At 34.7% G+C, this 72089-nt stretch overlaps 3 protein-coding genes across 3 annotated transcripts; 2 read left to right on the top strand and 1 right to left on the bottom strand.

Annotated features, from left to right (window-relative positions):
* Window positions 1–30382: 30382 nt before the first annotated feature.
* LOC122610343 lies at window positions 30383–33635 on the bottom strand. Its single transcript, XM_043783338.1, has 3 exons — window positions 31513–33635; window positions 31345–31425; window positions 30383–30983 (listed from the first exon to the last, which is right to left on the bottom strand). Exons 1-3 carry the CDS (start codon window positions 33633–33635, stop codon window positions 30383–30385), a joined length of 2805 nt encoding a protein of 934 aa, XP_043639273.1.
* A 12111-nt stretch (window positions 33636–45746) lies between these two features.
* Window positions 45747–48329, top strand: LOC122610342. The gene is made up of 2 exons (XM_043783337.1): window positions 45747–47763; window positions 47860–48329. The coding sequence occupies exons 1-2, from the start codon at window positions 45747–45749 to the stop codon at window positions 48327–48329; spliced, it is 2487 nt and encodes an 828-aa protein (XP_043639272.1).
* Window positions 48330–65823: 17494 nt separating this feature from the next.
* LOC122610341 (cell wall protein DAN4-like) lies at window positions 65824–66873 on the top strand. The gene is made up of 2 exons (XM_043783336.1): window positions 65824–66430; window positions 66689–66873. Exons 1-2 carry the CDS (start codon window positions 65824–65826, stop codon window positions 66871–66873), a joined length of 792 nt encoding a protein of 263 aa, XP_043639271.1.
* The last annotated feature ends 5216 nt before the right edge of the window (window positions 66874–72089 follow it).

The raw sequence follows: 72089 nt of genomic DNA, 5'->3' as shown, positions 1-72089 counted from the left end.
GCATACATAACATCTCATAGCAATATGTATCATTGGGGTAGCATTTCAGGCTTTTATATACATCTACATAGCTCATATCACCTCCCGTATAATCCCGAATACCCATAGGCAAACAAGTAACCATTTGGGATGTTATTATATGAAAACTATGTTTATGTTGAACCCTCAGCGTGTCAAAGTAGTGTATCTTACCTCGTAGAAGCACACAACAAATGATAACGTAAGTTACCGAGCTTTGCAAGTATTCCCGACTACCTATAATCATTAAACGACATAATGAGCTAATAAATACCCACTCACTTATGTTCATGACTCACGTCTAAATACCTATAAACATGACTCATGACAATGCTTGATGCATCGGACATTCGATTAATACTTTAAAGCTTACATAACTCGACGAAACTCGGGATACACTCACTAAATTAACCTTTCTGGAAACTTGACATTACAATCATCTTTCAAAAACATTTCCATTAGAAAGTAGACTCTCTCACGATTCCGTGGATATCTTATTTGTCAAAAACGGAGTTACGGTTCAAAAGCTATGGCCATTTGAAAATTCTGTCGCTATTGCGTCGCAACTACCAAGTTGCGTCGCAACTAAAGGTCACTGTTTTCTAGTTGCGCCGCAGCTTAGTAGCTGCGCCGCAGCTAGTCCCGGTTCTGTACAAAACTCATTGTTTAACCTCCAAAACTTAACCAAACACACCCCAAACGACCCCAAACCTTATGAACGACTTTTGTACCTCAAAATTCATCATTTTATGGCCATAATTGATTTGCATCACAATAACAAACGTTTTAGGTTACCGAATCGATCAAAACACACGTTTATGACTCCAATCAACCCTCTAAAGACCTAGATCAGTTATGGAACGAATCAAGGGATTGAAAGGACACGAAATCAATGTAATAATACCCCAAATACCTGTAGATTACAAGAAGGATGCAAACTATGGATCAAAACCTCTTCAAATCATTAAGAAACGAGCAAAACGCGTGAGGATTGATCAAGGAATTGGAGGGCGGCTAGGGCTTGCAAAAGAAAGGCTAGGAACTGAGATGAGAATGTGATTAGGGCTTAATGAACCTTTAATCAGCTGGAGCATCTTTCCTAATCTCACACTTAAGTCCTTCCACTATTAAACATCACATTTAAGGCTTAAACGACTTAGCGGGAATACTTACCGACACCTTTAACACATCTTAATCATCTTTGACATCTTAAACACATTAACATATACGTCATTAAGGCATTGAAGCCTTCTATATATGGCACATTAATTACATATAAGCATTAAATCTCCTAGAGACTTAACGGACACGTTGTGTTGACTTAACGACTCAAATCAACCGTTGATTAAAAAGTTCAGGATGTTACATTGAATCCAGTATCCCTAGGATACCAGAGATCTAAATTGGGTGTACCCTTCAGATAACGAAAGATTCGTTTCACAGCTTGAAAATGTAAATCAGTTGGAGCAGCTTGATACCTAGCACAAATACATGTTGCAAACATTATATCTGGGCGAGATGCTGTAAGATACAACAATGAACCAATCATACTTCCATATCTCTTTTGGTCAAATGGTTTCTCATTTTTATCAGCATTTATGTTTGTTCGAGCAGCCATTGGGGTACAAATTGATGAACATGAAGTCATATCAAACTTTTTCAACATGTCATTTATGTATTTACCTTGTGATATAAAAATACCAGTTGGTAATTGTTTGATTTGAAGACCCAAAAAGTAGTTCATTTCCCCAATCATGCTCATTTCAAAATGATTAACCATAAGAGATGAAAAGTTTCGGCAAAATGTTTCACTGGTTGACCCAAAAATAATGTCATCAACATATATTTGGACAAGAAGAACATGCTTACCTTGTTTGCGAATGAACAGGGTAGGGTCAATTGTGCCTTTGGTAAAGCCACCTCCTAGTAAGAAAGTAGTTAAGGAATCATACCATGCGCGGGGTGCTTGCTTAAGACCGTATAGAGCCTTGTCTAACCTGTAGACATGGTTTGGTCTTTGAGGATCAACAAAACCTTCTGGTTGTTCAACGTAAACTTCTTCTTTGAGGTCACCAATCAAGAAAGCAGTCTTCACATCAATTTGAAACACAGTGAAGCTTCGGAATGCGGCATAAGCTATGAAAATTCGAATGGCCTCCATTCTTGCAACTAGAGTAAAAGTTTCGTCGAAGTCAACACTAGGTTGTTGGCAATAACCCTTTGCAACAAGCCGAGCTTTGTTTCTTACTACCACTCCATTCTAATCCTTTTTGTTTTTGAATCTCCACTTTGTTCCGATTGGCTCAGCCTTTCTCGAATTTGGAACTAATCTCTATACTTTCAGTCTTTCAAACTGTGTGAGTTTTTCTTGCATAGCCTTAACCCACTCTGGATCACGAAGAGCTTCAGAGACAGTTACTCCGTTTGTAAATCTCCGGCTTGTAAATCTCCAATTATTTGATCAGTAGGATGATTTTTCAACATACGTGACCATTTGCGATCATGAGGAAGAGGATCTTGTTGTTGAATATCAACATCATCATCATTAAAACCTGAGTTTTGTTGAGAGATGGAATCATAGCTTGGTAGAACTGCTTCCTCATAGGATGGATGATCGAAGTCAAGTGGCACATACACATTTGGAGTGTTCATCGGATTTCTTGTCTGAGTAAATTGGGTAGGTTGTTCTTGAACATTTACTTGAGAAGAATTATCAGGAGAGGGCGGTGAAGAAGAATCATTAGAAGAGGATGAAGAACTACTACTTGAAGAAGTAGCACCTTGCTCAGAAGAACTTGATGATGATTCATGATTGTTGTCAGGAACTGGATCATTTGTCTGAATTGGTTCAACGATGACTCGAGGTTCTTCATCATGAATCGGTTTGGAATTGTAGAATTCTTCAAAAAGAATATCTAATTCATCACTTGTTGGAGTTGGAAACTTCTTGAATTTAGATGCTAAAGTAGAAGTCCTTGTAGAATTACTTGAAGCACTTGCATCATTACTTGTTGGTAGCGAACTTTCTTGTTCAAAGATCATGCCCGACATCTCATCAAACCAAACATTCATTGTTTCTTGAATTGTATTTGTTCGGCGATTGTAGATTCGGTAGGCAATTGATGTCTTGGAATAACCAACAAAGTAACCTTCATCGCCTTTCTTCTCGAACTTTCCAAGGTTCTCCCGATCATTCAAAGTATAACAAACACACCCAAAGATATGAAAATAGTTGATGTTGGGTTTGCGTTTGTTAACAACCTCATAAGGAGTCTTCTTGAAACGCTGATTGACAATGGACCGATTCTGAGTGTGACAAGCAGTGTCAACAGCTTCAGCCCACATATTTGATGGTAACTTGGAATAAGCAAGCATTGTCCTTGCTGCTTCCACTAGCGTTCGATTTCTCCTTTCAACAACACCGTTTTGTTGTGGGGTACGAACCGCAGAGAATTGGTGAGTAATGCCCTTGGATTTACAAAACTCATCAAAAACGGCATTCTTGAACTCAGTACCGTTATCCGAATGGATGTAACGAACTTGTAGTTGAAGATTTACTTAAGTAGAAGTGATGAAATCAATCAAAATCTGAGTTGTTTCATCTTTGGATGCAAGAAACTTGACCCAAGTATATCTTGAATAACCATCAACAATAACCAAGATGTATTTCTTCCCATTTCGGCTTTGTACTTTCATCGGCCCACAAAGATCCATGTGAAGCAAATGAAGAGGTGCTAACGAATTTGGAGATTTCTTCGGTTTATAAGAAGCTCGCTTAATTTTCCCAACAACACAAGAAGGACAGACATGCTCACTTTCATTCTTATAGTCCAACAAGCTTTCAACAAGATGCTTGTTGACTAAAGTATTGATTGTTGGAAAATTTAGATGAGAAAGCCTTCTATGCCATAACCAAGAATTCTTTGACGTAGCCTTTGAAATGAGACAAATATTATCGGTTGGTTGGTTATCATCGAGATTGACGGTAACAAGATTATCATCGCGGTCACCACAAAGAATGTCAACTCCATCTAGAGTTTGGACTTTGCAAAGAGATTGTCGAAAAAGAACTTGAAGATTGTTGTCACAGAATTGTCCAACACTGAACAAGTTATGACTTAATCCTTTAACATAATGAACTTTCTTGATGACAATTTCATTGCGTTCAATGTCTCCATAACCTAAGATAGGAGCGAAATTGTTGTTCCAAAATCGAACAGTTCCCATGAATTGTTCGATAAAGTTCTTGAGCAATGCTTTATTGCCAGTCATGTGTTTTGAAAACCCGGAATCGAGTATCCAAACACAGATGGTTATTTCCTGCAATCAAAGAAATTTAACCGACTTTAGGTACCCACTTGAAGACGGGTCCTTTGTGGTTAGTTAACACAGGCAGCGTATATAACTTAGGAATAGCATTCAAACATGCTTTGGAATCAACATAAGCATTAACAAGCACATTATCAATAAACACATTTGGATAAAAAGTACGAACATTCACACATGAATTAAAAGTAACATGTCTACAAGCATTCAAATAAACCACATGAGAACAGGAATTAACATTGTTTACAACCACACAAGGCCTTGCCTTGGCACCATTAACGTTGTTTAACAAAGATGACTTAAAAGATGAATTGTTTGAATTAACAGAAACATTCTTCTTGTTCTCAACATTAGTGAACTTAGGTACTAATGACTTAGCTACCCATTTAGTATCACTATTTATGCTCTTTCCACCTGTTGAATTGACACTAAGAAGATTAGAACGAGGAGTTTTGAACACTTTCATCTTTTTAGAGTCTTTTGGAGGTGAGGAAACTTCTTGTTTCTATGGTTTATCATGAGAAAACCATCCATATCTATCCCTATATCTAGTTGCACCATTAGAAGTATCCCTAGTTAGCGAAATTGAGCTAGACTTAGACACCTTAGGTAATGAGCTAGATTGAGAGTTAGATGAAGAAACATTAGGATTGTCTTTCGGAAGTTTCACTTTGGTGTACTTTGTTCTGGGAATGGTCTCAGCTTGTTTGGTTTTGACATGCTTATCCGGGGTAGGACACTTTGGTTCAGTCTTGACGAGTTTGGAGTTAACTCGTTTCTTTGAATAATATGAAGTTGGAGCTTTGGAGAATGGTTTTTGAGATTCCTCTTTTGTTTCAACCTTGATTTTGGTAGATTCAATCTTTTTCTCAGTTTCTGAATCAAAAACATATTCTCTCTCCATGAATTTATCAAAATCATCTTTTGTGAAAAGTTTCACTGGAGGTCGATTATTTTTAAATTCTTTTGAAATTGTTGAAAAATCAGGAATCTTGGGGTCCAACTTCACATCATGGGTAGGCTCAGAATTTAGGTCAACTTGAACTGACACATCTTTGGTCTCACAAGAAATTTGAGTAGAAGTATCAACACCTATACTAGTACTAAGCTTAGGGTGAACGACTAACTCATCAAGAGTATCACAAGTAAAAAACCTATAGAAGTACCATATCAAAACTAAACTATGCGCAAGTTCTTCATTAGATAAATCAGATTGCACATAATCATCAGCTATAACAGTAGCAGCATTTTGACATGAACATTCAAGAGAATCAGTCAAGGTCTGAGTGGAGGTATCGGTAGATGAAACACATGTAGTCTGGGTAGAATGGTCTACTAAAGCACTTAGGTCAGTTTGAGTAGAAACATTCACACAAAGTTTCTTAGTATCCACAACAACCAATTTATCCTCCGAATTCGGACTTTGAGACTTGAGATGATTGATAACTTTTTGTTGAGATTCCACCTTTTGTTGTAAACCTTCTATTTGTTTTTCCAAAATAGTAGATGGAATATACATTTTAGTTGGTTTAGGTGAATCACCAATGGACTCTTGGTTTTGAAAATTTGATGCTATTTCTTCCAGTTTAAAAATTGAAGATTCTTTAGATTTGTATGAGGCATTTATAGCATCATAATTAACCAAAAATTCATCTTTAGGTATTTTCTCAACTTCATCAGTCTCAAATTCGTTATCCAATGGACGAATAAATTGTTGTACCATACCAAGTCGAAGGAATTTTACATCATACAAAGGTTCAATTTGGTCTTTGGCTTTTTGTAATGGAGTGATATTCTCAAATCCCAACCCGTGAAGAAGATCCGATTTGTCAGTTTTTGACTTGTTAAAATAGGCATGGAAATCCAAGAGAGGGTTTTGTTCAACTTTATATAACTTTTCTTGATAGAAAAGTATATTCTTTTTAAATTCCTCAACTTGTTTTTCAAGATTTTCAATCTCAACGCCTTTTAGAAAACAAGTGTGATTTAAGTCGGAAATCTTTCTTTCGAGTTCAACACTGTTTGGTTTAGCTTCTTGGAGCTTTTTATTAAGAATATCAACATCCATTTGTCTAGCATTTGCCCGAAGCCATTCATTGGTCTTTTGAATTTCAAGATCTTGATTGGGTTTTTCAAGATCATGAATGGTCTTTTTAAGATTATGACATTTGTTCAATAACTTAGAATCAGGAGAGGCATTCAACTCACATTCTTTAACCAACACTTGGTCTTTATATGATTGAAAGTCTTGTTTAATAGCATCATGTTCAAAAAGTAATTTTGAATGATCTTCAAGAAGTTTTGAAAATTCACTTTCAAACAATGAAATACTATTTTGTAACTTTTTGTTTTTGTTGGCTAAAGACTTAATATGAGTTGTCAAGTTTGACAAAGCTAATCTACATGACTCTTTATCCTTAATTGATGAAAAAGTAGAGTCGAGATTTATCTCATCATCCGGGTACTCATCATCAGTGCTTTCTGCTTCAAAAACCTTGTCCTTGGCCAACCTTGCCATAAAGTAAACATTAGCAGAGAGATCTTCATCTTCATCATCGGAGAGTAATAGCCATTTGTCATCTTGAGCAAGCAATTCATGACCGACTTCCACTTGTTTGGCTAACAACATCTTCTGCTTGTAGTACTCATAGTTCCGCTTCCGAGGTTGCTTGCAATCAATAGCAAAATGACCTGGTATTCCACAATTGTAGCACTTTTTGTCTGATGCTTTACCCTTCTCAACAACTTGTTTCTCATTAGCTTCCTTCTTCTCACCATATTTTGATCCACTTGCTTCACTGTAACAACCGCCTTAGAAATAATTTAAATAAATCCATGATATGTTCTAGTTTCGAATATGTGCTCACATAAAGGTCTATTCAATCTTAAATCTTAAATTATAAGACGCGTCTATGGTAGAGTGATAAGAATATTAGGTTTCAAGACGTAAGCGATTGTATTCAAGAAATTCTAGTCCGAAAATGTTCCATTTAGACCCTACATTTATTAGAATCATTAATTATGGGAGAACTATAAAAGGGTTAGAAAACCCCATTTTCCATTTCTTCACCATTTTCTCCCCATCTCACCTCTCTCTCTCTCTAAAAACACACAAACATACATTCACCATCTTCACCCACAAAAATTCATCATTTGATTTTGAGTTGTTAAACCAAGATTTCTTGCATTTTAAGCTTCCTTGTGATAATCAAAACATATTTCTAGCATCGATTTTTAGGTAACCACAACAAATTTTGAGATTTTCATCAAAATAAAAGTTTATTTTTCAAGTGTATGTTCTTGATGATTTGGTCCATTTTTGGTGTAAAAATCGTGTTAAAAGTTAGTGAGGTTTGTGTCTAAAAGTGGTTAGTAACCTTTTCGTGATCAAATTTGGGTCGTAAACATGTCTTAATCTTCAAAACCCTCGTTTTTGTTAGAATAGTCCCAAATTCGTCCTAAAAACACTTAAAACGAATTTAGTATCCTAGAAACGAATTTAAGTCTTCCAAAACGAAGTTAAGCTTCAAAACGAACTTAGCAAACGAACTTAAGCTCCAAACAAACTTATGTCCTCAAACAAATTTAAGGTCTATCTTCGTTCAGATACACCTTACGAATTTAAGGTCTATCTTCGTTCAGATACACCTTACGAATTTAAGGTCTATCTTCGTTCAGATACACCTTACGAATTTAAAGTCTATTTTCGTTCAGATACACCTTACGAATTTAAGGTCTATCTTCGTTCAGATACACCTTACGAATTTAAGGTCTATCTTCGTTCAGATACACCTTACGAATTTAAGGTCTATCTTCGTTCAAATACACCTTACGAATTTAAAGTCTATTTTCGTTAGTTGTAGAAATCAGATTTTTATACTTAGTTGTAATCCAAGTCTATCATGTTCAAGGAAACCTTAATTAAGGTATAATCAAGACATATTCGATCTTGTTTATCAAGTGCGAGTTCAAAGACGTTCATTACGAGTCTAGTGTATGAAAAACACTGTTGAGTCAAACATTTAAAGATCTTTAGTGAACCAAATCATCAGTACATCAAGGACACTTAGTGAATAAATAATCACGAGAACTAATACATGTATCCATCTATGCTCAATGGTTTGTGATTAGGTTGACATCAAGACATACTTGGACTCGAGTAGATATATTTTACTATATCTGTGCTTATACTCTGTGCTCGTAGAACTACGTTTAGCAGATCACTGTGAGTCTTCGTAGCCCCTTTTTCTTTACTTATTTCGGGGTGAAAGGAATACTACTCATGCTTTCATACATGTCGTAACTACTTTTACTACTCTTCGGCTATTTGACTACTTGATACTACTAGCCGGTCCTATTGAGGATTGTGTGTGCTCTATTGATACTATTAGCCTGTCCTATTGAGGATTGTGTGTGCTCTAATGATACTACTAGCCGGTCCTATTGAGGATTGTGTGTGCTCTGTTGATACTATTGGCCGGTCCTATTGAGGACTGTGTGTGCTCTATTGATACTATTAGCCGGTCCTATTGAGGATTGTGTGTGCTCTATTGATACTATTAGCCGGTCCTATCGAGGATTGTGTGTGCTTGCTTACTAAGTTGGTCACTAGCCACTACATACTACTTTACACTTGAGATCTATTGACGGCATAAAATGCTTTTATACTACTTGTTTATACTCAAACCTACGAACTCACCAACCTTTGTGTTGACTCTTTTAAGTATTCCTTTCAGGTAATCAGGCTAATCGTGGCTAGGATTGGTAGCATGGGACTCGTAGCAGACTTCAGGCTTAGGATTTGGAGTTTTGCTTGCATTCTTATGTGATAGATGGCAATATGCCTAACTGTTTCCCCTGCGTGGGAACTTATCTTACTATTTGTTTGAATGATGTAGAACTTATGTTTGACATTTATGTTTGGGAACTATGATTGTGATTTGAACTATGTAAGCAACTATTTATGTTTAATCTATGCACTCATTTAACTTTTCCTATGTAACATCCATGTGTGCGTGTGCTTTATCTTACATCCCGAGTTTTCCGCCTAGTCGGGGTGTTACATTCACCTTGCCCATAACTCTTAGGATGATTGTGATCTTTCTTGGGAAATGCACTTGTAGAAGAAGTGCGGAGATTGTTGTTTGTTGGCCTTGCTTTGTAAAATTTCTTCTTCAAATGCTTTGTTATTGCGGCAAGAGCTTGATATAGTTCATCTGAAACACCATCTCTTGAAGCCATCAAATCATCTCCCTCCTCATCAGATGGAGAAACAACTACCATTTGCCTTTTAAGAGCTTCAGAAACCTTCTTTTCAACAATCAAAGCCAAAAAAGCTAAACTTCGAACTAGAGATTTAGATCGAATTGGAACTTGAAATTTGACAGGAATGTGTTTTAAACTATCACGAATCTATTGGTGAACAAAAAAACTATGATTTTATGAGATTTGATAGGCGAAAATTGAAGAAAAAGTGACGTGAAGAAAAACGGTTTTGTTTTTGAAATTTTGATGAATCTGTGATCGAATTCAGTAATGGATCGATATCAGAATGATGTTTGGCTTTGATACCACATGTAGTTAACACGATTTCAGCCCTGGATTCACAGATTCAATGGCAGATTTGGTGTGTGTGTGTGTTCTTGGTGTTTTAGTGTGTGTTTCTAGAGAGAGAGAGAGGAATGATTGGAATTAAGTGTGTGTAAAGTTACAAGAAATGAATGAAATGGGTGAAAGGCTTAAAGTTCTTATGATTTTTAAGGTGTGAGGGGTTATTTATAGTCTAACTATACATTTATGCTAATTATCACATCTAGTCCCTCAACCTTAGAAATCATTCATCTATGACTTAACAACAACTATGTCCACTAATCTTAAATTACAATTTATCACTATTTTGAATTTCTAACAACTTGTCCAGTAGAAGTGTTCAGTGAGGATTTCTCCAGTCTTGTTAATGCCAAAATGGCCAGCTAAACCTCTTCCATGTGCTTCCCTTATCAATAGATCACGGATAGAACCCCTTAGAATACACAATTTACCATTTTTAAATAAGAAACCATCTTGAACAATAAATGGTCCTTTTTGGTGAGGTTTAGTGAGACGATCAGAAAAGTCTGGATCAGCAGCATACAACTCCTTAATGAAAGAAAATCCAAGAACTCTTGCTTCCAGAATGGACAATAATGAATATCGTCTGGAGAGTGCATCAGCAACAACATTAGCCACTCCAGCCTTATGTTTTGAAACAAATGAATAAGATTGCAAAAATTCCAACCATTTTGCATGTCTGGCATTAAGCTTGTGTTGACCATTAATGGACTTCAGTGCTTCGTGGTCAGAAAATAAAACAAACTGTTTTAGCTTCAGATAATGTGACCAGTGAGTGATAGCACAAATAATTGCATAAAACTCTTTATAATAAGTGCTATACTTCAGTTTTGAGCCATTAAGTTTTTCACTGAAATATGCAACTAGACACCCTGCTTGCACCAGAACTACACTAATACCCACACCACGGGTGTCACACTCTAACTCAAATAACTGATTAAAATCTGGCAAAGATAATAGTGGAGCTGAACTGAGCTTTTCCTTTAGTGATTCAAATGCTAACTGGGCTGAACTTGGCCAGTCAAATACGCCTTTCTTCAGACAGTCAGTGATTGGAGCCACTACTGTAGAGAAATTCCTGATAAACCTTCTATAAAAAGGTGCCAGTCCATGAAAACTTCTTACTTCAGTAAGTTTAGTAGGAATTGGCCATGATCTAATGGCTTCCACTTTTGAAGGATCCATGGAAATTCCTTCTTTCGACACCACATAACCAAGAAATATTACACTTCCTACCATAAAATCACATTTCTCCAGTTTACTATACAATTGGTGTCTTCTCAGTAAATCAAACACTCTTCTCAGATGATTAACATGTTCAACTTCAGATTTTGAGTATACCAGAATATCATCAAAGTAAACAACAACAAACTGACCAATAAGTGGTTTGAGAACTTCATTCATCAGTCTCATGAAAGTACTGGGAGCATTAGATAAACCAAAAGGAATTACTAACCATTCATAAAGGCCTCCTTTGATTTTAAAAGCAGTCTTCCACTCATTTCCATCTTTCATTCTGATCTGGTGATAACCACTTCTAAGATCAATTTTGGAAAACACACTGGAGCCATGTAACTCATCAAGCATATCATCCAACCTGGGAACGGGATATCTATACTTAATAGTTATATTATTTATGGCTCTACTATTAACACACATTCTCATCAAACCATCTTATTTTGGGACAGGGAGAGCTGGACCTGAGCAAGGACTTATACTGGCTCTCACATACCCTTTAACAATCAACTCATCCACCTGACTTTGCAACTCCTTTGCATCAGTTGGTGAACATCTGTAAGCAACTTTATTTGGGAGGACTGAACCAGGAACCAGGTCAATCTGGTGTTAAATACCTCTTACTAGCGGTAAACCTTCAGGTAGGTTTTCAGGAAAGACATCAGGGAACTCTTTCAGTAGAGACTTCAGGAGACCGGGGAATCCAGTGAACTCCTTCTCTTCAGTACACTCAAGCACCAGTAACATCATAACTGGAGAGCCTCCAGTTAACTCTTCTTCAACTTCAGTTTGAGACATAAATAAAGACTTGTTGGGCTGGTCCTTCTTATTAACTTTTAATAACTCATTGGGTTTCAGAGAAGTCAAAGTGATTTTCTTACCACTTACAAATAATGAATAAGAATTCATGCGACCATTATGAATCACATAATTATCAAACACCCATGGTCTATCCAACAAAATATGACAAGCATCCATAGGAACAACATCACAAACAACTTTATTTTGATAAATAGATCCAATGGAAAAAGGAATAGTAACTTGTCGATTAACTTTTACCTCAGATCGTTCACTAAGCCATTGCAACTTGTAAGGAGGGGGATGCTTAACTGTAGGCAATTCTAGTTTTTCCACCATATAAGTTGAAGCAACATTAGCACCACTCCCGCCGTCAATGATCAGACTACACACCTTGCTTTTAACAGTACATCTGGAATGGAAAATATTTTCTCTCTGGGCAGTGTCAACTACAACTTCATTAGTATGCATTACCCTTCTTACCACTAGTATCTCTCCGACATTTGCACCTATGCATGTCTCTTCAGTTTCATCTTCATCATACACTGGTTCATCTTCTTCAGTGTCAACATCTGGTAAGCTTTCAATCTCTTTAGCAGTGAGTGCTCGCTGGTTAGGACATCGTGCCTGGAAGTGACCAAAACCATGACACTTAAAACATTTTTTTCCAACTGGCACCTTGAATCCTCCGGTTTCCTTTTTTTTGCCTCTGAAGGACTATTGACCAGTTATACAGGGCTTCAGAACTGATTAACTAACTGGTTGACTAGAACTGGAAGAAGTCTTAGTAAAAGGCTTGTACTGGACCTTCTTCTTCAGTTGCTTCTCAATCTGGAGAGCCAATTTGCAAGCACCTTCATATGTCGAGATGGGCTGCAATTCTATCTTCTCAGTAATAGATGCATTCAACCCACCAAGGAATCTGGCAATAGTATGTTCTTCAGCTTCTTTCACACCAGTTCGAGTCTTCAGTTGTTCAAATTCCCCGATATACTCCACAACTTCTTTTGAGCCTTGCTTCAGATTGTTCATCTGAAGATATTGATCTTTCTTGTACGACTGAGGAAAAAATCTCTTCTGCATAACTTCCTTCAGTTTGGACCAGGTTTTGATTCTTCTTTTCCCTTTATAATTTCTTTCATATTATCATACCAGGATGAAGCATACTTTTTCAACCTAATAATGGCAACCTTAAAACTTTTCTTATCATCATACCCTTTTATCTCCATTATTCTATCCATCACCTGAACCCATTCAAAATAATCTTCAGGATTTGAAGAACAAATAAAATCTGGTGGATCTATTTTTATATCTTTAGTATCATCCTTATGTCTCCTATGCCTTCTTCTAGACTGATTAGACCCATCATCAGAATCACTAGAGGATCTATGAATACTATCAGATCTATCACTAGGATCTGGAGATTCATCATCCCTCTCACCTACAACACGTTCCCTATTGAACCTTAAACCACCATCTTCTAACAGATTAACAACCCTACCAAGTGTTTCTTGTTGATCTTCAATCTGCCTATCTCTCCTAGCATTATGAGCTTCTTCTAATGTCATATTTCTTCTATAAGCCATTAATACTTAACATTCAAACTCAACAATAACAGATCTAAACAATAGACAACCAAACAACAAAACCCACGGACAAAAAGATTAAGAAACCTTTTTCTAACCTGTCTCTGATACCAATTTGATGCGTAAAACACGCAATAACTCAAGCACAGCGGAAATTAAACAAAATGGAATTAGATATTTTTGGTATTTTCTGGATTTTATGAAATAAACAATAAAACAAGACGATAAATAAAATGATAGATAACAAATCCACCACCAAGACTCATAAAGGCCAAACCTTCGGAACCAAGGATAAAGGAAACAATCCAACCCACCACTATGTTTGATAAAGGTCTAGCCACCACAAACACAGATAAAGGAATCGAAGATTTTGGATCTCACCACTATAATTGATAAAAGACGAACCACCACAATTATAGATAAAGCGATCACTCCAAACCACCAAGATCAAATATCTATAAAGGTAAATGAAGATTTTTAAGAAATAGAGGCTGCTCTATTAATTTCATTCAACTCAACATAATCTAATTTCTTACAAGTAAAATGAGCCCCTATTTATAGATAACTATCTACCTAGGAATCATCGAAATTATAGTAAAAAAAATAAGGAAATAAAATAAATAAAAGGCTAGCACATGGTGGGGACAACCACTAACAAAATAGACCAATAGAAAGAGCACACATAAAGCTTCTAGAAATATTCCTTTTGCAGTCGAACCCATAAACCGTTAGGAATAACGTTCTCACACGCCCCTCTTTTGTCTTTATCACAACTGTCATTCACCTTCTCTTATTGGGTTCACCAGACACGTGACGTCATAACCATTCTATCATTTGGAAACTGGAATATAAATCTGGAGCATTCATCTGGGGTGCTTCAGTCCCATTGGAGTGCTTCAGTGAACTTTACTGGCGCGTCACGGCTTATTGTCACTGGAACCCCCTTCCACTGGAGAAGTGTTACCACTTGAGACTGGACTGGTTCAGTGAAGACTTGTCTAAAATGAGCCACTGCCAGTAGAATCAACATGGCTTGTTCAGATGGCATCACCAGTTCACTTTCCTTCAGTTCATTTCTATTCTCCAGTTCACTGGTGCCTACCAGTTCATTGAGCCTTGCCATTTCCGCATCAACTATCTATTGATTTTGATCTACGAACAATCCACACTTGTTTGATATGAGTAGAAATTCCATCAAGCTTGACTTTTCTAGAAGCATGTAAAAATCTATATTTAGGAATCAACTTACTGCTACTAGTTAAGCACACATCACCTGAAACATGAACATTCCTTAAATTAGAAAACAAATTGGTTTTTATGTTCTTGTCAGGATTCTTCTTGATGATTTCGTTACTCTTCTGACCTTTCTTGATATTATTAGGTGACAACCAACCATACTGATCTTTATATTTAGTAATCCCTGAGGTTGTGTCTCTAACTACCTTCAAAGTGGACTTAGAGGTCGTCTGAGAACGCCTAGGAAAACTAGAATATGTATGAGTCTTCGGTTGTTTATTATCTAATAATTCATTCTGCACCGGTTTTGAAACCTTGAGGAGTTTTACTTCTTTTGGTGACTTAATTTCAGATTTAACTTTAGTCAGTGTTGGGTCACCAGAAGTCTTTAATGTATGCGAACTTGAGAAAGCTTTTGTAGGCTTTGATCTGTCAACTTACCTTGTTGGGTATGTGACGAAGAGTATGATTTTGGAATCTTTGTCTTAGTAAATTCAAGTTTATTTTCCTTTTTCTCAAAAAATTTTTTCAAAGTCAGGATTAAATTTATGATTTCCATTCACAAAATCATTGAACAACTGAGATTCTGTTTCCAATTTCACACTTGTTTCAGTCACATTTGTCTGACATGAACTTTGCTTAAATGATATTGATGCTTTCTCTTTGTCCAAAAATGATTGAAGTTTCAATTGTGTCAAAGCTAATTCCACTTTGACTTTATTAAGTTCCTCAATCACTTTTATTCGTTGTTCATTTTCCTTTTCAAACTTTTTTAGTGCATCATCAAATTCATTCAAGTAAGTTTGAGTTTCTTCTGAAAGCTTTGGAATATATGTATCAAAATAAATATCATTGGGATTGACAGAAACATCATCATATTCATCTTGATCACATTCAGTTTAAATAGAAATATGCACAACTTCAATATCAGTTTGCACAGATACATTCACAATTTCACAAATTGAACAAGTAGACTGATTTGAAGTTTTCATATTTTCAGAAGTGGTTTGCTCAGTTTCATTCACAATTTCACATATAGAACACCCTGGTTGATCACAAATGGTGGAAGTAGTCTTGGATGGGTCTTTTATGTTAACACAATGATTTTGAGTCTTCAGATTTTTTATGAGTGCTTGTTTTTCATCAAGAGACTTTTTCAAAGTATCAATTTCTTTTTCCAAAACACTTTGAGGTATATAAGGTCTGACGTTTGCAGCTTTTGGAAATGAAATAGAATTATCCAAAGGTTTTTCCTTAAAACACTCAAGTATTTCAGGAACCTCAATCTCATGATTATCTTTATTGCTTTGACACACAGGACGAGTTAAAAAATCAAATGACTCATCAATTAACTCATAATTGAAATAAACATTTGCACCCTTCTTTAGAAAATCATTTGCCTCAACATCACCATGACTTCGTCTAACAAATTGATCAGTCATCCCACTTTTCATATGAGATTCTTTATACAAGGATGGAACTTCTTCTTGTACTTTGAGCATATGTTCTGGATTGACATAACCTAACCCTCAGTTGAATTGAGTTTTTGAATTTCTTGGCCTATTCAAATTGATTTGTTGATAAGTTCGATTAATCTTGGACAACTTTTCTTGATAAAAATCTATTTCAGTTTTGAGGGCCTTTTTTTTTTTCAAGTTGTTGATAAAGTGAGTCTTTTATACAACAATCATATTTTAGGTTAGAAATTTTATCTTCCATTTCTTTCAAATCAGGGGTAGACTCTTTCAATTTGACCTTTAATGACTCTATGTCCTCAACCAAAGCATTTGCTCGAAGCATCTCATTGGTTTTCTCGACTTCCAATTGTTTCATGATCTTGTTCAATTCAAGAACTTTAGTTTCAAGTTCTTGTTTCTCAAGATGTAGCTTGGAATTTGGAGTAAAATTGACTGCAACTTTTTCAGATTTCAAATTGTCAAATTCCTTTTAAATTAGATCAAATTTAACTTGAAAATCATGTAAAATTTGGTCTTTTTCTTTTAAATCTTTGTTTATTTTTTAAATCTCTTTACTTTTCGTGTACCTTGTTGAATAGTTGCTTCACTTTTATTCATGTAAAATCCTAAGAGTTTCTTGGGTATTGTGATTACCTCATTTTCCTCTTCAGTATAATCTTCAGCATCACCATCAAGCTCTTTTGACTTCTTGATCTTCGTCATGAAGCACACATTTGCTGCAAGTTCACCAGTCTTGTCATCAGTGAGGTGAAGTCATTTATCATCCTCAGCTAGAAGAGCAATCCTACTTTCTTCTTGTTTTGCCAGCATGAGCTTGTATTTGTAGTATTTTGAATTCTTCTGACGAGGTTTGGTGCAATCTGTGGCAATATGACCAGGAATACCACAATTATAACACTTTTTATCCACATTCTTCTTTTCCATGACTTTCCTCTCAAACGTTTTCTCATTATCAAACTTCTTTTCACTAACTGACTCCTTGTAGGTCTCAAACTTAGGAACACTTGCATTCTTGGCATATGAGGAAACGGAGGAAGACCTAAGATGATTGTTGGTAGGTTTCTTCTTGAAAAAATTCTTTTTGAAAGCCTTTGTGAAATAAGCTAGTTCTTTGTACATTTCAAGGTCCTTTTCTCTAGCTCAAGATCACTTACTTCACTCAAATCAGAATCAGTTTCAACGTCAACTCTACATTTCCTTGAAACTCTTGAAGACTTCTTTTCAACAACTATAACCAATGGATCAGGATGAACACTTTCATCTTTTGAGTCTTCAGAACTTGATCAGTGTTCAATGTCAATTTTTCAAACAAAGTGTGAATGGTCAAGTTCCCAAAGTCTGCTTGTTGATTTTGCTGAGTCCCATAAACTTGCCACTCTTCCTCAAGATTTTTGATGAATTTGATGTTCAACTCCGTGTTGGTTCTTTTGACATCATTTTTCCTCAACTCATTGATGATATTGCAAAATCTGATATAGACATCACTTAGAGGTTCTCCTTTTAGTTGTTTGAATGTCTTATACATGTTCAAAATAGTTGACAACCTTATAGTGTTTGAAACATCAGAACCTTCCATTTGTTTCTCAACTTCATCCCAAATGTCCTTCCAGTTTCATATGAGTCAGCATTACAATATATATCTTCTGGAAGAGCTTGATAAAGATAAGCAATGGACATTTGATCCGCCTCAACACGATTTTTCTGTTCAGCATTCCAACTTTCTTCTGGTAGAGGTTCATTTTTCACTGGATTTTTGGGAATTTCAGGACCATCTTTTAAAGATTTTCTGATGTTCTTTGCATTCTTTTGGCGATTAATCCAATTCAAAAATCTTTTCTTCCATAGAGGATAAGATCCTCTAAACAACAAATGAGGTCTTCCATCCGAACCAAGAGCCAAAGCTTCTCTTGAAGACATTGTAAAAGATTTAGGAAACTTAAAAAAAAATTGAACCAGACTTGTGAAGAATGCCGAGCTCAGACTTCGGCAGATAGAACAAGATGATTTTGAAGAATTGAAAAATTTTACAACTAAAATATGGTTGTACATCACAGATTCATATGTCTTACTATCAAAGTACCAACCCTCCATATTATCCAACAAGTCCTTTCCAAACTTCTTCAAAGGAATTTCTTTGGAAAACTTGGTAGGCTCGTACTTCAAAGTAATCACGAGCCCTTTTGTCTTTGGATCTATCCTTGATTTATCCTTGACCCTTTTGCCCTCCTATGGATGATATTTTCTCTTGGCGGGATCCTTGATCTTAATGTCATTTGCAATAGACCTGGCAATATAATCTGCCCTTTCATAGCCACTAGAGTTAATTAGTTCTAGCCTAGCTAAACACCTGAAATCAACATCAGAAAGAGAGTTGATTGCTTCTGTGTTCATCTCCAAATACTGCACACTATCTGTTCTCCTGATAATCAGATATTTTATCTCGTTATCCCAATGAAAACTTACGATTCTTGAAACAGCATTTCTGGTGTAGGCATCAACTTTTTCACCCTGGATCTTGTCTTTATTGTAACATCCCAAACTTTTCGTGTTTGACTATTTGACTTTCTGTTAGTTAACATTAGGTCATTAAGTTTATGTGCCTTATATGTGATCATGTGATTTAATGTTTATATGTTTAATGTGATATGACTAATGTGATGTTTAATTTAAGTAATTTAAGTAGGATGATGTAGTTAAGTGCTTGTTAGTGTGTCAAGTCTTCCGGTAAGTGAGTTTAAGATAAGAACGTTAAATTTAGAAGTTGAGGGGTCCTAAGTGTAACTTAATGAGTGGATGGCCAGGGGTTAATGAGCAATTAGGCAGCCCTAATTGTCACAAAACTTCTGGAACGTGTGTGTGAAGAACCCTAACCGATCCTCCCTCTCTCTCCAAGTAAATTCCCTCCAAGATTTCATTGTTTCATGCAGTATTGATCCAGTTTTGTTTAGATCTTGAATTGCCTAAGTCATCTACAGGTATTATAGGTAATATTCTCTTTGAAATCTGATTATTAAAGTCGGTTGGTATTCAACCCAAGCCATGGGGTGTGGGTTGGGATAATAGATTAAACGGTTACTGATTTCATGTTGTTCGGGTGATTCAATGATTGATTTATGTTGTAAAGGATTAAAGGATTGATTGATGGATTAAAGTCATTAAAAGTGTTGTCAAAAAGGTCAATTTTGTGTCTCCAGGTCGGGCCAAAGGTTTGAGATCGAATAGGAACCGTTTAGAGCAAGTTTGAAATTAAGTTTGCTGGTCGACACCCCAGGTGCGACGCACCAAATGGGTGGTGCGACGCACCACAACCCAGTTTTGAAAAATCGATTTTCGTTTGAAGCCCGATATGCGACGCACCAAGGGCAGGTGCGCCGCATCTGCAACTGACCTGACCTTCTGTTTGAAAAATGCGACGCATCCATAGGGTGGTGCGACGCGCCTGTTGCCAGATTGCACAAAATACTTTGTTTAGCTTATATTTCGATATTATACGCGTTCTAGGTTGTCGGGAGCACTTAGCAAGCACATTAAGATACTCTTAACTTGTTGGTAAGTTGTATCAAGGTAAGATACACTACTTTGACATGCTGAGGGTTCACTGAAAGATGGTTTTCATATATTAACTTTCCATTTGATATCTTGATCGTTTATGGGTAATCGGGATACACGGGAGGTGACATGGGAAATGTAAATGACCTTTGAGGCCTGAATTGCAGTCCCTATAATATGAAATAATGTAATCTGAAATGAAATGGTCACTACAAAAAAAGTGACCTTCTAGGACTGAAATTTTAGGGACTAATATATCAGTGTTGGATACATAGTATCGGTTACTGAAAAATTAGTTACTAATACTATTAAGGACTGATATTATATTGACTGATTGTTGCGATAAAAAATTAGTCTCTGATTCATCGACACCATATCATAGACTAAATTTCAGTTACACACATCTTTGCTTGAAAAACAATTTTGGAGGGAAATTAGTCGGTGACTGAAATTCAGTCCCAACTAAAACCATAATACATGTGAAATATATTTAAGACTAATCTTCAGTTACTAAAAGGTTTGCTCAATAATAAATTTTAGAGGGAAATCTATTAGTGACTGAATTTCAGTTTCAACTAAATCTGTAATGGATAGGCAATATATTTAAGACTAAATTTCAGTTGCAAAAGTGTTTGCGCAATAGAATGTGTCAGAGGGAAATTTGTTAGTGACTAATTTTCAGTCCCAACTAAGCACCTAATGCATGGCTACAATTTAACACTAAATTTTAGTTACATAAGTATTTGCACAACAAAAGGTTTTAGATGAGAATTTTTTAGTCACTGAGTTTTAGTCCCTACTAAACCCAAAATACAAATAACATATTTACGACTAAATTTCAGTTATAAAATCTTAACAATAAAGAGTTTCTAAGGGTAATTTATTGGTGACTGAACTTCAGTTCCAATCCCGAATTTTTGCCAACATATTTGAGACTCAAATTTTAGTTACAAAAGTATTTGCACAAAATTATGTTGTCTTTCAGATGAAGATGTCATTTATTCAAAACTCATGCCCTCCTTTAATATATATATGTAAGTCCACCTAACAAGATGTACAAGAGATCAAGATATAACAAGATATAAGGTTAGACAATAATAATCACAAGTTATATCAAGAAACCCGACTGGCAAGTAAATCGAAACTAGATATGACTAGTTAGAATTACGATCCAGATAATGGATAAGAGTAATAAAGTATGATTGCTTGAAACTATATAAATTACTAAATATAATCAAGTATTATGGCAATGAGTCAAGATGTACTTTTCAATGTATTTTATTTATTGCTATAAACAAAATACAAGAGTTGTTGCGGAACAAAAATAATCACACTTGTGAAAATATCTAAACAACCCCAGAAATACAAATGATAGTCTACGAGGAATTACTCGTAAGAATACTTAGAGTAATATCACACGTTGCAATTGCCAAAGTTCCAAGCAATATTGCAAGTGTGAGAAGTCTTATATTTATAGGCAAACATGTCCTGATGACATGGCAGTATGCCGTACAAAATATGGTTGGATGGATTTGTTGAGACAAATCCATAACACGCTTGTTTAAGGTAAAGTATTTAAGTTTCTTTGATGTGACTTGACATACTTTATTCCCAACCTTTTGCTAAAACTTTCCCAATCCCAGGTTGATAGTAATTAACCGGGTAAAGGTAGTTAAAGCTGCAAAAAGACTTTCCTCGTAATCAGTGAAAAAGTGTTGTAAGTACTTTTTCACTGAGCCTCTTCAGATTCAACTTCAGGTAAGATCTTCTCTGAGCTCTGCTTCTGAGATGATCTTCTTCTTCAGTTTTCAGTCTTTGACTTTCGTTTGAACGTCTTCAGTGTTGGTTGATTCTGAATCTGAAGTGAAGCTTCAGTGAGCTATATTCTGAATGACTTCAGAATCCTAAGCAAGCTTTCTTCACTATGCCTCAACTATTTTGAACAAATTATACTTAGTCGATTTTCGACCTAACAAATTCCCCCTATTTGTTCTAAACTAGTTCATGTATTTTAGACTTCTATCTATACAAGTTTGTAAGTCTAAAAATATAAGTTTTTGTTTAAGTTGTAAAAATATTTCTAAGGACATCTCTTAGATCATGATGCCTTAAGAAAAATTTTCTAGTTTGTTTTCTAACTTAAACTATTTCCTAATAATATGATGTAACTTGTAACTATATAGAAGATACTGAGATGATTGTTCAGTTACAAGTACAGAAATGAAATGAAATGAAATGAAATGAAAAATATTTACAACTACAAATATTTACAAAGAGATACAACTACTTCTTAGCAGGCCTTGAGCCAGAAGGTGCTTCAGTAGCCTTTCTCTTGGGGAAGCTGATCTTTCCAAACAATCTTTCCTCCATCTCAACCTTGGCCTTCATATTTTGTTGGATCTTCAGCATCCAGGCGCCATTCAGATGAGACTTGTCACACAATTTTTCATTTGTAGACCCAAACACAATATCATCAACATATATTTGTACAAGTAAGATATCACTTTTCTCATGCAAGATGAATAAAGTGTTATCTATAGCACCTCTACGAAAACCATTATCTAAAAGATGTCGAGTTAGAGTATCATACCAGGCTCTAGGTGCTTGTCTCAGACCATACAATGTTTTGTTTAGTCGATACACCCAGTGAGGTTTTTCTTTGCTTTCAAACCCTGGAGGTTGATAAACATACACAACTTCTTCTAGCTCTCCATTCAGGAATGCACTTTTGACATCCATTTGGTAGACCTTGAACTCATGATGAGCTGCAAATGCTAAGAATATTCTGATAGCTTCTAGTCTTGCCACTGGTGCAAAAGTCTCATCAAAATCAATTCCTTCTTCTTGTACATAACCCTTTGCAACAAGTCTGGCCTTGTTTCTAATTACATGGCCATCTTCATCTACCTTGTTTCGAAAGACCCATCTTGTCCCAATTGGTTCTTTCTTCAGATTAGGGGGACATGGAACAAGCTCCCAAACATTGTTCCTTTCAAATTGGTTGAGCTCTTCTTGCATGGCTTCAACCCAACTTGGTTCTTTCAAAGCCTCATCAATCTTCTTCGGTTCTATCAGTGACAAGAAGCTGACATATAAGCATTGATCGCTAGTGGCTCTTCTGGTCTGAACCCCTCTACTTGGATCGCCAATCACTTGATCAACTGGATGTGAGCGAGTCCATTTAGAGTAATGACCAGGATGAACAATGACATCAGTGCAAGAACTCCTCTGTCCTACTTCAGAAGATGGATCAGAATCATCTTCATCATCTTGTAAATCACGATTTGCATCATGAAATTCTTCGTTCTGAGGTATTTCAGGGGATACTGATATCTGAGGAGTAGCACGCACATCTGATCCAATAGTCAATTCAGTAGGTAGTTTGAATGTATTGAAGGATAAAATGGAATGTTACTTTGCTGATTTGTAGTTGGTTCTGATCTGGATTGAACAAAAACATGTTCAGGTGACTGATCTGGTCTGTCTTTTTGATCAGAATCACCGAAACTGAAAGGACTTTCTGAAGGTGGTTCAGAGACTAGTTTATTAAAGATTGTAGAATTCGATTCATCAAAGGTAACATGAACTGACTCATCAACCTTTTCAAGTCTTTTGTTATAGACTCTAAAGGCCTTGCGAATTGTTGAATAACCTAGGAAGTAACCTTCATCAGCTTTGGCATCAAATTTGCCCAATTTGTTGGAATCATTCAGAATGTATACTGGACATCCAAAAACATGAAAATATCCAATATTAGGCTTTCTATTTCTGAGTACTTCATAGGCAGTCTTCTTATGTCTTTTGACATAAATGGAACGATTCTGAGTGTAGCAAGCAGTTGCAACAGCTTCAACCCAAAAACATTTTGGAAGACCTGACTCATTCAACATACTTCTGGCAGCTTCAATCAGTGTTTGATTTTTTCTCTCTACAACACCATTTTGCTCTGGAGTATGTGCTGAGGAGAAGTTCTGAGATATGCCAGTGTCAGTGTAGAAGGTTTCCAGAGTGGAATTTCTGAATTCAGTGCCATTGTCACTTCTGAGCTGACGTACTTTTCACTTGTGCTTGAGCTTTTGTTTGATGAGGGCAATAATTTCAGCAGCAGCTTCACTTTTATTTCTGAGGAAGATTACCCAACAGTATCTTGAATATTCATCAACTACAACCAGAGTGTACTTCTTCCCCGCTCTTGTCTGAACATTCACAGGACCAAAGAGATCCATGTGTAGTATCTGAAGTAGTTCGGTGATGCTGAAATTTTGCTTGGTCTTGAAAGATGCTCTTTTCTTCTTTCCCATTTCACACCCTGGACATGGCTTGTCTTTATTGAAAGACATGGCTGGTATCCCATCAGCAAGTTGTTTTCTTGACAACTTATTTATATTTTTGAAATTGAGATGGGATAACCTTTTGTGCCACAACCAATTGGTGTCCTCATCAGCCTTTGTATAGAAACATTGTTCAGAAGTAGCACTGTTCATATCTACTACATAAATGTTTCCTTTTCTGGGAGCAATCATTACTACCTTCCAATCTCTGTTGAATATGGTGCCTTGTGAAATATCAAATAAAACCTTAAAGCCATCATCACAAAGTTGGCTGACAATGATCAGGTTATATTTCAGACCATTCACATATGAAACTTTTGTGAATTTGACCTGACCGTTATTCACAACACCATATCCTTCAGTATGTCCATGATCGTCATTACCAAAAGTTATTGAGGGCCCCTCTTGCACCCTATATTCCTCTAGCAGGGATTTGTGACCAGTCATGGTTCTGCCAGCAGCACTGTCAAGAAACCAAGTGTTCTTTTTGCGGTCACCCTGCACATACACAAAGATTAGTTCTTTTTGGGAACCCATCTTTTGATGGGTTCACTGGACTTTCCCTGAACAGCCTCAGATTTCTTTGGTATATGGGGAACAGATGGATCAAAGGAAATTTCAGCCATAATTTCTGATGACACAAAAGTAGTTGGTTTAACGACTTCAGGAACCTTTTCCTTCTCAGATTTTTGCTTTTCTTGTTTAACTTTCTTTGAAAAAGGTTTTGGGTTTTGTTTGGGATTTTGGGGAGTGCTTTCAACATTTTTTAATCGTGCATTACAGCTTTGCACTTGTCTAGCCAAATTTTGAAATTGACTTTCAATCCTTAACAAAATAGATTCTTGATTAGACACCTGAGCTCTACCAGAATCTGAGGTAGAAGGCTCAGCAGGGATGACATTCTTCTTCTTTTTCTGGTTCCTGGAAACCTGGTTTGAAGATTGAGGGGAAGGCTTCTTGGATTTAGCCTTCTTATCTGAAGCATTGGTCTGACATGCTTCAAATTTACTCTCAGGTTGTTCCTGGGCTTGATCAGTTATCAGTTTTAATTTTCCAAGATCTTTAAAAACAATTTCTGGTCTCATTTCTTTTGGAAGAGCATCAAGATCAGTTATTACAGAAGCAAGATGAAGATCACCAGTGCCATAGGCGATTCTTTGGTTCTCAAAAGTTTTCTTTATGGCAGCATCTGGAAAAGGTGATTTCATCCAAGATTTTATTATTTTTTGTTCTTTTTCTAAAATGATTTTTAGTTCTTCCTTTTCCAATTCTAATTTTGAAACCATTGACTGATAACTTTTCAAGGTCAACTGAAACATCTTTTAGTTCTTTCAATCTGGCCTGACTGGCGTTCAGTTCAGAAGAGTTTATTTCAAAATTTTTAATACTTTCTGATCGCACAGTCTCAACATATGATATGTCAGCCTCAATTCGAACTAAAAGATCCAGTTTTAGTTCTTCATCATTCTCAAAACCAAATTCACTAACCTTTTTCATGATAATATCCACCCAACAACCAGATTCCACATCAAACTTAACAACATGACTTTGATCTTCACGAGCCATGAAACACATATCCCTTACTTCTTCTTCATCATCAGATGACTCGTCAGAATCCTCCCATTTTTCAGTGTCTGCAACCATACAGCTATTCTTGTTGGATTCTTCTTGTGCCATCATTGCCATGTGGGCTTTCAGCTTCTTGTACTTGGCTTTGTACCCATCATCTGGCTTCTGAAAGATAGAGTGGTTAGGGGCAGTGTGTGATGAGGAAGGTTGTGATGATCTGCATTCCTTCATAAAATGTCCTTTCTTTCCACATTTAAAGCATTCAAGATTGGACTTATCAACAGTGTTGTTTGAGGAAAATTGTTTGCCATTTTGTTTGGTTTTAAATTTAAAACGATTAAAGGTTTTGGCAATCATAGCAACCAGATCATCATCATCATCCTCATCACATTCATGTGATGCATAATCAGAAATACCAACTTTCATTAGTTCAGCTACTATCTTCTTTACAGAGTCAGACTGATCAATCTCAGAAGATAGTAAGGCAGTATCTTGAGGTTCAGAATAATGAACCAGAGCTGACTTGGTAGATGAATGATTCTTTGCATCTTGCTCAGCCACAGCTCTCTCTGCTTTGTTTTCCTCAGTAAATCTAAAAGCACCATACAGAGAGGCTAAAGTGTGGCTGTGAAGGGTGTTGCCTTGTCTTAACACCATGATCAAATTTTCCCATTTTGAAGGCAAAATATCACAAAATTTTTCAAGCAAAATTTCTTTGTCTTTTGTGAAAACCAAGAGCTTTTAATTGATTGACTAAATTTGTAAACCTAAGATATGTTTCAGTTAAAGACTCATTTGGTAGTGCAAAAAATGCTTCATATTTATTATTCAAAGACACTTTTCTTGTTGTGACGGTTTCCTTTGTTCCTTCAAATTGTGTTAGCAATTCTTCCCACATCAACTTAGAATTATCAATTAAAACAAGAGTGGGTTTCAAACTTTCTGGGACAGCAAAGAGAATCATGTTTTGTAATTTAGAGTCTAGGTCAGCCAAACGATGATCTTCTTCCGACCAATGATCTTTTTCTTTGGGTGTTAACCTAGGGGTCCCATCTTGATTAAAGACTACAGTTGATGCATTCATGGGAACATAAGGACCTTCAACAAGAATGGTGGTCAAGTGTCTTTCAACACCAGCGATGTACTTGAGCATGCATGCCTTCCAAGTAATGAATGTGTCACTATTTCTATTAAATTTAGGTACTGGATTGTTTGGAAAGTGAACATGAACACTGGGTTGAACTGGTGGTGGAGGTGGTGGATTTTGATTCATATTGGCATTTGGGTTAGGGTTCGGTTGTTCGGTTCCAGACATCTTGTAGGATCAAAACAGGTATAACAACTTAATGATTTAACTTGGGAGGCTCTGATACCAAATGTAAGTCCACCTAACAAGATGTACAAAAGATCAAGATATAACAAGATATAAGGTTAGAAAATATTAATCACAAGTTATATCAAGAAACCCGACTGGCAAGTAAATCGAAACTAGATATGACTAGTTAGAATTACGATCCAGATAACGGATAAGAGTAATAAAGTATGATTGCTTGAAACTATATAAATTACTAAATATAATCAAGTATTATGGCAATGAGTCGAGATGTACTTTTCAATGTATTTTATTTATTGCTATAAACAAAATACAAGAGTTGTTGCGGAACAAAGATAATCACACTTGTGAAAATATTTAAACAACCCAGAAATACAAATGATCTATGCTACGAGGAATTACTCGTAAGAATACTTAGAGTAATATCACACGTTGCAATTGCCAAAGTTCCAAGCAATATTGCAAGTGTGAGAAGTCTTATATTTATAGGCAAACATGTCCTGATGACATGGCAGTATGCCGTACAAAATATGGTTGGATGGATTTGTTGGGACAAATCCATAACACGCTTGTTTAAGGTAAAGTATTTAAGTTTCTTTGATGTGACTTGACATACTTTATTCCCAACCTTTTGCTAAAACTTTCCCAATCCCAGGTTGATAGTAATTAACCGGGTAAAGGTAGTTAAAGCTGCAAAAAGACTTTCCTCGTAATCAGTGAAAAAGTGTTGTAAGTACTTTTTCACTGAGCCTCTTCAGATTCAACTTCAGGTAAGATCTTCTATGAGCTCTGCTTCTGAGATGATCTTCTTCTTCAGTTTTCAGTCTTTGACTTTCGTCTGAACGTCTTCAGTGTTGGTTGATTCTGAATCTGAAGTGAAGCTTCAGTGAGCTATATTCTGAATGACTTCAGAATCCTGAGCAAGCTTTCTTCACTGAGCCTCAACTATTTTGAACAAATTATACTTAGTCGATTTTCGACCTAACAAAATATATATATATATAAAAGAATAGCTTTCTTTGAATTTCTTTTTTTTTTTTAGTTTTGTATTTTGCTTTGATTTTTACAATTTCTTTGTAACAGTTTTAATAGTTTTTGAAAACTTTTTTTTTGACATTTTGATTTTTTAAATTTATTTTTTTCTTTTCTACTTTTGGTTATATTAATGCTTGAAAGGGATGAATTTTTAAAATTGATAAGGTTTTTGACTTAGGTTATCCGATGTTGACCATATTTTTGGGAATAAGAATATTATGATAATGTCGTTGTGGTATTGTGATAAAAAGTAAAAAATACAATCGCCACAATGCATGAGATCGTTATTAAGAAAATAACGGTATGACAACACAAGGGATCGTTAATAAACCCAAAACGGTAGGGGCTTATTGTACCATCTAATTGTAAATATATATATATATATATATATGCCCTTACGAGATACTAGATAAATAAAAATACTAATAATAGATCATTGATAATTAACTAAATGTCCATTAACATCACATATCATGCCACATTTTAGACGACTTCCATGAAACGTTTTAAAGGATATGTTATTAGTTTAAGTGAAGAGTATTTAAAGTCAATTGACCAGCTGATTTTCACCCATATATGAAAGATTAAGATATTAAGTGGCTCACACATTTAAATCTGCACTTGCCTCGACCCATATCAATTTGATCCTCCCATTTTAGACAAAGCTAACAGAATTATACAAATATTATCTTATGTAAATTAAAGAGCAATAAAGCAACAAGTCCACTGTACATCACCATGGAAATCAAAAGATCTTATGTAGAAAGTTACTAGATTTTTCTTGTAACAAATTTCTCTCAGAGTATATTATTTTCTTCCAAACAAAACAAAACAAATTTCCCTCCAAACAAAACAACATAATATATTATTTTCTTCACTTCGAGTATCAATACTCTTCAATAAGAACATCCAACATTCCAACTTAGTGACAATGTAATTCCACCTAGACTGAAAAATACTAAATGAATACACACTAAAGTTCCCAACAACAAACCAATTAACCAATATCAAACCCAACTCTATACCATGTACAGAAACATGTGCAGAACAAAACAACCAGTCATATTTCCAAAACAAAAGCAGCTCATCAAGACTAAACCAACACTTACAACCCAAAACCTTCCGTATATATATTCTGTACAATATTCCAAACCACCCAACCAAAATAAAAATATAAGTGATAACTACATGACAGTTGATAATCATAAATAAAATGTAGGAGTGGAAAAATAAAGCTCTAACATACAGAGTATAAAGGTGAAACAGTAACAAAAATCTACAATTTATTGAGTTTTAGCAATCTTTCTTCCTCAACCTCATAGAATTTAGAGGTCGGGGTTTGACGACCCCCATAGAAATCAACAAGTCCACTATACATCACCGTGAAAGTTAAAAGATCTTATGTGATACACCAGATCTGCTGGCCAACTGCAAAAACTTTATGAAAACTAAGCTTCTCGCTACTAAACTATAATCCTCCACATGAAACATAAACATTGACTTCAACAACATGACCATTCTATTGAATCAGATCATCCATCAATAAAGCTAAACTTTTAGAATTTCTTAAGCAATATTCGGACATTGAACTCAACCACAAACCGTGGGGTTTTTCATTAGCGAAGATATTCCATGTAACTCCAAATCGAACCTATCAATTCTAACGAGTAGCAAAAGAGTTTTTGTACCCATTTCAGTTTATCTACTTATGGACAAGTAACTATAGGTTATCAAGGGGCCAAACAAGTAATATAAAAATAATCCACTACAAAAGGGTCAAAGTCGCTCAGATGTTTTGATTATGCATAAAACCTCCTAACGTTTACGTACACATATACTAAAAGTGATAATGATGTACATTTTGCATTCATGGCCAACAAAATACTTATAAATGCAAAATATCAAGTATCTAGGCATTTGGGACGACTTAATTATGTCCTTGAAACAAACAGCATCCTAATCTTTGATAAAAAAAAAAAAAAAATTACTATAAATGTTGGAACCTTTGTGCAGTCAGTCTCCAAAACATATTGATGGTTAAACTTTGAGTTTGTTCTCGAGTTGAGGCTCTTTGGAAATAGGAGTATAACCACCAAACAAATTCTCGAATTCTCTCACTTCAGAATCACAACAAGCTTTAACTTTAGCTTGGTTTAACCTCCTGAACCCATATTAGCTGAAAAGGTTAAGTACTTAAGTTACATAATATATTAGTACAAGAATAAAAACAGTAGTTACCCAAAAAATATGAATTACCATTTATCTTAATAAGGTTACCTAATCATCACCATCTGACTCATCACTTTCAATAGCAGGATTCGAGATATTATTGTCTAGCTCATTCTTGTCTAAATCATCTATATTTGAATCTGAATCAAAATCTTCCATATCATGATCAGAATCATCTATCTCATCATTGATAAAATCATTTGGAGTACCATGAAAAGGCCCAACATCATCATTTTGAACCACTTCTTCTTCAATATCTTCACGAATAAGGTTGACATCTTCTAACAAATTCTCTTCATCATTGTCTTCTGGAATATCCCATAAGTGTCTGTGGTTAACCCTTTCAATCACTTTCCATTGTGAATTTGGTTTAAGTGAATCATTAATATAAAACACTTGTTTGGCTTGATTTGCTAAAATGAAAGGATCATCCTTATAAACATGTCGGGACGTGTCTACGCTTATGAAGTGAGGTTCATATACCACGTGCTTTCTTCGACGGTTAGTGCCAAACCATGTGCATTTGAATATTACAGCACGACAATCTTTTATAAATGACAATTCAATTACCTCATCAATATATCCATAATAGTCATCTTCAACATCATTATGAACTCCTTGGACAGTAACTCCACAATTTTGTGTTCGCCTGCAGTCATCTGTTGAATTAACTATATATTTTACTCCATTCACTATGTATCCCTTGTAAATTGACACTCGATGATCTGGAAGGCAAGACACCGCATATTAACTCCTCATTAATTTGGGATGGATCTTGAGAATAAACCTCGTAAGCCTGATATCAAATTTGTATCATGGTGAAAGTAAGTGAAGTCTGTACATGATCAAAATAAACAATAATTGGTAAAGAACAATAGAATGCAAACATACAAGTAGACATTATGTTAACAAGCAAATTAAAATTACGGTGGACCATCAAGTATATTGCTATAAAATATCACAAAGTAAGTGAATTATAATTGAGTGTAGTTGGTACCCGTTTTGCAAACCAATTCGGGAATGTCGCTTGTTGCATCTTGGAAAAATCTGACAAATCAGGATGTTGACTTTGTAATGAATGTAAGTGTTCTCTGCCAAGTGAATATAAACTATTAATATATTGACATCTAAAAATTAAACACCAAGTATCAACAATAAATAATTAGAAAAAAACTTACTCCAAGTACGGTTGAATTTCTTCACAATTGTTGTAGATAAACCACATTGTTTTTTGCAAATGATCACCCGGAAGGACACAAACTTCTTTCTTCCCAACAGCTCGGCCATTTAATCCAAAAATATCCAATGCAAAGCTTTTACCGTCGTTATATGTTTTTTCTTCATTCTTGCCACGTTTGTAAAACTTTGATTCAACACCTCTTAAATAATGCGAAGAAAATGTCATAGCTTCTTCAACAACATAACCTTCTGCTATCGACCCTTCAGGTTTAGCTTTATTCCTTACATATCTCTTTAAATGGCCAAGGTATCTTTCGATTGGATACATCCACCTTGATTGCACAGGGCCTCCTAAAATTGCCTCTTGAGGAAGATGCACACACAAGTGCACCATGATTGTAAAAAAAGATGGAGGAAATAATCTTTCAAGCTTGCATAAAATGAAAACTATCTCTTTCTGCAACGCTTCTAACTCTGTCACATACAATGTCGCTTCAGTAAGTTTCTTAAAAAACCGAGACAACTCTGTTAATGCATCTCGAATCTGTTTTGTCATAAAAGGACGAATTGCAATAGGAATTATGCGTTGTAGTAAAATGTGGCAATCATGTGATTTAAGCCCATGTATCTTTCCTTGATCAACAATCACATTTTTTTCTAAATTTCCTGCAAATCCATCTGGAAAACGCACAGACTTGACTAGATTACAAAAATGTTTTCTCTCCTCTCGAGTTAAAACGTACGAAGCATGGGGTTTAAGCAAGCGATCATTATTTTTTACTAAGTGAAGCTCTTTACGTATATTCATATCTTCCAAATCCATTCGAGCTTTGTTTGTGTCTTTCGTTTTTCCATCTATGTCTAATAGGGTTCCTAACACGTTCTCACACACATTCTTTTCAACATGCATCACATCAATGTTGTGACGGATTAGCAAATCATGCCAATAAGGGAGTTCAAAGAAGATACTTTTCTTTGACCAATTTGGATCCTCATTGTTCCGTTTTCTTTTAGTTCCTGCATGAGCAGGATGTTTACCATGTTGATGTATATTCATACGTTCCAACTGTCGTAAGCAATCATCTCCGTTGATAGGTTTAGGTGCATCCCTAGTCTCCCTCTTCCCATTAAAGTCTAGTGATTTCCTCCATGAGTGACTGGTTGGAAGAAATCGCCTATGACCCACGTACGCTATTTTATCCCGTATACCTATACTGCAGGCATCATTGTTACATGTTGGACATGCCTTGTATCCACTCGTGGTCCATCCAGACAGATAACCATATGCAGGAAAATCATTGATTGTCCATAAAAGTGCGGCACGCATGTTGAATGTCTTTTTTAACTCACAATCATATGTTTCAACACCCTTATCCCATAAAAGTTTCAACTCATCAATGAGTGGACGCAAAAATACATCAATATTCATTCCCGGTGAATCGCGTCCTGGAATTAACAATGTTAGCATAAATGAAGCATCTACCATAGACTTCCAAGGTGGCATATTGTATGGTATGATCACAACAGGCCACATACTATATGAAATACTCATTGCCCCGAAAGGATTGAAACCATCACTTGCAAGCCCCAAACGAACATTTCTAGGATCATTTGCAAAATCAGGAAACAATGTATCAAAGTGTTTCCATGCCTTTCCGTCTGCTGGATGCCTAAGAACCCCCTCCTCTTTAGTTCTGTTCTGATGGTGCCACAACATATCCTTAGAAGTGTGCCTTGACGCATATAAACGCTTCAGTCTACTTGTGATGGGAAAGTAACGCAAGACTTTAACTGGTTTCTTCTTCCCATTACTCTTTTCTTCATAACGACTAGTGTTGCAACGTGGACAATTTTCTAAATCTTTATTTTCTTCCCAAAATAATGCACAATCATATTTACAAGCATGGATAGATTGGTATCCTAGTCCAAGAGTACATAAATACTTTTTGGCTTGATAATGATTTTTGGGAAAGTTTGCCTCCTTGAAAGCTCGGCTAAATAAATCCAAAATCATATCCATTGCCACATTAGTCATTTTACATGATATCTTTACATTCATCAGCTCCAGTAAGAAGCCCAATACGGCAAACTCATCACATTCCGGGTATAGAGGCTTCTCCATATCAACAAATAACTTTTCTACATTTGGATTTTGGTTTTGTTCCGCACTTCCTTAATGTTTTCAGCTATGCTTTCACCGCCTGTTGGAAACGCATCATCAAGTAACTGTCTTTCACCGTCATCATCTGATTCACTTTCGGTTTGTTCAAACTCACTGTCTGATCCGTCTGATTCATAACCAGGCAAATGCTCACCGTGATATAGCCATACGTCGTATGTTGGATCAAAAGCTTTATGAATTATATGAGTAGCAACAACGGAAGTAACATGTCTTATAAGCATTTACACACTCCTTACATGGACAATGCATATTGCCTTGACTATCAATATATCTTTCACCCATTTTTGCAAAACCTAGTGCTCCATTGATGAACCTTCGATCAAACTTATTAGTGATTTTAGTCCAGCTCTTGTCTAAATTCATTATGAATCCTGGATATCAAAAAAAGATGTTATTCTAAGATATATAACTACATACATTATTGTATCATTTACTAGTGATATCTAAAGTTTTGTATAAGTTATTCTAAAATTATTCAAATTCGCTAACACAAACTGGTCTAATCGTTTTTCTGGTGATTGAGCCTAATAATGTGAGACAATATGTGCAAAGATAACCATCTCTATCTCCAATATAAAAGTCATTTGTTAAACTTCAACTACATTCCTTATAACCATTCTATCGCATAGTTCTGTTAATCTAAAACAAGTAATCCTATTCATACTTAATTACTATTGCAAAGATAACCATCTCTATCTCTAATTTTAGATATATTTATATATTTATACATATACATAAATATATGTAAAATTTGTAACAAATTAATAATTGGCAGACTCAGTTCACATGGCACGCTTATTGATGAAAAAATTATAACTACCGATCGATGTATGTCCCTGTGAGGTGTTAATCGGCTGACTTTTGAGAAATGATGTGGATGAGGTTTCTTTACGGTAGCAGGAGCAGGGAAACAGGGGTTTGGGGATAATAATTAAAAGAAGATGCAAATGGTTAGTTTTAGGTGACAAAAGATCTATGTAAATTATATATCTATGTAAATCGTTATAACTATAAATCATATAAGATCTTATACGGCATTCTCTTTTGAAAAATTTTGTTTAAGTGTTTTTTAATAATAAATTTAAGAATTAAAATAATTTATTGGTCTTAATATATGATACATGTTGAAATAGAATATATATATATATATATATGTAATTTATTATAGTCGTCGTTGTTTATTAAAATAATTTATTTTAGATTAATCGTTTTATTAGTTGTTTTTATAATCTTTATATTATGGTTCCGCCGTTATACGCGAATTACTAAATGAAGTATTTATAATTACGTAATTATTGATAGTTATATATAATACATGTTGAATTAGAATGATATTATTATTAGAAAGTTTTACCTTATTATATTGAAAATAGAACATGATATTCATACAACACATTTTTGCCATCTATAACGAAACCTGCATCATGCAGTTATATTCTGTGTATAAAAATCTATACATTCATTGTAAATGGCAAATTTTTGTTGTAAAATATCACTTCTCATTAAAAATAGCTAGTAAAATATGTATGTCATGTAAACAATTAGTTTATACTATCTAATTAAAAAACCATTTTTTCCCTTAAATTTTCTGCCTTTGAAAAATCAGAACTATCTTTCTCCTTTATTCACTAATTTAGATATCTCAAACTATAATACCCTTAATGAATAATTTACAGTATAAATTTTCCAATACTTAAAATAACTACAATACCATTTTTAACATCAAATACGTTTACATTCACCACCATCGTCGCCCCCATCACCGTCTTCACAGTTGTCACCACCATTAGCTTTTTAAGTACGTAAATAACTACAATACCACCTTTAACATCAATTACGTTTACATTCATCACTATCGTCGCCTCATCACCGTGTCCACCGGTGTCACCACCATTAGCTTTTTAACTACGTCTCAATTTTATATGATTTTTGTGTTTTAGATTCTGGTATATAATTTGCCATCTCATTCATAATGACATTGTGGATATTTATATTTTTGAGTTAAAAAGGATTTAAAAAATTGTAGAGAATTGAACTTCGGTCTTGCGATTTAAAGGAATACATGCCTTCCAATTGAATCATTGAATTAGAAAAAAAAAGAGTATTTTATTTATTTTCATCATTCATCTCTATATAATTAGAAAAGGATGTATTTTTTCTTAAGGGACATTTTTATTAATTCAATTATAATTATTTTTTTTCAAATAAGATTTTTATTATAGTTTATTTAGTTTTTTAAAGTATTTATTATTTATATTAAAAATATATATCATAAAGAATATTTTTATGATTTATATATATATTTATATTTCATTAGTCATGTTTTAACATATTTGACATGTCATATATTTATAAACTATATTTTTATTTTATACATTAGTTGTAATTTAACAGTTTTTAATATCATAAGTTATGAATATATAATGTAACTATCAATTATTGTATTTTTTATGTATATTTTCAGTTAGTCTCATATAACGTATGAGTTTAATCTAGTATATATATATATATTGTAGATTGAAGTATACACCCTTGCCTTTGGAGACAGGTTATGGGTTCAATCCTCATTCCATGCAAAGGTTGGAGGGTCTTTTCTACCATTTAGGTAGATACTGGAAGCAGCCTCTCTACTTAGGTAGAGGTAAGGTCTGTCTACATCTTAACCTCCCCCATACACCGTCGAGGTATTGGGGCTCAAAACCCGCGGAAGGCGGCACAGAGCAGTTACTTACTTACTTACTTTAGATTGAAGTATAGATATACAAGTATTAATGTTGTCATTTAACAAAAATAAAATAATTAAGATTGATCTAATGGTGCAAAATTAAAGATAATTCATCCAAAGGTTCTTATTTATAATTAAGATTTCTCATTTATATATATTCAGATATTGTTATGTATATGTAATTTATAGTTATATTGTTATGTGAATGTTGTATGAAGTTATTGTATTGAGATCTAATCGGAATTATTAAGTTTTATTTTTAGCTAATAATTGTCATAACTAGACATAATTACAATGTTACATGTTAATTTAATTTAGTTTAAAATTAATTTTAAAATTAGTTTATTATTTTCCTTAAAAAATTCAGAAAATGATAATTGTACAATTACTTTTAAAATTTTGATATAAATACATTAAATTTATTTATTTATTAATTAATTTTACATCTATATGATAGGACTTATTATAAGATAGGGCATACTATATCAGGGATGGTAATATACATTAATTAATTTTGCGTAAAGTGTAATCAAAGATAGGGATTGACATGAGACTCATATCGCTCTATACCGATCCAGATATCAATAGTATCGATCGTGAATCAAAAGTCTTATAATAAAGAATTAAATAAATTTATTATAGTTTAGAAGGAACACTAACATAAATGACTAAAAACTTTAATCATAAATGACATATTTATCATAAGTTTAGTACATTTTAAATGGTTTATGTTTACTTGATTAGTACATATTAATAATAAATCATGTATTTATCATAACACGGATCGGTGATCGAGTAAAAGACAACATAGTTGACATTCGATTTTATAGAGCATATTCTACACGTTCTCATTTATATAAACCATATCTATCTATATAAATATTCAAACAATAGTTATCCTAGCATTTTAAAGCCTTCTACAATTTAAAGCTATTTTTAAAAATTGCCACATAGGTCTTTATCCTATGTGGCATCTCTATATTTTTTTTACAATATATAAATCTACAAAATTATATTATCTAAAACTATTAAATTAAATAAAAATAAAATTTATATATAAACAAAATCTTACAAAAATAAAAGTAAAAAATCACATTCTATATCATAATAGAAACCGTATGAATTTAAAATCTATTTTTAAAATTGGAAAATATTTGGTTTTCAAATTATTTATTTCTTAATTTTACTATCCAACATAACCAATATTATATATCACATTGTAATATAGTTTTTTTTATCATTTCCGTGGTGGTGATTTTACGTTTTATAAAAACTATTATCAATTACTAGGTGAATTCAACGTGATTTGAATCATAGATTTGTTCTTTGTAATCTAATTATAATTTGAATTTGGTTTCTAACTATATCTAATTAAAGCTTTTCAACTTTTATGAATTTTATTATTTGATGAAGTAAGTTTTATGAAACTATTTTCTTTGAAAGAGTGATGAAATTCTAATAAGTCACATATCACTTTGCAAAAAATAAAAGATCGTTATGATTTTACATTATATTTACATTTTAACTTCATTTTATGTTCATTAGTATTGCATGAAGTATAATATGTGATAGTTAATATGAATATTTGATAACGTATGTTTTTATATAAATGCAAAGATTTTCATAAATAATAAGAGTTATATTTTGAATTTATCTATTTCAATAAATGTAAAAATTTCCATTTAATGATAATGTAGATTTATATGTACATGCCTAAATAATGTATAATTGTTAAAAGTTATTATAAATATTCATATAACTAAAACAACAGTTTTAAATAACCGCACATCGTGCAGGTAAAAGACCTAGCAATGATATATACAAATAAGTTTTAGTACAATAACTTCAATATCAATAACTATATCTATCTAGAGTATAATATGAAGAAAGAAATGAATGTTAAAAAAAAATGGAAGAAAGAATGGTCTATGCTCGATTGAATTCAAAACCCACTTGACCCTAAAATGAACCCTTACGCCAATACATGTATGCATCGAGATGACACGGTCGACACAGATTAGTAGAAAATTTTAGATTTCATTACACTTATCAACTAACTATAGGTGATTTATTTCTATTTTATTTTTTTCGATTTTAATAATATAAAATGATTAAAAATAAAATATATGTTAAAACTTTGTGTTGATTAATTAAATAAAAACTATAGAATGATTATTCTATATAAGCAAAACCAAAAAGTAGTCTTTTCACCGTCACTAACTCCATATATAAAAATATATAATATAACAATAAGGTCATATACTATTATATTATCTTTAAAAAAAATAATTGAGTGGCATATGCATAAAGGAAAGCTGCGTACGATTTACCTTTCTATGAACCCTAAAAAATTGAGAGGGAACACCAAAAAATTGAGAGGGAAAAACAAGAGTAAATCCTAAAAATTGAAAGATCTCAATCAATTAGCCTCCATGGATTTCGGGATTTCCTTTTTATTCTCGGTCCTTCACATAGAAAAACCCTTGATTTACTATTTTATTTCACCACAATTCATCCTTCAACCATCTTTCTTTCAACCGCTATTCAGAATCAATTTGAAGATTACGGTAGTTTCTTCTTCACTTTTACAACAATTTTTTTGTGTTTAATTTGTTAGTGTGTCGATTTTGGTTTATGATTGTTTTATGCTGTTACTATTACTGTTGTTATGCTTTTTGACATGGGGCAGATTAAAAACCTATATATGATTTTATTTAAATTACTCTTATTATGATGATAACAGTAATTATCAAAAAGTTATGACTTTATAACTCAGAGTTATTTAGTTGATTAAAAACCTTGTTATGATTTTATTTTAAGTACTCTTATTACGATGATAATAGTAATTATTAAAAATTTATGACTCACATTTATTTGGTTGATTAAGAAGCTTGTTATGATTTTATTTTAATTACTCTTGTTATGACGAAAATGTAGGTTTTTACTTCATTCTGTATTTGTATAAAATGGAATACATGTCTTTACTAGTTGCACATGTTTTATGATACACAGACTCAAAGAAAAAAATGAATCTGAGCTCCTATATATGATTTGATGTTACCCCTAAAATGGAAACGGATCGACATATGATTAAAAATGAAATTTAAGAGGGTAAATCTATATATCAAACTGTGATCATGTAGAATGATACCTCTGGCTTGTGAGTAAGGATTTAGTTGCGGATCATTTTCCATCTATTGTCACAATGCATCGCCCTATTACTGTTGTTTACTAATTATTTATTTTTAGTTGAGATCTAAACAACAGAATGTGGATATTTATGGTGCTTATGATGGTTACGCCTCTTACAAGAAAGAGAGCTCAAGCAGACTGCCCCATTCTTGATGGAAGCCCAGTAGCAAAAAAACCCACTCGTAAGCGCATTACCTGTTTGTCAAAGACTACACCTAGTGGTAAGGTTCCCTTTTTTTTTTCTAAATTCTTTCAATTAGTTGTATTACTTTTATTATAAAATTAGACTAGTCGGTGTAAGTATTTAAAGTGAATCCTTTTGTCATTCCAATATCTTCTTGTTTTTTTTACTTAATTATTCTAGTAATATGAAAGCTTTGGAGTGAAGCAGCTTTTTAATTCCAATTGTATTTCACCATTCCATCATTTTAAAAACCATGTTCGATCAACATCTTAATGGGTGGACTGGTAGTCTACTAAAAAAGTCAAATTATTGTTATCATTGATCTTATTATTGGCTTTTTTTGTTTCTTTTTTGTTTAAAAATTTTCCCGATTACTAGAAACTGGAATGTTTAGTTTTCATCATATTTGCTTAGGTTTTCATAGTTTTAGTTAAACTTGCATGCTATATAATGTCAGGAACTCTAGTCGATATTTGATTTTTAATTCTGAGTTACTCTATTTACAGTATCATGTATGCAGTTCATAAGAACTTAGATGGAACGTGCAATTAGTATATCTTACTCGTCCACCACATTCTAATAGGTTTCACAATTTTATATTTATATATGTAAATTTCTATAAGGATCTATCGTCTTACAGTTTTGCTCTTTGGCTATTTCAATTAGTTTCTATAGAAGCACCTATTTCTCGTAATGTTATTGCTGAAGACCCACTGGTTGGAGAAGCAAGCAATGCGGAGTCTGCCCCTAAAGAAGAACCAAATAATGATCGAGTCGCACCTGTACAGTCAAATGTACAAGAAGTTGCTGGTCAACCTCCTGAAGAATCTATTAATGAACCCAAAAAACGCAAGCAAAATACAAACAAAAAGTTGATAAAGACTTTAGGTTGTTTGCCTAATGGTACCAAAGTTTCCTTGGAAATGGCTAAAGGCACAAAGGCCTTCGTTGGGCCCTCAGCAACAAAATTTGCGACTGAATGTGGAATTATTATTCGCAATGTTTGTTCAATGGAGTATCATAGATGGGACTCAATTCCGCAAGATCATAAAACTTTGATGTATGAAAAATTACAAGTAAGTTGTTTATATTTTCAATTTGGATGTACAGTTTCATATTTTGTTACTCATTGCAATTTCAATTCTACTACTAAGATATGTATGAAATCCAGGGAAAGTTCGAGTTGTTACGGACAGATTTGAAATTTATGGACTATGTGGATGCTTGACTACGTGAACATTGGAAATGCTACCGAGGTGAATTGAGTAATCACTGGAAGAGTGTTGGAGGGAAAAACAATCCTGAGTTGGCAAGAAAAAAAATTAAACATGGCTGTCATCCAGATAACTGGATCACATGTGCAAATATTGGGAACTGGAAAAAACCTGGGTGAGTGTGCTTACTTTATTTTATAAATCTAAATACCTATGCGTTAACTTCTTTTTTCCCTTTTTTTTTTTCATTTTACAAACCATGATACACTTTCAATTTTTGATTTTCTAGAATTATAGTGATAAGATGGAAGGTAACAGACAAAAGAAGGTTAATGTAAGTAGGGGGCCTCTCGTTCGATAGCCAATCTTGTACACTCAATGGTAAGGTCTACACTTTAATAGATTACATTACAGTACTTCTGTAGTTCTAATGGACGAATATTTGTTTTTTTCTTTTCTAGTTCTAATTCTAGTGGAAGAATATTAAGGTTGTTGATTAGCAACTTTTGAATACTCTGTACAATATAGTAATAAAGCGTAAATGACATAGTTGGCCCTTTCAGATTACCAACATATCAAAAAGATAGTACTACAGTAGTATTACATGCAACAAACTTTGTTAAAATTATTACACGTTTTACTTGCATGAATGAATATTTATTTGACTAAAAAATCACAAAAATACTTTGTTCATTTCATCTTATTTTTTCTTCATCGGTATATCAAAACTTAATCAGCCAGATTTATAATATAATATTCATAAAGCTTTAAGTTAACTTTTAAACATATGAGTTATGTTGATTTATCATTTTTCATATATAAATTATAGTTTTGATAGATAAAATATAACTTTGAACTAATTTACTATCATTTAAATTGTACATGTTTGTCTACATGAAAAAGTGTATTGCTAGTTTGTGTTGTCTTTTGAAATTTGCTATTAATTCATATTGGTGTTTTTTTTTTCGGGGTTAGTCTGTTAAGGTGAAGTTTAGTTTCCCAGTAATGTAATGAATCTAAGATTGCTACTTGATTTAGTTTCTTGTATGCCCGGTTTAGGTGTATTTTTCTACATGCTGATATCATTTGTTTTTTTTATAGTAATGTTACTTAGTTGATCTATCTGCTTGGTTTTTCTTCGAGTAGTATAACTCTTTGGTCTATAAATGAAACACTTTTAGCAATTTGTTTGCAGATTAAATTAGTTGATCTATACATTGGTTTTCTTACAGTAGTATAATTCTTTGGTCTATAAATGAAACACTTTTAGCAATTTGTTTGCAAATTAAATGTTTGTGATTTGAATATTTGGTTAATGAGTTGTGCTTGTTTGAGTTTAATTTAAAATCACGTTTTTGCAAGAAAACAATGTCTATTTAGTTATTTTTATGTTTCTTGATTTGAACTTCAGCTAATTACATCTTCATGTGTGTTTCATTATTTCTGATTAAACAAGGCTGTAAATAATAAATAGACAGTTGATATGTTCATATTACCAATTGGTATTATCTTTATTAGTTATATTAATAAGATATGGTTTCAGACAAATACGGAGACCCAAACGCCGCCTAGTCCGCTCAAGGTTTATTATGAGTTGCATTATAAAAAACCGAAGGACGAGAACGGAGACGGATGGCTAAATGATGATGCACGAAGGGAATATGTAAGCACTTTTTTTTAAAAGCATTTAATTATAAAAAATGATATTGGGTGCAACTATGGTTTAATCTTGTTTCCATATATTCCATGATGGTAGGAAAATATTTGTAAGCATAAACAGATGGCTCTTGATAAATTAAAAGATGAAGGAACCCTTATTACTACTGATATGGAGCACGATATTGAGAGACAAGCCATAAAAAGTGTCTGTGGTCGGAAGAAGACAATACAATCAGGATGGGAGGTGGGTGTCGAGCTTGTGATGAGGAAAAAAGATTATTGGATGAAAGAGTTACCTGAATCATCGCAACAAGCTGACTCAACGTCTCAACAAAAGTTAGCTAAGATGGAAGAATTGAGAAAAAAGGTTAGTGAACACGAACGGAATATACGTAAATATGAGAAAATGGAAAAATTCATGAGAGAAAAATTTCCAGACTTTGAAGTTGATGGTGATGATGATGAATTCACCGATAGTGATATCTAGGATGTTGAAATTTATTTCTATTGAACTTGGTTTTATTTTTAAATCTATTGAATAGTAAACTCGTGTTATTTCAATTGGTGGTTACTATTTTAAAGAAATATTGTTATTATTGTCGTTTATGGTTTGGAGTTTTATATAATCTTGCAAGGGACATGTATGCGTGTTGAATGGGGACTAAAAGTAGTTGAATTAATTTCTAGTTTGTAGTAGATAAATAATGAATTTGGGTTTTTTTGAGACTGAATTAAATGTTATGCTGTATTAATTAACATATATTTTAAAACTAATTTTCAGTCACTGGGAAAAAAATAGGGACTAAATTCATTTGTTTTCTGAGACTAATAATTAGTCTTAAAAACCGTTTACATGATACTGATTCAAGACTAAATTTTAGTCTTTCAAATAAGCAATTCATGGACTGAAGAAGTTTAATTTTGTGACTAATAATCAGTTTGTAGAGCCGTTTATTAAAAACTGGTTTTGTGACAATTAGAAACTAGTTTTTAGCTCTAAAGGTAACAATTTAAGGACTGAAATAATCTGAATTTTGGGACTATTAATTAGTTTTTAAAGCCTTATATTGCAGACTGATTTGAAACTAAATTTCAGTCACCAAAAATAGCAAATCAAAGACTGAAATCATCTAGATTTTGTGACTAACAATCAGTCTTTAAAGTCTATCATCGGGGACTAATCTAAAACTGAATTTCAGTCTTAAAAAAAGCAAATTAAAGACTGAAAGTGTTTCTTATTGGGACTAATTCTTAGTTTTTAAAATTTTCTAACAAAGACTGATTAGGTGACCACTTGAAACTAATTTCTAGTCTTCAAAAGTAGCAACTTAAGGACTGAAATTTTTTGGATTCCGGGACTATTAATTAGTCTTTAAATCCCTTTATTAGAGACTAATTTGGTATGGTAATCTATAAAGAAACCAAAGCTATTAGGGACTAAAAACAATGTTTTATGGACCAATTTTTTGTTCCTAAACCTATATATTAGTAACTGATCTAACACAGTTTTTGCGACTGACTTTCATTTGCCGATAAAATGCATCAGGGACTAAAATAACATGGTACCAGTCTATAGAAATAAGGACTAAATTTTTTTTATTTGGAGACTGATCTCTTGTCCTTTTTGGTTCGATACAACAGGGACTGATTTTCAGTTTATAACCCCACTTTTCGTAACTAAGCTGTAGTAACTAATTAGTAACTAGCAAAATTAGTCTTTGTTACACCATTGGTAACTCATCATGGTGTATCGGAGACTGATTTTTCAGTCTCTGAAAGCCTTTTTTTTTGTAGTGGGTATGCTATGCTTTGAGATGTATTGATTGTGCATGTTTGTATGGCTTGTTCATCTAGTTCACTAGACTCTTTAAGTTGCCATGTCACGTGCACGTTTAAGTGCCCAAACATAAAAGATGTATATGTGTTAGTTGTTTAGGTTGTGTAAACACCTAAACCATATGATATGTAAAAATCGAGCTCGTAATCTAGATGTGAAAGTGTTAAGCTTAACCCGTACTTGCCCTTGCCCGGCGGGTGCGTAGATGTGGTTTCTCGGGTGGCTCCTTGCAACATGGTCTAAGATGTGAAGAGTAATACGGGAGGTCTGACCCGCCCCATTTGTCATAGAACATACGGATTACTACTGGATTTGCTTGTCATTCCTTACCGACATTGATGGACAGCCGTAAGGTTAATCTATCTAGTCGGGTGTGACTTATGTTACACTTAAAAGATGTTTAGATATAATATGTGAAGATGTTAAATATGACTAGGCACCTTTAGGATGTTATATCCTATGAGAAAGATGTTTAATACAAAGATGTGATGTATGTATTGATATGTGCCTTAATAATGTAATACGACTCTTATATAATGTTTTAATTGGACTAATGCTTTCTAAACCTTGTGTATTCTTACTTAGCTAATTCGTTAGCTAACACTTGTTTCTTGAAATGTGTTGTTCCCTCAGGTTTAGCAAACTTATGATCGTTGATGAATAAAGAGCGAGACATGGGTAGATAACAAATGAAGATGACTGTAGTTTACCCACAGTGGCTGCTCCTTTTAGACATTTGAACTATGTTTTGCTATTTAAGACTTGTAAAGACTTTGTTATCAGTTGTTTAATGTTGGGCGACCGATGGATTTCCATTTAGACTTGTTTCAATGATATGACAAGTGACACCCTTTAATGAATAAACCAAACTGAATTTATTGGTTTGGACTTTTAAATGTTTGCTCCGCTTTCTTTAACACCGTAAGGTGAAAATTTTTGGAAATCCTTGTTTTTAAATGATGGGTGTTACAAGTTGGTATTAGAGAAATGGTTTAAGTGAACCAAGAACTATAGGTTTACCATAGGAATTGGACTTAAACCGATAGTGGACATGTAGAGCTTAAGTGGGTATGCTTAGCCATTAGAATGAAATGCTTTAGTACCGGTTTGGGACTGAGTGAGGGTGTAGATTAAGGCATGAATGTGTTTATATGTTGCTAAAAAATTTATGTTAAGTAGCCTTAATCTCTTTGTTGTCACTTTAACCTTTGCTAACCGACATCATTGCATTGTAGACATCATGGTTAACACTCGTACTAACAGTCGACGTGAGAGAGCAGCTCCAAGCAATGGCCAAACTGATCAGAATGGGGCTAGAAATGGTGTTGATCAAAGGCCCCCTCGAAGGCCAGTCCCGGGTGTACAACTCACTAGGTCAGAAATTGATCGGGCAAACCCATTGATCGAGCAGATTCCTACCCGAGCTGAAATGAATGAAGAATTGAGGGTCATTCGAGCTCTTTTGTTGAGAAATGAAGAAGAGTTGGCTCAAATGAGAGCTGAAAAGGAAGCTAGCTTGCATCGGGATGAGCGTACTGATGGAAACTATTCCAACCGCTCAAACCGTGTTGAGCCATCTGTTGTAAAGTCGTTGGTTGCTCCTGAAAATGTTATTGCTGAGCCGAATGGTGGAGTGAATGTAATGGAGCCTCAAGTTGTGGTTGCTCCTCATGTTAATAATTTTAAATATGAGAGCTTTAAGAAGTGTGGTGGTAAGGAGTTTGATGGTACACTTGATGCAGTGGGTGCTATGGAATGGCTTGCTGATACTGAGGTGGTTTTTGCTTCATGCTATTGTCCAGATAATATGAAAGTGTTATGTGCTACTCGTATGTTGACAAAGAATGTTCGCATCTGGTGGAGATCGGCTATTGTTTCATTGAATCCCGAGGTACTTGCTGCTATGCGTTGGGGTACATACAAGGAAAAGTTCATGGAAGAATATGTGGGCACTCGTGAGATGAGGTTGATTGAGAAAGAATTCAGAGCTTTGACCGCTAAGCCAGGTGCCATAGGTGAGTATGCCCGTTCATTTACAGAAAAGCTTCAGTTTGTAGGTCGTATGGTACCTAGAGAGATTGATCAGATCAAAGCTTACTGTGATGGCCTTCCTGCTAGCTATCGTGGACTTTGTAGGCAACATACTACGTTGTCTGCTGCTATTAAGGAATCTAAGAGATTGGATGATGATTTCAAGTCTGAAAAAGTGGTTGATAAAGCTGATGATAAGAAGTCCGGATTCAAGAGAAGGTTCAATGGGTCTTCGAATACTAATAAGAAGTTTAAAAGTGGGTCTTCCTCGAATAGAGATAAGGATAAGAAGAAGAATAGTACATGGTGTTCAACATGTAAGTCATATCATGATGGTCCATGTTCCGAAAAGACCAAGAGATGTGATAAGTGTGGTAACACAGGTCATGCCACAGCTGTTTGCAAGGACAAGACTCGTTGCTGTAAGTGTAAAGAAACAGGTCATTTAATTGCTGATTGTCCACAGATGAAGAATGATGGTAAGAATGTAGCTGCTCCAAAACCAAAAGTTCGTGCTCTTCAGATGACAGTTGAAGCTACTAAGGACAACGATGAGGTAGTAAGCGGTATCTTTCTTGTTAATTCAAAACCTGCTTCTGTTCTTTTTGATTCGGGTGCAAATAGGTCTTTTGTGTCTACACTGATTGCTCCTAAGCTTGAAAGAGTTACTACTCCCCTTGATTGTTCTATAGAAGTAGAGGTTACTAACGGTACTATTAGTGATATATGTGAGGGTTACGATGATTGTTCTATTGAAATTGAAGGTCGTTCCTTTTTGGTTCATTTATTGCCTACTACTTTTGCTGGCTTTGATATAGTGATAGGCATGGACTGGTTGTATCAAAATGATGCTACCATTATATGTTCTCAAAAGATCGTGCGTTTCTCTACTCTGGATGGTAAAGTCATTTCTGTTCAGAAGAAAGGGAGTATAAAGATCATTAATTTGATGAAGGCTCTCAATTGCATTCTACATGATAAGAGTCACTACCTTGCCTATGTTATTGATGCACGAAAGGAGAAGTCCCCTATTCCTAATGTTGATGTAGTTTCTGAATTTTCTGATGTCTTTCCAGATGATCTTCCCGGTATTCCTCCCGACCGAGAGGTCACTTTTCAGATTGATCTCGTACCCGGTGCTACTCCTGTTGCAAAAGCACCATATCGTTTAGCTCCTACGGAAATGAAAGAGTTAATGTCACAACTTCAAGAGCTACTTGACAAAGGTTTTATTCAACCTAGTTCCTCGCCTTGGGGAGCTCCGGTTCTCTTTGTTAAAAAGAAAGATGGCACTATGCGCATGTGCTTCTTACTTCTCTAAGATCGATTTACGGTCTGGTTATCATCAATTAAAAGTAAAAAGGAAGATGTGGCCAAAATAGCTTTTCGTACACGATATGGGCACTATGAGTTTCTTGTTATGCTATTTGGGTTGACAAATGCTCCTGCCGCTTTTATGGATTTAATGAATCGGGTGTGCCGCCCATTCTTAGATCATTTTGTGATTGTTTTTATTGATGATATCTTGATTTTTTCTAAGTCAAAAGAAGAGCATCGTGAGCACTTAAGAGCCGTTCTTGAGGTTCTTAGGGAGAAGAAGTTATATGCTAAATTCTCAAAGTGCGAATTTTGGCTTCGAGAAGTTCAATTTCCCAGGCATGTCATCTCATCTGAAGGTACTAAAGTTGATCCCGCAAAGATTGAAGCTGTCTCTAAATGGGAACATCCAAAGACACCTACGGAAATCAAGAGTTTCCTTGGTTTAGCAGGCTATTACCGAAGGTTCATTTAAGATTTCTCTCGTATAGCTAAGCCCATGACCGAATTGACCAAGAAAGGGGTGAAGTTTGTGTGGGCTGAAGCACAAGAAAAAGCTTTTCAAACGTTAAAGGCCAAGTATAGATGCAAATTCGTTGTGACAATCGCAACATAGATTTGATTATCGTTTATGTTTTAAGAATTATATTTGTAATCATTTAAATAAGAACTTGTGTTGGCATTTGATGATTACGTGTGAACTTCAATATTATATCTGTTTGTGTTTTGTATTGTGTTTGTGTGTTATGTATTGTTTTGCAGGTACAAGAACATAGAATCAAGGTTTATAAGTGTCATAGAATACTTAAACGATAATTGGATGTTATGTACGAGCCAAGCATGTCCCTCGTGCTGACATCATCAGTACATGGGATTACCCTCGTGCTGACGTCAGCACGATGTGGATTGGTTTATTGTTAATTCGGGCCTAATACATCGATTAAGGCCTAAGCCCACACGAACCAATACTCTTCTAGTATAAATACAAACCTAATCTACGAAATTAGGGAGATCTTTTGAGGGAATTTTTCACGAATTTATGAATTAAGGCAAATTGTAGCTCGTGTGATCTCCAACACGAACTACAAGCTCGTGCACATCCTTAGGTTGATTAATTGCTTATTAATCAGCAAAAGGCAATAGCAATCTAGTTATCTCAAGAGGATTCCGCACTCTTGACATAACGAATCACATCTTATTACGATCCACGCAACAATAGGGTACCTTACAAGTGGTATCAGATCCCTAAGGTTGATTACCAGAAGGTGTAAGATCGTTTGATTTGCTATTGATTGCAAATTCGTTTCGAAATTCATGATTTTCAGCTAGTTCGTGCTCTTCTTCGTGTGACACTTCGTGCTTATGTCAGCACGAAGTAGACTCTGCTTAGTGCTTACGTCATCACCTACTTCGTGCCTGTACTTCGTGTCACGTGATATTTGTGTGACTTTGTGTAGAACCTCGTGTCACGTGTCATTCGTGTGACCAGTCTCGTGCCACGTATACACGAACCATATTACATAGTAACTTTTTCGATTCTCGAAATGACTACTATTCTAGCTGCCGTAAATTCACCAAATGCCCTACTCATCAGCCAGATGATCATGCACGATCATGAGGTTGGTCGAGGTAATACACCTCCAAAGCTTTTCCGTATGGAAAATTATTGGATGTGGAAGAGACGATTTGAAGACTACATTCGTCTCACTGATATGGACATGTGGCTTGTGATAACTCAAGGTTTTGATTGGCCTTCTTATGAGAAGAATGGAATGATCGGTAGGTATACTTATGTTGATGACATTTCCAAGAAGAGAATTGAAGATCAAATTAAGAACTTCGTGATACCTGAAGGTATGACAACTGAGGACTTTGTTGCATACATGGCAGATTGCAAGGCTGCAGATCAGAAGGTATCTTGTTCTTTGCTTTCTATTGTTGACGTTTATAAAATGGTGTCAGATTTGAAACTTGAGGTGTTAAGACTTAAAGAAGAATTAATTAGTTCAACTACTGAAAATGTTATCCTTAAAAAGGAAAGTAATGTGTCTAAAGATTCCGATTTACTTCTACAAGGTCACCAGCAAACTGAATTAGATTTTAATTCAGATGAAGTAATATACTATACTTTGAAAGACTGTGATACAGTTTTCTATGATAGAGAAGTATCTATAACTAGGATTGAACCTAAGTCAATGATAAATAAAGTTTGGTGTGTGGAAAATAAAGAAGTATGGTTAGCTGAACAAATTCCATATAAGGATAGACATTATGCTCCTTTTAAACTAGCAAGAACTTTGGAAGAAGCAATACAGACGCTTGATACCATAAATGAAATGAAGGAGTATGGTATACCAATCCCTGAAATAGAATATGGTCAATCTAGAAAACAACAAGCAAAGAAGTGTTATACTTGTCGTGATAGAGGTCATATAGCTATTGAATGTCCAAATAAGAGGTCAAGAATCCTAAGAATGACAGTCAAGTCAAGTCAAAGGATGTTGGTGATATTCCTAATACTAAAGGGAAGGGTAAATTAGTTGAACAAGTAGCTTCACCACAGTTTATGAGTGCATATAAAAGAGACTATTATGAGGGGTATGCTAAAAGATATCCTGATAATAAAAATGCACAAAATTATGTTAAGTTACTTAAATCGTTATCATATGGCGAGTCTGATGTGATAGATCAAGGGATTAATTTCAATAGATCTAAGGCACCAAAACGACAGGGACCTTCACAGAATACTACTTTTAGTAGTGGAAGTCCGAGTCATTCTCATACACCTCAAAGGAGTAATTCACCTAGGAAGATGGCTCAACAAAATCGATCACCTCCTTCTAGAATTAATAGTTCATCTAAATTCTATGATCGATTAGGGAGTCAACCTAGATTTGGTACTCACTCACCAAGGAATTCTCCTCCTAAGACTCGTTTCACTTCACCTAACAAACAGTCTTTGACACCATCTTCTTCCAAGGCTCCATTACAGAGCGATGGATATTGGACCGAATTAATCATTAGAGATGAATTCGGAAAACCTAAGCCTCAAAAGGTTTGGGTTCCCTTCAGAAACTAACCATCTTATTGTATGATGTGTAGGGAGAACCAAGGAAGCCTATCAGTCTTTGGTATGTTGACAGTGGATGCTCTCGGCACATGACAGGGGACAAGAATGTGTTGTCCAATTATGAAGATGTAAATGGTTCTTATGTTAGTTTCGCAGGTCCCAAGGGCGGCAACATCTCGGGCCAAGGTGATGTTGTCAATGGGAAGATTACGCTGAAGAAAGTCAATTATCTGGAACAATTAGCACTATTGAGTGTTTCTCAGATTTGTGACAAGGGTAACAATGTCCATTTTACTGAGAAAGAAGCACATATATTGAAACCAGGATATGTTATTCCTGAAGCCTGGATCATGCTAAAAGCTCCTAGGAAGAGAGACATCTATGGCTTTGTGTTAGGTGTTGATGATCCAAAGGAGTCTGTTTGCTTGTTATCGAAAGCAAACGAATATGAATCTTTACTATGGCATAGAAGAATGGGACATATCAATTTTTGAAAGATGAATGACATTGTAAAACATGGTTTGGTTGACGGCGTTCCCATGAAACGGTTTGGAATGGAAGACAAATGTGTACCTAGTCTGAAAGGTAAACAGCAAAAGTCTGCACATAAACCGAAACAAGAAAATTCTATTGCCAGTCATTTCGAGTTACTTCACATGGATTTATTTGGTCCAGTGAATGTAAGAAGTATCAGTGGTGTAAAAACCGCCTTACAAATATTCTAATTAAGTTCTTAGATCATACTTTCGCCATCTGAACGGCTAGACAGTCCAATCTACTTAAGTTCTTGACGCACTTTAGACTCAAAATATGTGCTTATTTGAAGGTCAATTAGATCTTAAATCTTGATTTATGTGACGGATTATGAATTAATTCGATAAATTATGAAGGTTCGGTTCATAAATGTTCGTGTCCATAAGTGTTCTAGTGCAAAATGTTCACAAATAGTCCCTTGGAAATACCTAGTGCATTCATTTGGAAAAGGTATAAATAGAATGTTGTAGTGTGAGAAAATTCACTATTCATTCATCACCTCCATTTCTCACTCTCTCTCTAAAAACACAGTCAGGAACATCTCCACCACCATTTTCACACACCAAAATCACCATCTTGATTTTGGGTTGGTTAAGTGAAATCATTTGTACTTTCGGGTTCCTTGTGACAATCAAAACACGTTTCCAACAACAAATCACAGGTAATAACAACATCTTTTGAGAATTTGATCAAAACAAAAGTGTATTTTTTTTATGTTCTTGTTCTTGATGATTTGGTCCGATTTTTGTTAAGAAATCATGTTTATAAGCAATGGGTTTGTGTCTAAATGTGTTTAACATCATTTTGGTGAACAAATTTAGGTCATAACGTGATTAAATTGCAAAACCCATTTTTTTTTTCAAATATGAGCATAACTTGTTCTTGAAACCACCAAGTGTTCATGTATTAATTTGATTCTGAAATCTGAAAATGTGATAAGAAAATGCTGTTAATATGTTAACATGTACTAATATTACGTCCTAACTCGTTCCAAGATCGACTTAGACCGCTTAGACTTGATTTCTTGGTTGATTTGGGTTCGTGTTCATGTTCTTGAGCTGCTACTGCTGCAGCACGTTGTTGTGTTGCTATAGTGTGGTTCGGTCTTGGTTCACAGTCTGGGTAACTGATCATATGATCGGTTTCGCTCAATCTAATGATGAATTGAATCAGTCGAATTGGTGGTAGTGTTTGGAACTCTGAAACGATCTCTTCCTGCTTGTTGATGGAACGATCTCTTCCTGCTTGTTGATGGAACGATCTCTTTCTGCTTGTTGATGGAACGATCTCTTTCTGCTTGTTGATGGAACGATCTCTTTCTGCTTCATAACGAAACGATCTCTTATGACAAATGTAAAGGGACGATCGCTTTTAGCGAGCAATGTAAAACAACCTAAATGGAGAAGCAGTAAAACGATCTAAATAGGGAAGCAGCAAAACGACCTAAACTGATCAACACCTTGAAACGATCTAAAGCTCAGAACCTTAGAACGACCTTGAGCGACCATGAATGTGAAACGATCTAAATAATGAACCAGAGGGACGATCTAAATGATGTGACACTAGAATGATTAGTTTGAATAATTAACTCTTGGACGATTTCTTTTTGGTCACACATTAACCAGGGATGATCTTGAGCCTATATGTATAACTAGAACGATTGGAATCTAATACTCTAAAACGATCTAAACAGGAGAGGATAGAACGATCTAATTGACTAGAACTCTGAAACGATTTGTTTGGCTAGAACCTTGAGACGACCTATTTTGACTAAAACTCTGGGACGATCTGCTTTGCCAAATAAGACGATCTGGTTGCAATAAAACTTAAGACGAATTGTGCATTAAAGCATTAGGACGATCCTGAGAGTCACCTAGGACGATCTTGAAGGGAACCTAAAACGATCTTGTCATTTAAAAACCCTAGACGATCTTGTGTTCATCATTTACCAACTTATACTTGTTCTTTAACGCACCACACGTAATCCTTAATCATCTAATCAGTTCGTAACAACATCACTACTTGATTAAACACATTAAAGGCTATTCATTAACCTCTAGGCTAGATCATGGTTCGATCTAAGACGAAGTACAAAGCGCAAACCCTAATTAAGTACAAATAAAACATGTTCTATCTTGATTATCAAAGTATGAGTTCTATGATCGATTAAATTGAGTTCTAAAGACTAAAGCTTCATCATTAAACACATGGTCAACTCATTAATACGATAAGTACTTATGAATGAGTTCAAAGACGATCAGTTCGGGCCCAGTTCATGTACTTAAGGTTCATTCAAAATTGTTTTAAGAGCCAAAACGTTCTAAAGGACCAAATCATCGGATCATCAAGAACATTTTCGTGATTAATTAATCACCGAGTCTAATATATGTACATATCATGTGTACGACAATGTGTACTTAGGCTTCTGTCAAGACGCGCTTGGATTTCTATAGATATAACATATCTATCTCTGTGCTTGTTCTCCGGGCTCAATAACCGTACTATACCGGATCACTGTGAGTTCACTTATCCCCTTTTCGTACATTTTGTTCAAAGTTCTTTATCGGGGACTGAAAAGCATGAAAACTATTTTGTACTTATATATATATGTAAATATATCTATGTTCTTGAACTGTTCTACGTACTATTTTATGATCGTACGAAACACTTATAAAATGAATCTGAATTATCTTCTAATGTGTATTTAGATCTTGAATGGGCAGGATCTTGAATACATAAATACTGTTATACATATTCTCTGATGTGTATTTAAATCTTGAATGGGTAGGATCTTGAATGCATGAATACTGTTATACATACTCTCTGATGTATATTTAGGTCTTGAATGGGCAGGACTTGAATATATTTATATTGATATACTGTTCTCTATTATGTACTTATCGTTCTATATATGAGTTCTATCTTTACTGCTATCAATTCATATTCCACAGTTCAGGGAATGAACCGTAGGTAATTATGGACAGCGCTGTTAGGGTAGGCCCACCCTCATTCTCTACAGTTCAGGAGGATGCATATTATCTGTACTTGTTCTGATCTAGATCATATATATAACTTACTTGATTAGGTGAGTTTACTGGTTCGTTATTGTTCATCTTTGGCCAACCGGGTTAGCAGTAATTATATACATACATATTAAGTGCATACTTGTTCTTAAAACTGTTCTTACTATTACAAAGTACTTGTAATAAACGTACTGATCTTATGACTTGTTCTTATTATACATATTATTATTATGTATAACTAATAAGTACTTTATGTGAATCTCACCAACTACTTGCGTAGTTGACCCCTTTGAACTTACATGCTTTTCAGGCTAGGCTAGTAGATCCTTTAGCATAGGAGTCTTCATCCTTTGAGCTCATTCCTTTGGCGATGGTTCGTGTGTACAAGATCAGTAGCTGTGAAGACTTCCTTTTGCTCAAATCAGTTCAAGACTTGTTTCTGTAAAGACAATTAATCTGTCTTTCTTGATTTTGACTATTCTGGGTATATCCCATGTTCTGTAATAACTTAGGAACTTTTTCTCTTTTAATGTTATTGGCTGTGTTCGAAATTGTACTGTGCGTGCTTGTGCTTATCTGTGCATCCCGTGTATTCCGCTTTAGCGCGGTGTTACAAGTGGGATGTATTACTGTTTGGTGGTTACTGATGACTACTCGAGATTCTCATGGGTATTCTTTCTTAAATCGAAAGATGAAACTCCACAGATTTTGATGAATTTCTTTGTCGAAACTGAAAATATTTATGGAGTTCGCGTTAAAAGAATCAAGAGTGATAACGGAATTGAATTTAAGAATAATGTGATGGATGTCTTTTGTTTGTCAAAGGGAATCCAACATCAATACAGTTCGCCATATGAACCACAATAGAATGGAGTTGCTGAAAGAAAGAATAGGACTCTAATCGAGACAGCTAGAACTATGCTTGCAGATTCAGGGCTTCCTACTATGTTTTGGGGGGAGGCAGTGAATACAGCTTGTCATATTTTAAATAGGGTTACTGTAGTCAAGCGTCATAACAAGACATGCTATGAGCTTCTACATAAGAAGAAACCGAATTTACAGAATGTTGAACCGTTTGGTGTACCGTGTACTTTCTTGAAATATCTACCTCAGTCAAAGTTTGATCCAAAGGTTGAAGAGGGATTTCTCATGGGTTATAAACCGGGAACATCAATTTGACGGGTTTAAAACAAGCAGACCGGCAAAGTTGACTTGGGTACAAATGTCAAGATTGTCAATCAGAAGCCCGCTATTCATTCTGGAACTGGCAAAATTTTCAATTACGATAGTGTGTTTAGTTCACTACACGGTCCTGCTTCTTATTCATATCCTGAGACAGTTGATGATGTGATTATTTTAAGAGATCACATGGATAATACTCCTACATCTCCCCTACTCGAAATGTCAATACTACTCTAACCAAAGTTCAGTCTACTACTGTTGTTGATGAAAGTGGTAAGGACAAGAATAAGCCAACAGATTCAGATGATAGTGAACCCGAGAACACTACACCACTTACTCCGTCAAAGGTTTCACTGCTTGATGATGATTCTATTTCTGAAGAATCGGAAGATAATTTTAGCTCTCCTGAGTTTCAGATTAGAACAAATTTAGGAGAAAGTCTGAATGTTGATTCGGTTCCTCAATATCGAGTTAATAAGGATCATCCAGTTGAAAATATTCTTGGTAATGCTACAGAACCTGTTCGAACTAGAAATTAGTTGAATAAGGAACTGACTAGTTTGTTTTGTGAAGTGAAAGACATTGGATTGATAACTAAGTGTTTATATTCAGGTAACCTAAGAATGTTAAGGCAGCACTTCAAGATCCATGTTGGGTTGAAGCTATGCAAGAAGAATTAGCTCAATTTGAAAAACTTGGAGTTTGGGAGTTAGTAGATGTGCCTAGAAGTAAAGTATCGATTGGAACTCGTTGGGTATATAAATGCAAACGAGTTGACAAAGGGGTTGTTACCAGAAATAAGGCACGTTTGGTTGTTCAGGGGTTTGCACAACGAGAAGGATATGACTATAACAAAACTTTTGCGCCAATTGCTAGGATTGAAGCTATAAGGTTATTTTTAGCCTATGCAAGTTTCAAAGGTATAAAGGTGTATCAGTTAGACGTTAAGAGTGCCTTCTTATACGGTGAAGTTAAAGAAGAAGTATATGTTCACCGATCACCGGGGTTTGAAGATCCGAACTATCCAAAAAGAGCATATCGACTGGATAAGGCTCTTTATGCATTGCAACAAGCACCCAGAGTGTGGTATGAAAAGTTGTCGACACATTTGTTGACAAATGGTTTTACAAGAGGATCGATAGACAACACATTGTTTATCAAGTGGAAGAAGCGAGATTATCTAATTGTAAAAGTTTACGTGGATGATGTCATTTTTGGTTCATCTAATATAAAGATGTGCAAAAAGTTTGAAATGAGCATTAAAAATGAATTTTTCCTTGGACTGCAAGTTGATCAAAGGAAAGATGGATTCTTTATTCACCAGTCTAAGTATGTCGATGACATCTTGGAGAGGTTTCAAATGTTAGAATCCAAGACATATGGTACTCCTATTAAGCAAATCATGGTTTAGGAGTTCTTGATCCGAAAGATGAACTTGTGGATGCAACTTATTATCATGCTATTATTGGCTCATTGATGTATCTGACTGTTTCACGTCCAGATATTATGTTCAATGTTTGTCTTTGCGCTAGATTTCAAGCTAGTCCAAAAGAGTCTCATTTTATTAGAAATACTAAATAGTGCTTAGTTGTATTTAAAACTTTGTATTTTTATGTACTTATTGAAAGGTTGAGGGGGAGCTTTTGTAATATACTTAGAGTATAAATACCTCTCAAGCCTTAACATTTTAAGTAGTTTGTAACACTTTTCCCTGATCAATCAATCAAGCTTTCCACACACACACCTTTCTCTCTCAAGAACACACACTAACGCACACACTTCCACCATTGTTGATCACTTTACTTCCGCATCAAAATACGAATCATTTATCATATTACATTTGGTATCAGAGCAAAACAACAATCTGTTGAAGATCCAGAACAAATTTAACACAGATTGGTGCTAGTTTTGTTCAAAATTCAGAATTCGTGTTCATAAACATAACCGTTTTTCACCATCACTGTTTTTCACAAATTCACCATCAATTTTCACTCAATATTCTTGTTTTTGTTCACAGATACATTCTAAATCATCTCTAAAAACATCCTGTTAAGTTTCATAATCCATTGCATTGTTTTGATCATAGTCCAAAATTTATGGAAAGTTGATGAGATTTTGAATTTTCAGTTTGAGTTGATTTGAGCTATGGAATTGTTTCTAGGGTTGTGCGCAATGGAATTCTGAGCATTTCTGTGTTTGGATCGAGTACTAACTCTCAAAATTGAGTGAGAAACAAGCAAAGTAGTGAAATACTCGACTATTTTGTCATTTTCTGTGTTCTTGCAGAGTTTCCCCTAAGACGATCTTCATAAGGAATCTAAGACGATCTCCTTCAAGATCGTCCTAGTGCTTATTTGACTTTGGTGTTAAGACGATCTTCCCAAGATCGTCCTAACATTTTTGGTTCTGTGTGAACTGTGTGTGGTGATTTGAACAATTGAAGTTGTTGTGATTGGGAATCACACACTTCCTTGGGTAACTAATCTCTTTGAGATTGGTTCTGCTCAACTATTCTAAAAACATATTGTTACTCTACCCAAATTTCTAAGATTTTCTATACATAGAAATTTTTACACCTAAACCTTTCCTAGGACGATCTCCTTAAGACCGTCTTACCTCTCCTTCTTTAGGACGATCTCCTCCAAGACCGTCCTACTTTTCCTTATTTCATACTTAGAAATTTTTCAATTCAATTTCCAAGACGATCTCCTCAAGATCGTTCTAGTTCCAATTTCCTTTTCTTAAGACGATCTCCTCAAGATCGTTTTGCCTTTCAAAAATCAAACACAACAAAAACAATTTCCAAATCATTGTTCATTCACTTTAATGACAACAATCAACATTGATCGAATGATGTCAATCATCAGACCTCCAATTATTCATAAAAATTCTTTTGTCAAGTGGCAAAATGAATTCATGGATTTTCTTGATACCAAACCAAATGGTGTCTTCATTAGAGACTCATTTCTTGAAGGTCCAATTCAGTTCAAAGATCCCAATGGAGTTCTTCTTCCAACTGAGCAAATGACTGATGTTCAAAAAGGAAGAATCCAAGCTGACAAGCAAGCTAAATCCTATATCTATCAATCTCTTCCTGATGAGATTTTCTCTGCTATTAATCATGATCATAATGCCAAAGAGATATGGGATGATTTAACAAAGTTTGCTGATTATGAAGATTTCACATGCTTGATGACATCAAGAACCATTTCTTCACAAACTACCTCACAAGCAACAACAAGTGTGGTAGATTTCATTTCCAAAGATGCTTTCTTGTCTGTACAAACAACTGCTGATACTTTGACAAAGCAAAATCTAACTTTGAAAAACAATTTGAAAATGGCTAAACAAGAGTTTGATAAAATCAATGAAAATTTTTCAGAACTCTCAATAGCTCATGAAGCTCTCAAAGTGAATTATGATTCTTTAAAAGAAATGCATTTGTCAAGTAACAGTTCTCAAGTTGTTTCTCCCAATGCTCATTTGACTAACAAATGTCAAGATCTTGAAGAGACTATCTATTCACTCAAGCAAACCATTGAGACTTTAAAGCTTGAGAAAACCAATGAATGGATAAGAGCAAATGCAAGACAAGCTGATGTTGAGTTTCTCACAAATAAAATGAAAGATTTTAGACCCAACTGTGAAAAACATGAAAGACAGATTTCTGATCTAAACAGTACTTGTTTTCTCTAAGGAGTTGAAATTGTTCAAAAACAAGTTGAGGATTTGAAAGCAAATGTTTTGTTTTATCAAGAAAAAATCTATAAAATTGAACAAAATCCTCTTCTGAATTTCACTGCTTATTACAATAAATCAAAGATTGATAGATCAGAACTTCTTCTTGGTTTGGGTTATGAGAACCCAGCACACTTGGAAAAAATCCAAAAAGAAGACCTTGGTTTATGATGAAAAATGTCTTAGACTTGGCATGATTCAAGAATTCATTAGACCATCTGAGGATGACATTGAGTCAGATGATGTTGAAAGACCAAAACCAATTCAGATTGATTATGTTGCTATTAATGACACATATAAGAAAACTCATAAAAGATCCATCTATGAGTTAGAAGAAATAGATAGCATTTTAACTCCTGAAAATGATTCTCAAAAAGTTTGTTTAAAACCAGTTTCACAAAGAGCTTATATTCCAACTACCATATTGGAAAAAGAAATTGAAGGTTTAAAACAAAAGATTGAGTCTCAGCAAAAAGTCATTGAACATCTGAAAACTCAAGATCATTCTCCAAAGGTAAATGAGACCACCCCTACCCAAATGTTGCATGATCTAACTTCTGTTGATTGCTCCACACCATTCAATGGGTGTGAGAATTCAAACAAAGATATGCAGGGTGATAGCATCTCTACTCAAGAGATTCATGATATGTCCACTTCAATGCTATCATTATTCTTCCAAATTGAATAGAAAGTTCAAGCTTTGAAAGCTAAACATCTTGCTTCTGTCAAGAAGATACTTTCTTTTGATACCCCTGAGACCACCCCCGTTGACCAAAATAAAGTGAACTATTAGCACAAGATTGAGATTCTTAAAGATCTTAAGGCTAAAGCAAAAGCATTAGTTGAAAAGTTAACTAACAAAACTGTTTTCAAACCAGAAGTTCAACCAAAAGGTTTACAGTTTCCTTTCTCAACTAATAAGTGTCCTCCTACTTACCCAGATTTTTCTGTTGAAGAATTTGATAAGTTTTTGGAAACTGATCATGTTTTTGCTCCAGAAGTTGAAAAAGAACTTGAAAAACTTTCACCTAAAAAACCTAAACTTGAACCAGAGAAGGAATCTAAATCTAAGATTGCTCCAACTTCATCTTATTCACCCAAAGGTCAGCCTGCACCAGCTGTCAAAGGTAAGAAGACCATTCCTACTAACTCAAAGCTCAAGGTTGATAGTTCATCTGTTTCTAGAACCTCTGCTTCTAAAGCTATCTCTCAATCTAGCATTTTACCTAAGATGTCTAAGTCTAGCCAAGATTTGCTAAGAAAAGATACATCTAATGGTATAACTAGTTATGGAGATCAGTATGGTTGGTTCACTGTTGCTACACCAAAGAAACAATATATCAAATCTTCCACCAAACAAAACAAAAATAAGAATGTGTTTTCAACTCCTCGAACTAATTCTAAGAATTTATTTGATACAGGAGAAAAGAGCTTAGCTAGTAAACATAAGTGGATTCCTAAATCATCATTGATAAAATCTACTAGCTATGCTAAAACACAAGTGTCTGCTAAATCACCAGTTAGAAGAAGTTGGATAGCTAATGATTACAAGAATAAAGATCCTAATAGGAAATATGTTTCAAATTTGAGTAATTTAGCTAAACCATAGTCTGTAATAAATTCTAAATCTTCTACTGTGATTTCTAAACCTCTGATTATTGATGTTAATGGGATTGTGATGAATTTTCAGAATAAACCTCTTGTTCGAAAACCTCATTTGTATACCTTTCTTCATTCCACTAACCCAAAAGGACCCATTCAAAAGTGGGTACCTAAAAAGACTTGATTGTGTTTTTGCAGGTAATAAAGGTCTGTGTTTAACATTCCAATCCTGGATGCTGTTCAACACATGATCCTGGAATAAGTTTCTTTTCAAAGAAACAATCTTGAATAAGTGCTCATTACCAATGCACTTACTTGCCTCTGCATGTTTTGTATAATTCCTTCACCTCTTTCTCTTTCATTCATTAGTAGTCAAATATTGATGCTATGCGTATGTGCAATGTGCTTAAATATCATGCAATATTTGAGGGGGAGAAAAAGGATAATTCATGAATCTAGGGGAGTTTGTGTACTTGCACTATTTGAAGAGGAACTTATTGATAAATTTTAGAAAATCAAAAATAAGAATTGTTTCGTTGATTGTTTTGTATAAAAATTGTTTCGTTGATTGTTTTGTGTCCAATATTCATTTCCTAAATCCTTAAGCCCAAATAATTAAGCCCAAATTTTTTTTAAAAAAAAGGGAGCCCAATTGATTTTTTGAGTCCATTTCTTTCCAAACCGGGTCAATATCCATTGGACCCGACCCGACCTACTTTCTTCATCAATAAGAAGGAGAGAAAGTTTTTTTTTTCTTTTCTTTATCCAATTTCGTTTTTCCATAAACACACACATACACATAGTCAGACACACACTCAAATCACTTCAAAAATCATTTGGCTGATCATTGAAACAAAAATAAGGGTTTTATTGCTATTTTCTCGCTGATCATTTCATTCCATAACAACATTATCATCTAATCACATCTTTAGGTCGGATTTCGAGTTTAAATGTGGATTTTATTTTTTATTATCTTTCGAAATTCTTATGACTGTTAATGTTTCTGTGATGTTTGAATGATTTAGAAGCGTGTTTAGGTTATATGTGTATGATTTATACATGTTTAAATGCCTAAAATTGTGTTTTTGAAAATTCAAATAATGCAACCTCTGTTCTTGCGAAGAAGATGACCTAGGATGATTTTCATATTGATCTAGGTTATTTTTGATTTTTTGTGGTTTGTGTTGTTAAATTCTTGGTTACTGTGATTTAAATTAGTGTTTTGCCATGCTTAAATGTTTATTTGAATCATATTGTGCTTTGCTGATTAACCAGTTGGAAATAGGACGACTTTGGCAAAGTCTTCCTTGATTCAAGGTTCTTTGGTTCTAAGACGATCTTGTCCAAGACCGTCTTGGTTTCAAGACGACTTGGAAATAGGACGATCTTACCAAGACCGTCTTAGTTCCACATACATGTTTTTCCTTGTAACCCCTGAGACTGAGACCAGGACGATCTTGTCAGGATCGTCCTAGGGTCTGTACGCTGTATGGTTGATGATAATTTTTGAAATTCAATTGAATGGGTAACTAAACTCGTAAGAGATCGGTTTTGCTCAAAACTAATACTTTCCAAATATAAAGGGAAATTATGCTCAATTTTTCCAGAAATTGACATAATTTCAACTTATATTTCTAAGTATTAGAATTTTCATAAGTGAAGTGAAGTTTTATCACTTTGTTTCTAAGACGATCTTGTTAAGATCGTCTCAATTTCTTTCCTTCACTTCAAAAGTTTTCAAGTGATCAAACTACAAGACAATCTCCACCAAGATCATCCATTTTTCTTTCCATACTTAAACTTTTTCAACATAATAAACTTTGAGACGATCTTAACTAGATCATCCCACTGCTCTTTCAATACTCAAAATTTTTCCATCTTACCAAATGATAAGACGATCTTATCAAGATCGTCCCTTTCATCTTTCCAAATTTAAACTTTTTCCACCATATCAAATGATCAGACGATCTTCTCCAGGGTCGTATTGTTTTCAAACCTGAGTTCAACCTCAGGACGATCTTCATCAAGATCGTCCTGGCTTTCTATACTTAGAAATTTTTTTAAAAAAATTTTTTCTCCAAAATTTTTTTGTGTGGTGTGACAAAGTGCTTTGCATTGTCATATAATTGCAATATATTTGAAATATGAGGAATTGAACGCCTTTGTGTACTTCCTTACTATTCTCAAATATCGTGTACTTATATGATTCTACTTTATTTTCAAAGTTATATATATATGAAAATATATAAAAATATAAGGAATTGAACGTCTTTGTGTACTTCCTTACTATGTTTATATATGGAAATATGTATATGACTATTCTGTGTTTATTTTCTCATATCAAGTTATTTATTTAGAATACACTAAGTTGATCTCCTTTGTGAACCTCTTTGTATTTTATATAAATCACTTATGTGAAACTTGTTATTTCCTATTTAAACATTGTTTTATGAGTGCGTTAAACTGTTTTGTGTCTTAAAATCAGAAAAATAACAAAAATGGAACATCAAGATCAAATTGAGCATGATGAAGAGATTGCCCTTAATGCATCCATTGAAGAAATACTTGTTATCGGCAACTCAAGAAATACGAGGAACAATAGAGCATTATCCCATTTGTTGCTCCCGGATTCCCAATTGTTCCAAAAATCCTTCACAATCATCCACTCTCATATGTACTCACTGTTGAAAGAGATTTACCTGAAGTCTATCTCTTTGAGATGTGGAGAACCATAAGCCTCAAGACCCAACTAGTTCAAGATCCAAACCCAAACATAAATCACCTGAACTTCGTCGCCAAGGTTTCTTTCAATATCAATTGAGTTCTGGTGATAGAATATATGAATTTGAATTCAATCTTGATGACTTTAGAAGAATTCTGATGCTCCCGGAAGCAAATTCAAATGGACATGTTGATTTTGATACATTTGAGTCCAATGATGTGATGTTTGCTGCATTGATTTCCCTTGGGTATGAAGGTCCTTTGACCAAGACTAAAGACTTCAAATTGAAGAATCTGCCCAAGATTTGGTACTATGTGTATTCCATTCTCAGCAACTGCTTGACTCCATACACAAGAGGGATGGATAATCTGACATAGCCAATGCTGCATATTTTCTATGGTGATGTCTTCAATAGACATTATGATATTGCTCAACTTCTGTGGGACCAGTTGATAGTGTTGGTTAATGGCAAAGTCTCAGCTCCCAAGAAGTATATTCCATTCATACGATTTCTGACAGTAATTGTCTACAGTACCGTCAGACATGAAATGTGCATTCCAAGACTTCAAGATGATACCCGAGTTTCCATCAATCAGTACAAGTATGTCAGAGATTCCGGAATTGCTAGTTATACATTCTTGATTCCATCACACTTGCTTGATTTCGTTTCTGATTCGAATGAGGATTTAGTTGCTTATCTGGACTGGATTAGAACAACTCTGGGACCGGAAAGCCTCCCGGTTCCTACCCAAGTTGTACATAGGACACCAAGTGATGGGTCTAAGAGAAAAAGAAAAGAGAGTGAGGGTGTATCCAGTTCCATTGAGCCAAAGAGAAGAAAAATGAATGGTCAAAGAAAAATGTTTGTATTAAAGTTAAGTCAACAAGTGTTTAGAAAGAAAAAGAAGGGGAGCTCATCAAAGAAACTCAAGGGAAAAGCTCCAGCTGAACCTTCTTCACCCACATCTTCTGAGGAAACAATCTCTATGTCAGGGTCTCCCAAGCCAATCAGATCTCCACCTCCCAAAACTACAATTTTACATCGATCACCATCACCCAAAACACCATCACCTCAAAGATCAACATCTCCATCTTCACCAAAATCACCTCAAACACCTATTCATCATTCTTCACTAGTTCCAGAATCATTTCACCGGTAGCCCCAACCATGGAACAAACTCAATCTCAAACCGTTTTATCACAAATTCCTTCATCATCATCATTTCCTCGATCTCCTCAACCGACATATCTTCAAGGCCGAAAGAAACCGATTCCTGTTAATATTCACAAAACATTCAAGAGATCTCGTTTTGAATATGATCGATTTCAAACAACAGAACAAGAAGATGTGAATGATTCAAGTGTTGATGAATCTGATTCTGATGATGCAAATAAGTTTGCTGATGATGTCATGGACATCCCAGAGAGACAAGGACGAAATGAGGGAGAGGTTGAAAATACCAGAGAAGGGCTAGGTGAAAGGCAAAAAGAAAACGTTGGCCTCCATATAGTAACAAACGTCTTTAAACGCCGGGTTCGCCGTAGGGTAGAAGCCGAGAGCTCCCAACTCTCGCATGCTCAAACCTTCGCAAGCCATTCGGAAGTCTCTCAACAGACTGACGTCTAATTTTCACATGGGCAAATTCCACGCACTCCATTCCATTCTTCTTTAGAGTCTGTGAATGTTGAATCAAAAGAGACACCTGCCCCTCTCTTGAACTTCATTTCTGCACGTGTGTCTAGTACCCCCCTTAGGACACCGATTGTGATACCTTTTACACATCTACGTGATGATGCTGGAACAAACATAGAGAGATTGGCTATTGTGCCCTCTCGAGGATTGTTTAGAAGTCCTTCTATTGCTAACATCACGCCAGCTTTGAACGAAGGCGCCTTAGTAGCTAGATCAGTTGTACGACAGTCTGAGTTCTTACGAGCTCAATCTGTTGCGTCAGCTCTTCATGCTTTAGGCTTAACGGTAAGTCTAAGTGACTCCGGTGTTATTTACCTTCATTTCCCTAAGGATTCTGGTTGTGAAGCCGAATCATCAACTGTTGTTCAAACTCTTGAACCAACAGGAAATCCTGAGACAGTAATGATGTCTTCGGGTCACTCAGTAGAATCACTTGAGACTACTGATGTGCCAGATTCTGCTATTCCATTACCTCTTGAAGCTCAAAGGTTGTTATCTGAATTTGTTGAAGGAGTTGTAGAAGGGCAAAGGAGTGAATTGCTTGTATCAAGAAACATTATAACCGGTAAACTTCCTGCCACTAAAACAAGTTCACCATCACCAAGATTGCGTACTGGAGGTACTTTACGCATTGGTACTCCAGTAGCATCTTCAATACGATCTCGAGTAACACCAACACCTCCAACCATTCAAACAACAACAACAATTCCATCAACAACAATTCAAACAACAATAATTCCAACTGTTCCACCAACAACAACACCAACGCCAATAACTCAATCATTCCCCGATCCAAGTTCACCACATCATTCTTCCAGTTCTTCTTCTTCCGAATCATCTGATTCAACCGAATACTTAAGTGATTGTTCACCGAAAAGAATTGCCACCAGTGGTTTATCAACCGACACTCTTATTGTTGCACTCATGCATCGGTTGAGATCTGAAGAACCACATCTCACTTCTCACAAAAGATCAATCTTTCAATCACTTCTAGCATATATGTCATTTCAAGGTACTCAACAAGAGAATCGAGCTGAAGTTGAAGCTCTTCAGAAAAGAATCTGAGAACTTGACCAACAATGTCGACTGGCTGATATCTCCAGGAGTCGGGATGATCAAGATCCTGATGATCAACCCGAGGGGGAGAATATTAGAGATATCAGAGAGGGTCATGAAACTCAAGATCAAGTTGGTCAAGAAGAAACTGTTCAAGATGTGTTTCAAGATCAAACTCAAGCTCAAGCTTCATCATCTCATATTCATGAATCAGATTCAGATGACTTACCCCCGCTTGTCAGAAACATTTCACATTATTATTCCACAACTTTAAGTTCTGATGAGTCAAGTGATCCTGATCCATTTCAACCAGAAGATGCTAATAATGATGAGTCTGATTCATCTGATTCTGATGATCCTGATAATGCTCCAACAAGTGAAGCCATTCCACAATCTTAGCAAGAAAAATATGGAAAAGACATTTTTGAAGAAATTGTCTATCATTTGAGAGACACTGATAATATTGAGACTCCTAGTGAGCTTGCATTTGGAGTTAGACACCTGAGGATCTCAAAAGATAAGATTTGGCAGATCAATAAGGGTTATTTCACTGAGAACTATGAGCAGATCTTAGATTTGAGTACCAAACCTGAAGAGATTGTGTGCAAAGCAAAATACCTTGAAGAAAGAGCTTTTCAAATTTATTGCTCACCAGATGAAAGACTAAATATGAACCTGAACCGATTAAGAGCATTCTTTATGTTCAGACATCAAGGTCAAAGAGATGCATATATGGAGTTGATGAATGCAGACAACACTGTGAGAGCTGAATGGTGGTATCAACAATTTGAAAGACCGATCACACTGAAGTTATTGAGTTGTTTGTTCCTCTTATAAACAATAATCTCAGGCTGGTTAGATTCAAAGTTCGTCGTGCTGATGGCAAGATTTATGTTTTTCGAGAAGAATCATTTCAACATATGAAGATCTCAGACATTCTCTTCCTCTACAATCGATATGCTTACCTGATAATCAAGACTCCAGATCAACTCCAAGCATATGAAGCATTGAAAAGCCATATTCAAGCCTTGATCAGATTTTATGAATTCAATGACTTTCAGATTGGCTTAGAAAGAAGAACTAGCAGGATTAATCTCACAAGACCAAATCAAAGAGCCGGAGGTTATGTGCTAGATTATTTTCAGATTGGAGATACAATTAAAGACTTGGATGGGGTTGTCTTCATTAATCGACTAAAGAGAAAGATCTTCATTCGTGCCTCAGATTTTCCCAAGTATTCTGATGGTACTTTGAATTACTGTCTATCCATTCTAAGTGCTTTAGATGAAGATTCTGATGATGAAGAAGATGATAACATCAAGTCTTAGAGAGGAGATCATATAAGTCGTATCAAAGCTGTTCTTGAGATGCGTCAAAGAATAAGAGATCTCATTGTTGTAAGAACTCCCAAGGCTCAAGAAGAAATAATTCATACTGAGACAGGTTCATGGGTTCTTTGGAATCCTAGTCATAAACATGGTCCTCATAACATTCCACTTGTGAATTTCCAAGATAACATCCGGTTGCCAGATGAACATCCTGAAAGTGATAACTGGCATTTCATTCCAAAGAAGTATTGGAAAGACACATGGAGTAGTTACAAGAAAAGAGCCTTCTGGAGTTCAAAGATTGACAAGCCTACAACATCAAATGCTGCTCAAAGATACATGAAGAGAAAGAACAAGCAAAGGCGAGCTAGCAAAAGAAGAAGACAACAAAGGAAGAGATGATAGACAACCAAGCACACAACCAAACACTAGGGGGAAGAATGTTAGAAATACAAAATAGTGCTTAGTTGTATTTAAAACTTTGTATTTTTATGTACTAATTGAAAGGTTGAGGGGGAGCTTTTGTAATATACTTAGAGTATAAATACCCCTCAAGCCTTAACATTTTAAGTAGTTTGTAACACTTTTCCCTGATCAATCAATCAAGCTTTCCACACACACACCTTTCTCTCTCAAGAACACACACTAACACACACACTTCCACCATTGTTGATCACCTTACTTCCACATCAAAACACGAATCATTTATCATATCACACACTTGAATGAAGCAAAACATATTCTACGTTATCTTAAGGGAAACTAAGGGTTTGGTCTATGGTATCCTATGAGAGGAACGTTTGATTTTGTTGCATAAACTGATTCAGACTTTCGCATTTGTAACAATGACAGAAAGTCTACGACTAGAGGTTGTTAGTTTTTAAAAGGAAGATTAGTATCGTGGCAGTGTAAGAAGCAGACATGTGTTGCTCAGTCTTCATGTGAGGCAGAATATATGGCTGCTGGTAGCTGTTGTTCCCAGGTATTGTGGATTCGGCAACAACTTCTTGACTACGGTATGGATTTTCTTGATACTCTTATTAGAATAGACAATAAGTCAGCTATAGACATTACAAATAACCCTGTCATGCATAAGGTCACCAAGCATATTGATATTAGACATCATTTCTTGCGTGATTATGCCCAAAAGAAGTTAATTCATTTGGAAAAAGTTATAACTGATGATAATTAAGCCGATTTGTATACCAAAGCATTTGATAAGACTCGATTTGAGAAGTTAATTCTTCTCAATGGGATGAAGAATGCTTATTCATATTAAATCTCTCAAAGAACTAATTTTGTAAGTTTGTGTCTGTAAATAGTTAGAGTCATAAAAATACAAAAAGAGTTCTTAGTGTCATAAAAAACCATAAAAATGTGAAAAATGAGAAAATGACAGAAATATGGGAGAGATTTAAGTTGATGTTGTAAGACGATTAGACGTGAGGATACTTAGCTTTTAAGTCTGCTTAATCGTAATATAACTGCTTAGTTCAGTGATTACAATTTGGGATATATTGGTAGACACAAAGTAGCAAGGTTTCCTTAATCTGAACTTAAATTATACAATGTTCTTGTGGGAAACATATTCAGATATATGGCTGAGAATGCTTGCTTTTCAGTAATAAATTCATCTAGTCCTTAAATTTTGTGAAAAATCTAACATTACTATAGGATTTGTTCAAAATATAGGCAAAAACCTCTTCAACTCATGAGCATGAAAGTTAAATGTGATATTGTTTATGCAAATGAAATGAATTTTAATTAAGGGGCTAATGTGGTCTTTGAGATTCGGATAAGTATGTCCTCGGGGTGTCTTTGTATACCTAGCCTACCTAAAGCTTCCAACTTGGGATAGGTTGTCAGAAAGTTCGCTACATGGGTCTCATAGAAAATCACGGGTTCTTTATAAATAATGAAATGCAAAAGCAAATAAGTTAAATCACAAAGTAATTAAGCTTTGTTATCTAAAAAGTGTCTCATGATTTGTTTAAGGATGTTTTTGAATATATATTGAATATTTGTTATCTTAGTGCTTGTATCAATTACGGAAGTATATCTGAACGTGGGTCACATAAGTTCGCAAACTATTTAGTGACATATTAGGCTACTCGGGTTACATGGTGACTGTCCTTGGCCAGGGTATGTCGAAAGTGTCACAACTCAAAGGAAATTGGAAGTACCGAGTGTTTAAGAGGACAAATATACCGGTAATCGTGGTTGAGTCACTGTTCATAACTAATAATAAGAGAATTATTTCTCACTTGCAGACTTATGTAAATGCTAATCTGATCTAATCTACAGAAACTTAGAATTTCTTGTAAATAAATAAAGTAGTTTAGTTTTTATTTTAGCTATTTTTGTTTTTATTTTTAATTTTATTTTTGTACTAATAAGTGTCAGTTTATATGTCAAACTAGTTCTTATTGCACGAGAGATTTGATAAGCATCTAATGATTCTGTAGGAAGTTATATGATTCTTAATGAATTATATGAGTCTTGTTGCTTATGGTAAGTATGTTTAAAAGATGGATTTTCTAATTAATACATAAGTTGTTTAATTTAGAAAATGAAATGGATTTGAAATTGAAAAGTCAAAATATTTTTGAATGTGTTTCAAGTAAATTTTTGAAATTTCAATTGTTTTTGGTTGGTAAGTATGCTTGACAAAGATTGGACTTGACTTAGATTTTTGATCGATAGGTTAAGATTTTGATTGTTTTGTATATTTATAATTTTTGTTGATCTTGATGCATTGATGAAGTTTGTTAAGTGTGTAGGTTGCAGATTTTATTTTATATGTATTGAGACGGACAACAATCTATGCACGAAACGTGCTACAAGGATGGATTGCCTTTGTATTTATTAACCTAAGACTTAGTGTGATAGGTTATAGTTGTATTATCAAGATCACAACCTAAGATGTAATGTGATAGGTTGTTGATATGATATTTTGATGTATTTGAAATGCATTATACATTAAATATGTTTTGATGTAAGGTTGCATTTGTTGAGTTAAATATCAATGAAGAAATGATCGATTTTATGTCAAGATAATAATGTAAGATTTCTTTGATACATTATTTTGATGACAAGTTAGTACGGATATTTTATGATTACATATTCAAGAAGATACAGGTTTTTAGTAACAAGTATCTTTGGGTTTATGTTTCTGGAATTTTTGTAATTCTTCCTTGTTTAGATTTCTGAAAAATTTATGAAATTTGGTTTAGTGTGCAATTCGTGTGAATTGATATTCAAACTCGTCCGTGCTGACGTCAGCAAGCCTAGCGCTGACGTAAGCAAGAAGCCCACGAAGTTCGTCTTCGGATCGGCTCATGAACTTGGATATAAATATGGGTTATTACTATTCATTAATTACCATTAATCGAAAATTAACCCTAAGTAAATCACACGAACTCGTCTACCTTGTGTGCACTATTCATCCATTCCCTTTTCGATCGATTTCATCTATTTTTGTGTTAATCATCCAAGATTGTTGGTATAATTCCAATCTAGGATAGATTATTGATGTTCTTACTTCGAAAATCATCAAGTACAAGTCGTTATAATGCCAAGTTTTTGACTTGTTCTTCGCATGAACAGTACCACAAACGAACTAAGGATTGAATCTTTGATTTTTGATGCTTTGGACTAAAATTGGACTTAAAATTGGATTAATTGATGTTTGTACACTTTAAATCTAATAAAAGTTCACATTAACATGTTTAAAATCAAGATTAATCGAAGAATCTATGGCTCGTTTACTATTCACACGAAGCAGATGAAAAACACGAATAACATCCACTTCGTGTTCATCGAATTTGTTTCGATTGTTTTGTTTTTCTTGGCATACACGAATCATAAACAAGTCCACGTTGATGATTTTAATTGATTAAATCATTAAATGGAGATGTTTTTGCCTCGTGTTCCTGGGTTTTGTTTGAAGCTCATGCTGACATCACACGAAGAGCATCTTCCTCGTGATGACGTCATCGCGAAGCAGACGTGACAAAAACCCTAAATTTGTTTTTAATTTCTAACTTTTTCGTTTTCTTGTCGTTTTTGTCTGTTTTTGTGCAGGTATGGCATGACAAGGTGCAGGAGCTCGCGTGTTCGTCAAGGAACACAATGCTGCACTCGATCTTAGCATTACGCAGAAGGGGTGCACACCAGAGTTTCACGGTGTTCTACAGTATCTCGCACATTCTCGCGTTCGTTTTGCCGTGACCGAGAACCCTCCGTTGGTGATAAGTCTCATTCGGGAGTTTTGGAACTCAGCCCGAT

Source organism: Erigeron canadensis, chromosome 8 (assembly GCF_010389155.1).
Source record: "Erigeron canadensis isolate Cc75 chromosome 8, C_canadensis_v1, whole genome shotgun sequence".
NCBI classification, from domain to species: Eukaryota; Viridiplantae; Streptophyta; class Magnoliopsida; order Asterales; family Asteraceae; genus Erigeron; species Erigeron canadensis.
Note: the sequence above shows the minus strand (reverse complement) of the source record. Positions and strands in the feature narration are given on the sequence as shown.

What these genes read in the sequence shown, in the direction of transcription:
- LOC122610343 (XM_043783338.1), bottom strand. Translation starts at nt 33,635, where the DNA reads ATGGAGAAGCCTCTATACCCGGAATGTGATGAGTTTGCCGTATTGGGC. An exon ending in GAAATTCAACCGTACTTGGA is followed by an intron (nt 31,426 to 31,512) that starts GTAAGTTTTTTT and finishes TTCACTTGGCAG; the next exon opens with AGAACACTTACATTCATTAC. An exon ending in CAAGCGACATTCCCGAATTG is followed by an intron (nt 30,984 to 31,344) that starts GTTTGCAAAACG and finishes AGATGACTGCAG; the next exon opens with GCGAACACAAAATTGTGGAG.
- LOC122610342 (XM_043783337.1), top strand. Translation starts at nt 45,747, where the DNA reads ATGGTTAACACTCGTACTAACAGTCGACGTGAGAGAGCAGCTCCAAGC. An exon ending in TCAAGAGCTACTTGACAAAG is followed by an intron (nt 47,764 to 47,859) that starts GTTTTATTCAAC and finishes TACTTCTCTAAG; the next exon opens with ATCGATTTACGGTCTGGTTA.
- LOC122610341 (XM_043783336.1), top strand. Translation starts at nt 65,824, where the DNA reads ATGTCTTCGGGTCACTCAGTAGAATCACTTGAGACTACTGATGTGCCA. An exon ending in AGCATATATGTCATTTCAAG is followed by an intron (nt 66,431 to 66,688) that starts GTACTCAACAAG and finishes TTCATGAATCAG; the next exon opens with ATTCAGATGACTTACCCCCG.